Here is a 72089-nt window from a genome sequence, read left to right as displayed (position 1 = left end):
ATCTTTAGAGGATGAGAAAAACTTACATCTTGAAGCTCAAGTATCTAATGAGCTTTTATTCTCCTTGAGACCCGATTTTCGTAGGTTCTTGATATATATAAAGCGAAAGTCGTCTCATGAGATGTGGATCAAGCTTAAGGAAATGTTTGGTGGATCCACTTATCATTTGGTTGGTGGTGACTCCGAGGAGCTCTCTTCTTCTTCACATCATGAAGAGCTCCAAGTTGCTTCCACCTCCGGCCGTGATGAGTCATCATCTTCTTCCACTTCACCAATGTGTTGCAAGACACAAGGTAATGATATGGTGAGTGGTGAGGGAAATTGCAATGTTGATATTGTGCTCAATAGTGATGACTCTTCATCTCTATCTCATTGCAATGTTTCCTCTTTGGACTTAAACACATCTTGCATTGAAAATAATCTACATGCTTGTGTTGATAGTCCTTGCATATCATGTGTAAATTGCTTACATAGATCTCATGAGGATATGCTTGCCTTGTCTTGCTCCCATAATCAAAATGTTTCTATTTCCTCTAGTTGCTTGTTGACTAACATTGTAGAGGAAACCGAACACTCTATGGATCAAGACATGATTTCAAATGAGGATTCAAGAATATCTTCATCTTCATCCTCCGGTATGCACATGTGCCTTATGGCAAATGGACCAAAGGTATCTCCTACTTTGACTCCTAACACATCCTCTAATGATGAGAGTGATGATGATGATAATGATGAAGAACATAATATCTTGGTGCATGATATGGCAATGGTATATGCTTCTCTTCGTGGTAATAAAGAAGCTCGTGCTTATCTCGAACACTCTATGGATACCTTGAATAAATATAGAGAAACCATAGTGGAGTTGGAGTCCCATGTTGAAAATGGTGAAATGAGATTCACTCTCCTCAAGCATGAGCTAAAATATGAGAAGCATGCTAATTTCATGCTTACACAAAAAATTGAATCCTATATGCATGAAAAAGAGAAAACTATTGTTGATGCTTGTGCTACTAACTCTAATTCTTGTGAAGCATCGACCTTAAAGGAGAATGTTGAGCTAAGGGCTCAACTTGAGTTGCTAACTAGCAATTATAGGGAATTGGAAGAAAGTCATAAAAATCTCTCAAGCTCTCATGATGATCTTCTAATTTCCTATGATGGGCTAAAGTTAGCTCATGAGGCAAGTATCACTAAGGTAACATCTTGTGAGCCTCATATGGATGTTAGCACAATATCTACTACAAATGCTATATTGCCATGTGCTAGTCCTTGTAATCCATCTAGTCAAACTAGTGATACACCTTGTGTTGGATTACTCACTTTGCCTTGTTGCTCTAACAATGAAGCTTCTACTTCCTCTAGTACTCGTATTTCTACTAACCATGTAGAGGAAATCAAAGAGCTCGAGGCCCAAGTCCTTTCTTTAAAGAAAGACTTAGAAAAGCGTCATGAAGGGAAATCCGCACTTGACAAGATTCTAAGTGTGCAACAATCCCCCAATGACAAGAGTGGAATTGGATTCAACTCCAATAACAAGAACAAGTCCAAGAGCAAGAGCAACAAGAAGAAGGGCCAAGACAAAGTCAAGGATCCGGCCAAGTTGGTTTGTTTCAAGTGCAAGGTTGAAGGGCATCATGTTAGATCATGCCCATTGAAGAAGAAGAAGAAGCACTTGAGTGAGAAACAACAAGGGAAATGGCCACAAGGTAAAGGTCAAGCTCATGCTCGACCTCAAGTTGAAGATAGGCCACTTCCCAAGAAGAATCAAGATATTGTTCCCCAAGAGAAGAAATCAATAAAGAAGAGAAAGGGGAACACTTGCTACTTATGCCGTGAGAAGGGGCACTTTGCTTCTTCTTGCTTAGGTGGTACCTTATCTAACCCTATAATTGTTGATGATGATTATTCTCTAGGGAAGGATAAGGATGGCAATGTGTTTGCTAAGTTTGTTGGAGCTCAAAGTGGTTTCAAGAAAAGAACCATTTGGGTTGCCAAGCCTATTGTGACTAACCTCTTAGGACCCAACTTGGTTGGGGACCAACAATCTCAAACTTGATCAATAGGTACATGTGGAGGGCATTGGAGATTTGGCTACTTCATGAAGAATTAAGGGATCTTCATATATTAAACTTTGACCAAGCCAAGTCATATGGATCATCATCTATATCTTATATCCAATGTTCCTCCTTGCGGTAACTTATATTTCAAATCTTCATGTATATTGTAAGTTACTTGCCCCTTTGCATGTTTGGTTTTGTACCAAATATTTGTGTGTATGTGTTGTGTCTTACTTACCTATCTTGTGTATTCAAGTATGTTTGTTTGACTCATCATATACTTGTGTATTATTTTGAGCCTAATGCATCTTGATGATATTTTATTTGGCTCTCTTTGAGTGATTAATGGAACATCCCATTTTGTGGGAGTGTTATGCTTTGTGCATTTCTCCTTCTATTAAATGTGTGTATATGGGTATCACCACTTAGTATTGATATTGCAAGATTATCTAGTCACTATGTGGTGTGTCATACTCATGAGAAATTCAAATTCTAAATGTCCATTAATCATCTCTAGTCGAATTTCAATTGCCTCTTGATTAAGAAGAAATGTTTTATCACATTATGGGGGAGTAATATGTTTTGTACATATCACAAACCTAGGAAATGTGAACATATGAGGTTTTGCCACTTATAGTTGATACTCTTAATTATCTTGTTCCTAAGTGGCATGTTTGCTCAAACAAGCTCCATTTTTATTAAAAAAAATCTTTTATTACTCATCTTATGAGTTCTTGTTTGAGTAAGAAATTCTTGGTACGTTTTTCCTCAAATACATATCTCTATATCTTATTTGGGACACCGTTTGCTTCAAGTTATTCTAATCATTGCCGTGCGTGATTGTTTGACTAGTTGAAGCTATCAAGAATCTTCATCCTTGCATAGTGCTTAATTCTATATACTTATCATATGCCTTTTATTGTGAAATTGATCCTTACTATCCTTGTTAATATACCACCGGAAGTTAATTCCAATATTCTCATTGTCTTTGACAATTGACAATCTTGTATGTGGTTGAATCTATGGATCACCTTCACTTTGGATTGCTTCTTATTTCCTTATATTATTTCCAAGAAATCGTTGTTGCTCCCACGTGTCTTCCGTGTCCCTTTGAAAAATCTTTTGATAAATTCTCTTGATTCACATCAAGTGTTTGTTTTGGAAGACAAACCTTTTCCTTACGGTAAATTGTGCCATTGTGAAAAGTGTATAGGGTTTGGTTTATTTTGTTTGAACCTTGCTCTTTTGGGGAGTTTGCTATCTCATTCCTTCTTACATATTCTATTTGCTTGAATGAGATATATCCTTGAGCATGTTTGCTTTATTTCATCCTTTATGCTCAATGGTTTCTTCTTAGTTCATTTGTTGAACTTTGTTGAACAAATCTTTTGTGATTTGCGTCTTTGATATAATTTGGACAACAAATTTGTTTGGTTACACCTTTATGCCTTATTCGATTCATTTGGTGTTTTGTCCAAAGTATATCTTTCTTGGATCTTTAAAGTCTTTATGTGTGCTTATATGTAATTTGTTTATATTTGTAGCATGCTTGCTTTGTTTGATCCATTATATAGGGTATACTCCATCAAATCCTAAATGGCTAAGATGTGCATAAAATTCAAATTTCATCTAAATATGCACATATTTATATGGAGTGTGTCCTATATATTGTGGTTTGTCTAACCATGTTGGACCCAATAAGTTTGGGGGCCAAGATGTACTTGAATGATGTTTTAGGTACATTGGAGATGCAATGGAGGCTTGTCTCATCTCTAAGGAAGGTGTTATCACCATATGAGAATTGGAGTCAAGCTAGGATGATCGATGAACTCTTATCTACTACATCAAGCCATTGCTATCTCGGTAACAAGTATCTTATTCATGCATACTCATATATCATCCAACCTCTTGTAGGTTGCATCTTGACATGAAATTCCTTATTTCGAAAATATTGAGGTTCTTGAAAAATCCTTTTAAAAGAAAACTTCTTATTGTACACTTGAGTAATTTGAGAAGATGCATATGATGGGGATATATAGATATATATAAATCATGTTTATGATTCACCTATCCCAAATATGCCCTCTAGCAATTTATTGCATATTAATTCCTCAAAGAACTCTTATGTGCAATATTGATGAAATTGCGAAATAAATCCGTATTTATGATACTTGTTGCTTTTCTCAAAACACTCCAACTAGCTTTACTTCCCTTATTGTTGGTTGTGATGCTTTTGAGATTTTACTTGGTTGAAGCTCATTCATATACCATAAGTGAAAATTGGAGCCATAGGCTATATGTGTTTTTTAAGCAAACATCCTTTGGTATATTCTATGACTTCATCTTGGATATCTTGTCTTATTTACTTTATTAACCTCTCGTGTGTGCATGTTTATTTATGGATCACTTTGTCCACTTTAGAAACTCATATACATAAGAGGGCTAATCCATCACCTTGATATCCTTGTTCTTTGCCAACCATCTTCTTATCCTTTGATTTTAGTGTTGTTGGTAAAGAAGATTTATGAGTGCTTGGTTTATTTGTTTTTCTTCATGCACTCATATCTCGTAATTGTTGGACTCAAGTTGTTCTTGATAAGCATATTCACTTTATCTTAGTTGTGTTCTAAATGATATATAGGGAGTGAGGATTCCATGTTTGTGCATATTGTATTCAAATGCAAACATTATAAATTGTGCACGAACCTTGGGGAGCTTTCTTATTTAGAGCACTATATCTCTCTTATCATGATATCTTTGTTTGTCCAACTGGATCTTTGATTGCTTGCTTTATTTATTGAAGCTCACTTCACCATGTTGTCTTTATGCAATCTTTGATCCTCAATATAGTTTGACTTCCTTCAAGTATTCATCATTGGATATGTGCACTTGATTCCACTCAAATTATGAGAAGTGCACACTTTGGGGAGGAACTCACATTATATTGGCCTTCTAAAATTTTCACCCATTTTGACAATCGATGCCAATGGGGGAGAAGTTTAGAGGGTTTAAGGGAATGGTTTTATACTTAAGTTTGGTTTGTGCTTAAGTGTTTTGCCTCTCATGCATTCCATATTTATATGTCTTGCATGGTTGTATATATATATAGTGGAAACTATCCCAAAGGTTAATCTTGACAATGTATGCAATGAATTCATGTTCATCACACGTGCATATATTGTGGGGGAGTCTTCTCTATATATATTGGTTTTACTCACATCTCTTGCCTTTGTTGTAGTTGTGTGAGTAGAGCCGGTTTTGAGATGGGCTAGTAGCTTTGTGTTACTTGACCATATCAAATACAACCTCTTGTATACAACTTATTCTCGGATAAGTTGCGTACTTGTTTCTAATATTCATTATATAAACCCTCTTAGTGTGGTTGTCATCAATTACCAAAATGGGGGAGATTGTAAGGGTACATTGCCCCTATGTGTGGTTTTGGTAATCAATGACAACCCCTATGGACTAATGTTTTCATTGAGTTTATATGAAGGAATATTCCATAGGATCTACTTGCTCTCCATGTGTTGGATTCAAGTATGGATGCCATGAAGATAAAGATATACCTTGTGTATTGGCATCAAGATCATCGGTATGAAGATATATATGTGATATGATCAAGAAGAAGAAATGAAGATGGAGTTCTTATGTGGAACTCAATATTAGCCATGCTCTATCTTAAGTGAGTATGAGAAGATACAAGGTTGAATTGGGCAAGTTCAAGATGAGCATCTTGAGTGGATCACATGCTTGAAGCTTGCTGTCCATTTGGTGATAGTGAACATGTGAAGATGTGCATCAATAGAGCTTTCCCATCATAGTGTATGGGGGAGCATTTGTGAGTATACACGAAGCGACAATGATCAAGTGATGGGATGCGCAAGGCAAAGGTATGGCCTTGCTAGGTTTTCCTTTTACCGGTCTCAAGGTGGATGTTGGGAGACCGGATTATAGGATAGATAGCCGCACTATTAAGAGGGGCTTTCGGTTGAGTAACTTGATCACATCGTCTTAGGGAGCTCAATCCTTTGCATACTTTTCACATTCTTATTGCTTCTTGGTATTTCTCGGTGTGAGGTTCTTGAGCTTGTTGCTAGCTTTACAACAAGCCCAAGTTCATCGAAAACGGAGTTCGCATGCATCTTCTATTGCGTTTTCGAGGTTGGGTGATTTTACCGGTTATTCATGATATAAGGTTATACCTTTTATATTCATGATAAAATCCCCTCCCACAAATTCTTGGGTTGTTCACTTTCTATTAGATAGCATTCGTTGTTATCTTCCAAACAAAATTAGTTTCATGCGATTTGGAGTTCGGGAGCATTTGTTATTAAAGAAAAGAGAAAAAGAGAAAAGGATAAAAAGAAAAGAAAAGAAAAAAAGGAGGCGTGGCAGCCGGCCGGCCGCCCGGTCTGCCGGGCCGCGCGCCGGCCCATCCGGCCACAACCGGCCTGGTGGCTGGTGCCATCCGGCCGCCTCCCGGGGTCTTTTGGCCCACGTCCGGCGGCTGGCCCGGTCATCGACCGGCCCGCCCGGCGCCAGCTCCCGGCCGGACCGGCCTCCCCGCCGGCCGTGCCTCAAAGCCACCGCGCGGCCCACCTGCCCGCCGCGCCCCTTGCACTATTCGCCGCTCAGCGCTCGCCGCCCTGCCCGGTTCTTGGGCCGGTCCGACCGGGCTGCAGGCTGGCCTGTCCGGCTGCTGCTCCGGTCGGCCGGCCTGGCAGCCGGCTGGGCCGTTTTCTGGCTAGTTTTTTTGCCCGTTTTTCTTGTCTTTTTCCCCCCAACAGTTTTATTTGCTCCTAGCTATAAATAGACCCTTCTTCCACCTTGAGCAGTTAGTTCTTCCCATTCTCTCACCTCCATTGTTGCTATTTGAAGAACTTGCTCTCCCCCTTGATTCCTCCAACCATTCTTGCTCATATTTGAGGATTTGAGAGAGGAGATCTAGATCTACACTTCCACCGATCGATTTCTTCTCTAAGTGAGGGAAACTCTTGGGATCTAGATCTTGGAGTCTTTGGTTGACTTTCCCCCTTGTTCTTCCTCTCCAATCTCATCCTAGCATTCGTTGCTTTGGTGGGATTTGAGTGTGAAGGACTTGAACACCTCCGGTGTTCTTGCTTTGCATCATTGCATAGTGTTGAGCTCTCCACCATGATTTGTTCGAGTGAGAGACCGTGAGCTTGTTACTCTTGGAGGGTGACCTCCTAGTTGGCTTGGTTGGTGTCCCGGTGATCTCTTCGTGGAAGATTGTGAAGGGGCCCGGGCTTCTCCTTCGTGGAGCTTGTGAAGTGGTTGTGGAGCTTGCCATCTCCGGAGCGGAGGAAAAGCTAACCATAAGGAAAGGGCCATAATCCTTCGTGGGTGTGGTTCGGAGAATAGGGTGAGCCTTCGTGGCGCGGGGAATCCTTCGTGGGACCTCTACTCCTCCAAACGTGACGTACCTTGTTGCAAAGCAAGGGAACACGGGAATACATCCTCGTCTCCGCGTGCCTCGGTTATTTCTATACCCGAGCTCTCTTTCCTTGTGATAGCCATCGTGCTTGAAGTACATATATCTTGCTATCACTTGTGCTACATATATCTTGTGCCTATCTTGCTTAGCTCTAGTTGCTATTGTTACACTTAGTTGAGCTTAGCATATTTAGGGTTTGTGCTTGTAAACTAAACGATAGTTTAATTCCGCATTCTTACAAGACAAATCCGCAAGAGTTTGTAATTGCCTATTCACCCCCCCCCCTCTAGGCGACATATCGATCTTTCATTAGGGTTTTAGGGTTTAAGGTTTAGGGATCATCGATCGAGTGCACACACACATTATTAGAGGCACCCGCGCCTTTGCGCATAAAGTGCATGCGTATATATAAGTGTGTTTCTTGGCCACCAACGATATATAGATCTAGAGAGAGATTGAAATATATTTAGGGTTGATGGTTTAGGGTTTAGGGTTTATGGTCTAGGGTTAGGGTTTAGGGTTTAGTGTTTAGGGTTTAGGGTTTAGGGTGTAGTGTTTAGGGTTTAGGGTCTAGGGTTTAGGGTTTAGTGTTTAGGGTGTTTAGGGTGTACGTTTAGGGTATAATTAGGGATTAGGGATTAGGGTTTTAGGGTTTAATGTTTAGGGATCATCGATCGAGTGCACACACACATTATTAGAGGCACCCGCGCCTTTGCGCATAAAGTGCATGCGTATATATATAAGTGTGTTTCTTTGCCACCAACGATATATAGATCGAGAGAGATTGATATAAACATATCCCCAAGAATATGTTCAAATATATATTCAAATATATGCACGAATGATATGCAAGGTATGCCATGCGCGCATGCACACTAATTATATATATATTATGAGACTACTTAATCAAATGTGTTTTCATTCAAGATCGAGAACTTGTCAAAATTCAAGTTAATTAATTTATCAGCGCTAATTAGTTGGTCGCCTGCTTGATGCGCAATTAAGTGTCGTTGGCCTATATATGTAGGGTTTAATTAGGGCTAGGGTTAGGGTTAGTGTTAATTAGGGTATAGGGTCTAGGGTTTAGGGTTTAGTGTTTAGGGTTTAGGGTTTAGGGTTTAGTGTTTAGGGTTTTTCGGTTTAGGGTTTAGTGTTTAGGGTTTAGGGTGTTTAGGGATTAGAGATTAGGGTTTTAGGGTTTTATGGTTTAAGGTTTAGGGATCATCGATCGAGTGCGCACACACATTATTAGAGGCACCCGCCTTAATTTGCGCATAAAGTGCATGCATATATATATATATATAAGTGTGTTTCTTGGCCACCAACGATATATAGATCGAGAGATAGAGATTGAAATCCCCAAGAATATGTTCAAATATACGCACACACATGAATTATTAGACGCACCCGCGCCTTTGCGCATAAAGTGCATGCGTATATATATAAGTGTGCTTCTTGGCCACCAACGATATATAGATCGAGAGAGAGAGAGATTGATATATATACATATCCCCAAGAATATGTTCAAATATATATTGAAATATATGCACGAATGATATGCAAGGTATGCCATGCGCGCATGCACACTAATTATATATATATTATGAGACTACTTAATCAAATGTGTTTTCATTCGAGATCGAGAACTTGTAAAAATTCAAGTTAATTAATTTATCAGCGCTAATTAGTTGGTCGCCTGCTTGATGCACAATTAAGTGTCGTTGGCCTATATATGTAGGGTTTAATTAGGGCTAGGGTTAGGGTAAGTGTTAATTAGGGTATAGGGTCTAGGGTTTAGGGTTTAGTGTTTAGGGTTTAGTGTTTAACTTTTAGGGTTTAGGGTTTAGTGTTTAGGGTTTTTGGGTTTAGGGTTTAGTGTTTTTGGTGTTTAGGGTGTATGTTTATTAGGGTATAATTAGGGATTAGGGTTAATTTAGGGTTTAAGGTTTAGGGATCATCGATCGAGTGCACACACACATTATTAGAGGCACCCGCGCCTTTGCGCATAAAGTGCATGCGTATATATAAGTGTATTTCTTGGCCACCAATGATATATAGATCGAGAGAGAGATTGAAATATATATATATATCCCCAAGAATATGTTCCAATATATATTGAAATATATACACGAATGATATGCAAGGTATGCCATGCGCGCATGCACACTAATTATATATATATATTATGAGACTACTTAATGAAATGTGTTTTCATTCGAGATCGAGAACTTGTCAAAATTCAAGTTAATTAATTTATCAGCGCTAATTAGTTGGTCGCCTGCTTGATGCGCAATTAAGTGTCGTTGGCCTATATATGTAGGGTTTAATTAGGGCTAGGGTTAGTGTTAATTAGGGTATAGGGTCTAGGGTTTAGGGTTTAGTGTTTAGGGTTTAGGGTTTAGGGTTTAGTGTTTAGGGTTTTTGGGTTTAGGGTTTAGTGTTTAGGGTTTAGGGTTTAGTGTTTAGGGTGTTTAGGGATTAGGGATTAGGGTTTTATGGTTTAAGGTTTAGGGATCATCGATCGAGTGCGCACACACATTATTAGAGGCACCCGGCTAAATTTGCGCATAAAGTGCATGTGTATATATATAAGTGTGTTTCTTGGCCACCAACGATATATAGATCGAGAGATAGAGATTGAAATCCCCAAGAATATGTTCAAATATACGCACACACATGAATTATTAGAGGCACCCACGCCTTTGCGCATAAAGTGCATGCATATGTGTGTTGTTCTGGCCACCAACGATAGATCGAGAGAGAGAGAGAGAGATTGAAATCCCCAAGAATTAGAGGACCCCCTTGCACAAGTGTTGGCCATCTATATATAATATGAATCCCAGTAATGTTCATACATGATAGGGCATATGTGTGAAGCAATTGTTTTTCGAGAACTTGTAAAGATTCAAATTTATCAGTGCTAATGGAAACTAGTGCACATTCAAGGACCCCCTTGCACACGTGTTGGCCATCTATGTATAGTTTGAATCCCAATAATGTTCATACATGATAGGCTATATGTGAATCAATTTTTTCTGCCAAGAACTTGTCAAGATTCAAATTTATCGGTGCTAATGGAAACTAGTGCACACTAGACGAGCCACTTGCGCAAGTGCTAGCCATTACATATAGTTTAAATCTCAAGAATGTTCATACATGATAGTCCATATGTGCAAAGGAATTTTTTCCCCCGTGAACTTGTCAAAATTCAAGTTTATCGGTGCAAATGGAAACTAGTCCAAAAAATTACATAGAGGTCCAAAAGAACTAGACAACAACTAATAGGACCTGCAACTTGACAAAAAGGACCCCAAAACATATAGAAGAAAATCAATCGAGTCCTTCTGGACCGCACATCAGATCTCTGCTCCGCATCCTTTCCAGCAACTCCGTCGCCGGGGACGCACCACTTGGGACGGTATCGCCGGTAGTCGCCAGGACGAAGGAGAAGAAGGGCCTCAGAAACGGCATATTGGCTCTGAGAAGGGCCGCTGAAAGGCCAAGATGTTCACGGGCAAGACGGATGACGCCGTCGTATGCCCCGAGCTTGTGAACGTTAGCAGCTTGACTTCCCCATTGGCCAGATCTGAAGCACTGACCAAAGCAAGCCTCACCGTTAGCGCCATCACCTTGATGGCACCAGATCGGGGTTTGGCCGGCAAGATCCGCCAGATCTGATCCGCCAGATTCACCATAGTCCAGATCTGAAGCCGATGACGAGATCCCCGACTCCATTGCGCCATTCTGCTAATGCGAAACACTGGATCTAAGCTTACAACAACACTAACTCCCTCGGATCCAAATTAGCTGACTCAACTTTGCTTATCTAAATATGGGTGTATCCACACATGTTTTTACTCTAGATACATACACGTCTAAGGATAGTTGAATCAATTAATTTAGTTCGGAGGGTGTACGATATACAGAGAGAAGTTGGCCTCGTCTCCGGCCGGTGAGGCCGCTGGAGAGAAGGGGGAGAGGATCCGGGGGAGTGGGAGAGACTCGAGAGAGAAAGAGAAGAGGAAGAAATGAGAGCTCCCTGGGGAAAACATTATTTTTGTCGTTCTGCTCGTAGCTTGAAACTAAAATTTTGGCCGCGCGCCAAATCATCCCGCCGCATCCATTCGAAAATCCCGTGACCAGATTTACCCTTTTAACCCTGGTCCGGAAGCTACAACCCACCGACCATGGAGGGCTCTTTCGGTAACAATGAAATATCTTGCCTAGATCCCGAACCCTCCCCACAGGCCCACACCCACCCACCAACCATTCGCCCCATTAGCTCAAAAATACTCTCACACGCCAAAGCTCTGACTCTCTACAGTACTAGATCCACTTCGCCGCCGGCATACTCCTCCATATCGTAGCCTTGATCGTGTTGCCTATCCACCCACCTGATCCGCTCCCCCACCGCCCTCGGCACCGAAGGATCTGCTTCACCGCCGACCTCGCCACCGACGGATCTGCTTCATGAAGGAGATATGCCCTAGAGGCAATAATAAAGTGGTTATTATTTATATCTTTATGTTTATGATAAATGTTTATATATCATGCTATAATTGTATTAACCGAAACATTAGTACATGTGTGATATGTAGACAAACAAGAAGTCCCTAGTATGCCTCTTAAACTAGCTTGTTGATTAATGGATGATTAGTTTCATAATCATGAACATTGGATGTTATTAATAACAAGGTTATGTCATTGTATGAATGATGTAATGGACACACCCAATTAAGCGTAGCATAAGATCTCGTCATTAAGTTATTTGCTATAAGCTTTCGATACATAGTTACCTAGTCCTTATGACCATGAGATCATGTAAATCACTTATACCGGAAAGGTACTTTGATTACACCAAACACCGCTGCGTAAATGGGTGGCTATAAAGGTGGGATTAAGTATCCGGAAAGTATGAGTTGAGGCATATGGATCAACAGTGGGATTTGTCCATCCCGATGACGGATAGATATACTCTGGGCCCTCTCGGTGGAATGTCGTCTAATGTCTTGCAAGAATATGAATGAGTTCATAAGAGACCACATACCACGGTACGAGTAAAGAGTACTTGTCAGGAGACGAGGTTGAACAAGGTATAGAGTGATACCGAAGATCAAACCTCAGACAAGTAAAATATCGCGAGACAAAGGGAATTGGTATTATATGTAAATGGTTCATTCGATCACTAAAGTCATCGTTGAATATGTGGGAGCCATTATGGATCTCCAGATCCCGCTATTGGTTATTGGTCGGAGTGAGTACTCAACCATGTCCGCATAGTTCACGAACCGTAGGGTGACACACTTAAAGTTGGATGTTGAAATGGTAGTACTTGAATATGGAATGGAGTTCGAATATTTGTTCGGAGTCCCGGATGAGATCCCGGACATCACGAGGAGTTCCGGAATGGTCCGGAGAATAAGATTCATATATAGGATGTCATTTTATGTGAATTAAAATGTCGCGGAAGGTTCTATGGAAGGTTCTAGAAGGTTCTAGAAAAGTCCGGAAGAAACCACCAAGGAAGGTGGAGTCCACATGGGACTCCACCTCCATGGCCGGCCAACCCTAGTGGGGGAGGAGTCCCAAGTGGACTCCCCCTTAGGGGGCCGGCCACCCCCCCACATGGGAGGTGGAAACCCCACCTTTGGTGGGAGTCCTAGTTGGGCAAGGTTTCCCCCTCTTATGGAAGGTTTTTGGTTCGGGTCTTATTCGAAGACTTGGACACCAACACTTGGGGATCCACCTATATAATGAGGGGCCAAGGGAGGGGGCCGGCCACCCCAAGACCACAAGCTGGCCGCCCCATTGAAGTGGCCGGCCACCCCCTCCCAAACCCTAGCCGCCCCCCTTTCCTCCATATCTCCCGCGTAGCTTAGCGAAGCTCCGCCGGACTTCTTCACCGCCACCGACACCACGCCGTCGTGCTGTTGGATTTAAGAGGAGCTACTACTTCCGCTGCCCGCTGGAACGGGAGGTGGACGTCGTCTTCATCAACAACCGAACGTGTGACCGAGTACGGAGGTGCTGCCCGTTCGTGGCGCCGGAACCGATCGTGATCAAGATCTTCTACGCGCTTTTGCAAGCGGCAAGTGATCATCTACTGCAGCAACAAGAGCCTCATCTTGTAGGCTTTGGAATCTCTTCAAGGGTGAGACTCGATACCCCCTCGTTGCTACCGTCTTCTAGATTGCATCTTGGCTTGGATTGCGTGTTCGCCATAGGAAATTTTTTGTTTTCTATGCAACGTTATCCTACAGTGGTATCAGAGCCGTGTCTATGCATAGATGGTTGCATGAGTAGAACACAATGGTTTGTGGGCATTGATGCTCTTGTTATCTTTAGTTTGAGTACTTTGCATCTTTATGGCATAGTGGGATGAAGCGGCTCGGACTAACTTTACATGACCGCGTTCATGAGACTTGTTCCTCGTTCGACATGCAACTTGTATTGCATAAGAGGCTTTGCGGGTGTCTGTCTCTCCTACTATAGTAAAGATTCAATTTACTCTTCTATTGAAAACATTAGTATCAACGTTGTGGTTCATGTTCGTAGGTAGATTAGATCTCTCTCGAAAACCCTAAACCACGTAAAATATGCAAACCAAATTAGAGACGTCTAACTTGTTTTTGCAGGGTTTGGTGATGTGATATGGCCATAATGTGATGATGAATATGTATGAGATGATCATTATTGTATTGTGGCAACCGGCAGGAGCCTTATGGTTGTCTTTAAATTTCATGTTGAGTAGTATTTCAAAGTAGTTGTAATAGTTGCTACATGGAGGACAATCATGAAGACGGCGTCATTGACCTTGACGCTACGCCGACGATGATGGAGATCATGCCCGAAGATGATGGAGATCATGTCCGTGCTTTGGAGATGAAGATCAAAGGTGCAAAGACAAAAGGGCCATATCATATCACATATGAACTGCATGTGATGTTAATCCTTTTATGCATCTTATTTTGCTTAGATCGCGATGGTAGCATTATAAGATGATCCCTCACTAAAATCTCAAGATAATAAAGTGTTCATCCTTAGTAGCACCGTTGCCAAGACTTGTCGTTTCGAAGCATCTCGTGATGATCGGGTGTGATAGAATCAACAAGTGCATACAACGGGTGCAAGACAGTTTTGCACATGCGGATATGTAACAACCCAAAAATTTCAAAACAAACAAAATGAATTTCCCTAGTTCCAAATTTTGGAACCAACAAAAACTTTTATTAAAATGAGATTGATACATATAGATCTTGTTCAAATCTTGTGTTTTGCCATGATGAGTGTGATTATGCTTCTGTGCTAAACCCTAAAACCCTAAAGTGATCAAGTGAAGATCACCAACCCAATAAAATAAAAGAGAAAGAAATCAAATAAGAAAAACCTTAAACCCTAATCTTCTCCAAAAATCATTTGGATCTATTTTTGAAACCAAAATAAAATAAAAGACATATGGGGGCATATAGCCATAATAGGTAAATCTTGAACCCTACCTTTATTAATTATGCTAAATGGTGGTGAACCTTTGTGAACCCCACTAAAACCCTAAACCTCACCCCTCTTTTCACCACCCTAGCTAAAATAAAATAAAAGGAAATTAAATAAGAAAGAGGCATATGTGCCTATGGCTATTTTTATAAAACTTTACCCTAAGCCTTTCTACTTTGCTTAGAGGTTTGGAAAACCTTCATACACCTTACCTAGTACCTACCAAACCAATTCCAAGTGGTTTCCAAAGAAAATAAAAAGAAACTAAAAATGCCATAGAGGCAAATGAGAGTAAAATACAAATTTGTGAATTTAAGAATCTTGACCCTAGGACTTGTTGTGAATGGATGGATCACTTCCATATACCATTTCAACACTCAACAACATCAAATGGGCCAAGAACACTCAAATCAAAAATCAAATGCAACATATGCATAGAGGCATATGAGACACATAGCCATTTCACCAAACTTTGACCTATGGCTTTAAACCTTGACCAAATGAGGGGAAACCATCTCTCAACCTATTATAACCCTAAATTGACCCTAACCCATATCCAAGTGAAGCAAGGGGAACAATTTACAAAAATAATAAAATTTAACACATCACCTCTTATGTGTTATGGCCAATTTTGCAAATCTTTGATCAAGACCTTTTGAAATGGATTCAATGGTTTGAAAATGTTTCTAAACTAATAAGAATCACATTAGAGTCAACACAAGTCAAAACAAATGGAGAGAAATCAAATAGGGAGAAAATCCCATTTTTACTCACATACACATTTAGCCATTTTTGCAAATCTTCAAGCAAGGCCACCATGGCTTGATCTATTGCTTGTAAAACTCTTATATATGATAAACAAACACAATTGCATCAAAGAAACAAGAATCCAATCAAAGGAAATCTCAAATTCAATTCACATATGATAATGGTCATATGTCACTTTTATATTTTCTTCCCCACTTTGCACCCCTGGTTTTGACCTTTCTTCAACCAAACTTGGTCAGCTATGACCATGTCATCCAAGACCATGTCAAGGTCAACAACTTCCATGTTGACCCCCATATCTCATGTTGACTAGGTTGACCAGAATAGAGGAGACAAGAGGAGACCTTGAAATAAAGAGAAGATCATCTCACTTTTGCCATTTTGCATTTCTTTTCCAAATTGAACCCTACCACCACCATTCTATCTCTAAGATTATATGAATGAGATCCACCAAAGGAATTTCCAAAATTTGAAAATAATTTTCTTGCGGCCATTTCTACAAACACTTTGCAGGCAGAACCCAATTTGATGCCCATGCTGAGTTTTTGGTTGGACTTGGTCCAACCCTGGCCCTCCCCTGCTGCTCTGTAACACCACCACCTCTCTGGACACCAGTCCAAGCCACTGCCAGCCCTGAACCTTGCTCACCTTGACCAAAACCTGACCATGCCGAGGCATGGCATGACATCCACATGCTCACCTCCTCTCCTCTCCCATCCAAGCCACTCCACCATGTCCTGCAGATCACCCTGACGTTGCTGAGCAAGCTAGACATCACCATGAGTCAGAGAGAACACGACAGCACCCTGGACAGCACGTGGTCACCGCCCACGGCCTCGCCAGCGCGTGCACCAGCATGGCCACGGGCACGCCAGGGCGCCCGCTCGCCCTCGTCACCCCGACCATCTCCTGCCCTCTCCTCTCACCTACAGCCTCTCCTCGACGTCAGCAAGCGCCTAGACATCGCCATTGGACCGCGCTCGCCCTGTAGACGACGCCCTCGCCACTGTCCTCCGCCGCAGTACTGCAGGGTCGCGAGGACGCTGACGACCTCCACACACCCTCATTTTCTGCGCCATCACGTCTCCCGTACCCGCAACGACGTCGCCTACTCACCCGCGTCATCACCAGGACCTCTCCGCCACTGTACCACCGTCGTCGACCACGACCTGCCCCGCTCCGCCTCGGCCACTCCCAACCCTATAAAAAGGGGCATCCCCTGGACGCTTTCCGCACACCAACAAGTTCCCCTCTCCCTCCTGAACCTCCTCGACTCCTTCCCCTCTCCAATTAAGCCCTAGGCCGCCGGAATTTCCCCGGAGTCCGCCGCGACAGCAACCAGACGGCGGCGACGACTCCGACCCCCTCAGCACCTCCCACGACCCTCGTTCGCCTCGCCGTCGTCTTCCACGCCGAACGCCCGCCTCGCCGAGCCTCGCCGGAGCCCCAGGTATCCCCTAGCAACCCCTCTGGCCGCCGGTAGGGTTAGCCCTCGCCGGAGCTCGTCGACGAAGGGGACAAACCCTGGCCGTCCGATCTCTTTAAATCTCACGGCCCCCGTTCACGTACCGCTTCGGCGTTTTAAACGCCCTGACAGTGGACCCCACTGTCAGGCGGCCCGCCCGCATCGCCAGCGAAGCTGGGCCGGCCCGTTTAGGTTTCCCGCCCCCGTTTGAATTCAAAATGGTTTAATTCCTTTTCATTTATTTTGCAATCTGATGCTAGCTTCAAAATTTAATAGATCCAAATCTACTGAGCCAAATTTTACAAATTTTATATATTTGGAAAGCTCATCAAAAACTCTATCCAATGCCACAGGATTCAAACCTAGATCTGTTATATAATTAAAGTGAGAAAATAAACAAGGCAGGTACTTTTCTGCCTAAGAATAATTCTTAAAAATCAACCCTTTTGAATTTTGAGGTGTTTCCAACTCTCATATTTCACTTTTCAAATACTCTAATTGATTATGTAAAAATATGATATGGGTACTGTATATGATCATGGGTTAGAATCAAATAATGGCTATGTAGCCATTACTAGCCCATTTAAATTAGGTCCAAATTTAAGATTTCAAATCTATGAGGTATAGCACCTCATTTAAATCATCTTTTCAAGTTGTATGAAGTAGTGTGATGACCCTGATTGCTTGGTCTCATAATTGCTCATTTAAGAATATTAAATGTTTGCCATAGTAGCTTTGAAATTGTTCCAACAAATTATTAAAACTTATGGGAGTGTTCCTCTCATTTAAATATTGTCATGAACAATTCAAAATGAGGTTGAGACTCTGGTCATTTAGGTCTCACATGAATTGTTGATGATATTAAATCTTTACCATGTTAGGATTAAAAGGTATGAGGTGTTCACCTCATTTAAATCATTTTCTCCAATGATAAGTATGAAGAGGTTGACTTTGGTCAACCTAGGTCATATATTGTTCATGAGAGAAATTAAATCTTAATAAGATAATGAGAGGAAATTATTTCTCTAAGTAATTAAAAATAACACCTAATTTAGTATGAGAGGAAATTATTTTTCCTAAATAAGAAAACAACCCATTTACCCACTTAATAGTAATGAGTGATGCTAGTTTACTTGTGTAAATTATATGAGGTGTTTCACCTCATTTAAATCTTGTCCCAAGTAGTTTCATATGAAGTTTGAACCCCAGGTCCAATACTCTCACATGAAATACTTGGAGATATTAAATCATAATAGGCATTATTAAATGGTATGAGGTATCCCTACCTCATTTAAATCATTTTCTCAAGTGATGATGATGAATGGTTGACCTAGGTCAACATAAATTCATGTGTGATGATTTGAGAAATTAAATCTTAAAGAAGATTCAATGAGAGGAAATTATTCTTCAAGAACTATATGGAAACTATCTTTTACATATAAAATAAGAGGAAATTATTCTTCCTCAAAGCAATACCACCAATGCACCAAATTGTATTAATTGTGTGAGTAGAATAGTTTGTGTGAATATATGTGATGTTTGGAATAGCCAATGAATTGTTTGGTGATTGTATCCTCGTATTCGTTTATAGACGCTAGTACCGGGGACTATCAAGAGGAGGAGGTATTCTACCAAGAAGAAGGAGAAGAAGATCACTTTGATCAGTACACCACTCAAGGCAAGCTAACACCCTTGCAAGCAAATGTTCTTGCAAGATAATACTCTTGCAAAGTGCAAAGCTCACCATGAGCAAAGCATTACCCCATTTACTTTATGCTTATGATCCTATTTCCCGCTTTTACTTTACAAGCTTTATTTACTTTTGTTTTATCAAAGTACTTTTTGATTTATGATTTACTTGGTTAGTATTGGATTAGTACAAGAGTATCAAAATTAGCCTAGCAAGCTCCAAGATATTTAGCACCCCTCAGGACTAGTTGCTAGTGCTCAATATCAGAAGTGGCTACTCTAGTTGGGAACTTGTGAATTGAAATGACTTTGAAAACCTTGGAATGATGAGTCATTCTATTGAAAGATTTTGAAGGTGAATATGACTGGTGAATGACTTGGTGAATTTTACAAAAACTGATGGTTGGGTTCGGATGCGATACCATTCCAATTTTACAAGTACCCCCACAATACCTGAAATGGGTAAGGCTTAGCTGGAAACTTATGTATTTTAGTATGGGTTCCCTCTGAACAAGCGTCATCGGGGTTATGCCAAGGGCTGCCTCCAACCAAATACGAAATGATGAGATATGACGCGAATATGAGGTGAATGTCCGGCCCAAGCCCCGTGCAGTTCCCAGGCTGACAGTTGGTCTTCACTGGGAGGCCAAGCTCATGGGGAGAGGTGCCTATACTAGAGTATGTAAATGAAAGGTTAGGATTGGTAGTTCGCGTACTGCGTACGATAAATCAGGGCCAGTTACCCCTGATGAACTATTGCAATTGTTGTGGCACAAGTGTACACCCTCTGCAGAGTTAAACCTATTCGAATAGCCGCGTCCTCGGTTATGGACAGTTGGAAAGGCCATACAGTTCCGTCATCAGAACTTTTCCAAAAATATGAATGGTGACTTGTGATTTTGAATTGAAAGGTGACTCTGACTTTGAATCACAACTGAGTTGTGGGAATGACACTAATGTTCCCACTTGAGTTAGTTGAGCAAATGAAGGTTTTTTGTTTACTAAAGTGCTTATGAAATAAAATTGGCTTTATGCAAATGAAACTAGAGCTTAGCATCCCCTTCTATAGTTGATAATACTTACCTTAGTATTAGTTTGCGAGTACTTTAAAGTACTCATGGCTTTGTCCCTGGCTATTCAAATGGCCAGACTATGAAGAGGAGTACCAGAACCCGGAAGAAGGACAGCAGGACGTCTACGACAACTAGGATCACTCCTGACGTCAACAGTTGCCTGTGGAATAGATGGACTACTACTACGCTACTTCGTTTCCGCTATGTGTTTTGTAATTGATCAATGGATCATCTACTATTGTAATGAGACTGGATCATGTGATCCCTTGTTGTAAGACAATTATGCGTTGTAATGAATGATGTGTTGTGATATTAATCTATTATGTCTCGCAAAAACAATATTCCTGGGATTGCGAGGAATGGCATAATAGGCATCTGGACTTAAAAATCCGGGTGTTGACAAGTTGGTATCAGAGCCATTGTTGACCTTAGGAGACCCTAGTTAGAATGGACGTCTGCAAAACTTAGTTTCAAAAACCAAAGAAGTGAATATTTGTGAAAAACTTATTCTCACTCTTATCCTTGAAATCTTTTTCAAAAGGAGAAATTCATACTCTACTTTCTTTGCAAGCCTACATAAAATTTTGCACACCTGACTACTTCTCTAAGTTACTCCTCCTCTTTGTTCACAGATGACGTACCAATGGGAGTCCTATCAGCTTGGTTCCGGAGGCGACCTAAGGATCGAAAAGGAGTTGAAGCAACTAGTGGACTTTCTAGGACACCCGTACCCCGAGTTCTTCGGAATACCCCTCAAAAACCACTCCGGAGAACCACCTCAGTGGGACGTTTCTACTGATCTACGAAGGAAGCTTGATGCCCCGGTATGGGAAACCATCTGGTTTTCTGTAACGGGAAACACTTGGAAGGAAGGACTAGACAAAGCTATGCAAGAAGCAATTTCCCGTCTGTGTGGACAAAATGAGGACAAGATCAAGAACACTCGCTTCATCTACTACCCAAGACATGACTCCATGGGAAGACCGATGACCATGCCCCCACCACAACCAAAGATGAACCCCTCTGAAGCACCTCAGGACTTCAGGCAGTACAAAACCCGCAGGGATTTGGACAATGCCCTCGCCTCTCGCCAAGCACCTCACCTGTGAAGGCGAAGAAATCCCCCCTTGAAGAGTAGTATCATTTAAGCACTTAAGTAGGTGTGAGTTGTATCAGGATCCCCCTTGTATCGTAGAACGATGAATGGTTCTTCAAACCAACGGTGTGTTAGCTTTGTAATGTATGATGCTTGGTATGAATGAAAAAGTGTTGTTGGTTTTTACCCCCGCAACACTACTCAATTTTTTTTTTCAATTTGTGAACCTTTAAAAATTTAACAAAACAAACCATAGAAATTTCCCTCTTATCTTATCATCTACCCCAATGTTCAGATGGCCCCACCAACCCGCAACACCACCCAGGATGCCATGATGCAACTGCTGCAGACGATGATGGCAGACCGAGAAGTCGAGAGAGCTGAACGCCAAGCCAACATTACCGCACTGCAACAGATAGCTCAGAACAACCAAGGCCATGGAAACCACGATCACCCGGGGTCAAAGCTGAAGAACTTTCAGCACACCAACCCTCCGATGTTCAACAAGACTGAAGAACCCCTAGACGCTGATGACTGGCTCCAGACCATGGAGAACAACCTCGAAGTTGCGGGAGTTGAAGCCGCAGAGAAAGTGCTGTTTGCCACGCACTACTTAATAGGACCAGCCAGAGCTTGGTGGACCAGCACCCGTGCCATGAATGCAGGACATATGATGACATGGGAAGACTTCAAGACTAAGTTTAGCAAATACCATGTGCCCCAAGGACTGATTAAGAAGATGAGAGACGAGTTCCGTGAACTCAAACAAGGAAGAATGTCCGTGGTGGAATACCGCGACAGGTTTCTTACTCTGTCAAGGTACGCCCCGGATGAGACCGACACCAATGAGAAGCGAAAGGAAAGATTTCTGAACGGACTGCACGACGAGATGCAGACTGTGTTAGTGAACATTCCGTTCGCTGACTTAGAAGCCCTCGTGGACTCAGCCATACAGATGGAAGGAAAGCTGCATCAGGCCAATGAGAACCGCAAACGCAGAATGATGAACCAGAATGGACCCCACCATAATCAGAAGTATCGCAATAACTCCTCTGGAGGATTCACCCCAAGATACAACAAGCCAACCACTCAGAATTATCGCCCCAACTACACCAACAACAACGGAGGATCCCCGAAGCCCGGAGGCAACAACAACAACAATGGAAACAACAACAACCCCAATACTGCCCCGAGGACTGGAAGTAATGCTACCCCCGTCATTCCCAAAGACAAGTCCACCGTCAACTGCTACGAATGTGGAGTTGTGGGTCACTTCTCCAATGAGTGCCCCAAGAAGCTTGCCAGGATTGCCGCCAATACCGCAGCACCTGCTCAGCAACAGCGCCGCTTTGCCGGAAGAAAGAATCAGAACAACAACAACGGCCGTCTCTACCACATGATCGCCATCGAAGCTCGTGAAGCACCCTGCACCATGCCAAGTATGTCCTCCTGTTAATAAAATGCTCAATCTCTCTTAGGAACCTAACTTTTCTTAAAATCTCGGGACGAGATTTGTTTAAGGGGGAAGGGTTTGTAACAACCCAAAAATTTCAAAACAAACAAAATGAATTTCCCTAGTTCCAAATTTTGGAACCAACAAAAACTTTTATTAAAATGAGATTGATACATATAGATCTTGTTCAAATCTTGTGTTTTGCCATGATGAGTGTGATTATGCTTCTGTGCTAAACCCTAAAACCCTAAAGTGATCAAGTGAAGATCACCAACCCAATAAAATAAAAGAGAAAGAAATCAAATAAGAAAAACCTTAAACCCTAATCTTCTCCAAAAATCATTTGGATCTATTTTTGAAACCAAAATAAAATAAAAGACATATGGGGGCATATAGCCATAATAGGTAAATCTTGAACCCTACCTCTATTAATTATGCTAAATGGTGGTGAACCTTTGTGAACCCCACTAAAACCCTAAACCTCACCCCTCTTTTCACCACCCTAGCTAAAATAAAATAAAAGGAAATTAAATAAGAAAGAGGCATATGTGCCTATGGCTATTTTTATAAAACTTTACCCTAAGCCTTTCTACTTTGCTTAGAGGTTTGGAAAACCTTCATACACCTTACCTAGTACCTACCAAACCAATTCCAAGTGGTTTCCAAAGAAAATAAAAAGAAACTAAAAATGCCATAGAGGCAAATGAGAGTAAAATACAAATTTGTGAATTTAAGAATCTTGACCCTAGGACTTGTTGTGAATGGATGGATCACTTCCATATACCATTTCAACACTCAACAACATCAAATGGGCCAAGAACACTCAAATCAAAAATCAAATGCAACATATGCATAGAGGCATATGAGACACATAGCCATTTCACCAAACTTTGACCTATGGCTTTAAACCTTGACCAAATGAGGGGAAACCATCTCTCAACCTATTATAACCCTAAATTGACCCTAACCCATATCCAAGTGAAGCAAGGGGAACAATTTACAAAAATAATAAAATTTAACACATCACCTCTTATGTGTTATGGCCAATTTTGCAAATCTTTGATCAAGACCTTTTGAAATGGATTCAATGGTTTGAAAATGTTTCTAAACTAATAAGAATCACATTAGAGTCAACACAAGTCAAAACAAATGGAGAGAAATCAAATAGGGAGAAAATCCCATTTTTACTCACATACACATTTAGCCATTTTTGCAAATCTTCAAGCAAGGCCACCATGGCTTGATCTATTGCTTGTAAAACTCTTATATATGATAAACAAACACAATTGCATCAAAGAAACAAGAATCCAATCAAAGGAAATCTCAAATTCAATTCACATATGATAATGGTCATATGTCACTTTTATATTTTCTTCCCCACTTTGCACCCCTGGTTTTGACCTTTCTTCAACCAAACTTGGACAGCTATGACCATGTCATCCAAGACCATGTCAAGGTCAACAACTTCCATGTTGACCCCCATATCTCATGTTGACTAGGTTGACCAGAATAGAGGAGACAAGAGGAGACCTTGAAATAAAGAGAAGATCATCTCACTTTTGCCATTTTGCATTTCTTTTCCAAATTGAACCCTACCACCACCATTCTATCTCTAAGATTATATGAATGAGATCCACCAAAGGAATTTCCAAAATTTGAAAATAATTTTCTTGCGGCCATTTCTACAAACACTTTGCAGGCAGAACCCAATTTGATGCCCATGCTGAGTTTTTGGTTGGACTTGGTCCAACCCTGGCCCTCCCCTGCTGCTCTGTAACACCACCACCTCTCTGGACACCAGTCCAAGCCACTGCCAGCCCTGAACCTTGCTCACCTTGACCAAAACCTGACCATGCCGAGGCATGGCATGACATCCACATGCTCACCTCCTCTCCTCTCCCATCCAAGCCACTCCACCATGTCCTGCAGATCACCCTGACGTTGCTGAGCAAGCTAGACATCACCATGAGTCAGAGAGAACACGACAGCACCCTGGACAGCACGTGGTCACCGCCCACGGCCTCGCCAGCGCGTGCACCAGCATGGCCACGGGCACGCCAGGGCGCCCGCTCGCCCTCGTCACCCCGACCATCTCCTGCCCTCTCCTCTCACCTACAGCCTCTCCTCGACGTCAGCAAGCGCCTAGACATCGCCATTGGACCGCGCTCGCCCTGTAGACGACGCCCTCGCCACTGTCCTCCGCCGCAGTACTGCAGGGTCGCGAGGACGCTGACGACCTCCACACACCCTCATTTTCTGCGCCATCACGTCTCCCGTACCCGCAACGACGTCGCCTACTCACCCGCGTCATCACCAGGACCTCTCCGCCACTGTACCACCGTCGTCGACCACGACCTGCCCCGCTCCGCCTCGGCCACTCCCAACCCTATAAAAAGGGGCATCCCCTGGACGCTTTCCGCACACCAACAAGTTCCCCTCTCCCTCCTGAACCTCCTCGACTCCTTCCCCTCTCCAATTAAGCCCTAGGCCGCCGGAATTTCCCCGGAGTCCGCCGCGACAAAGAACCGACGGCGGCGACGACTCCGACCCTCGGACCTCCCACGACCCTCGTTCGCCTCGCCGTCGTCTTCCACGCCGAACGCCCGCCTCGCCGAGCCTCGCCGGAGCCCCAGGTATCCCCTAGCAACCCCTCTGGCCGCCGGTAGGGTTAGCCCTCGCCGGAGCTCGTCGACGAAGGGGACAAACCCTGGCCGTCCGATCTCTTTAAATCTCACGGCCCCCGTTCACGTACCGCTTCGGCGTTTTAAACGCCCTGACAGTGGACCCCACTGTCAGGCGGCCCGCCCGCATCGCCAGCGAAGCTGGGCCGGCCCGTTTAGGTTTCCCGCCCCCGTTTGAATTCAAAATGGTTTAATTCCTTTTCATTTATTTTGCAATCTGATGCTAGCTTCAAAATTTAATAGATCCAAATCTACTGAGCCAAATTTTACAAATTTTATATATTTGGAAAGCTCATCAAAAACTCTATCCAATGCCACTGGATTCAAACCTAGATCTGTTATATAATTAAAGTGAGAAAATAAACAAGGCAGGTACTTTTCTGCCTAAGAATAATTCTTAAAAATCAACCCTTTTGAATTTTGAGGTGTTTCCAACTCTCATATTTCACTTTTCAAATACTCTAATTGATTATGTAAAAATATGATATGGGTACTGTATATGATCATGGGTTAGAATCAAATAATGGCTATGTAGCCATTACTAGCCCATTTAAATTAGGTCCAAATTTAAGATTTCAAATCTATGAGGTATAGCACCTCATTTAAATCATCTTTTCAAGTTGTATGAAGTAGTGTGATGACCCTGATTGCTTGGTCTCATAATTGCTCATTTAAGAATATTAAATGTTTGCCATAGTAGCTTTGAAATTGTTCCAACAAATTATTAAAACTTATGGGAGTGTTCCTCTCATTTAAATATTGTCATGAACAATTCAAAATGAGGTTGAGACTCTGGTCATTTAGGTCTCACATGAATTGTTGATGATATTAAATCTTTACCATGTTAGGATTAAAAGGTATGAGGTGTTCACCTCATTTAAATCATTTTCTCCAATGATAAGTATGAAGAGGTTGACTTTGGTCAACCTAGGTCATATATTGTTCATGAGAGAAATTAAATCTTAATAAGATAATGAGAGGAAATTATTTCTCTAAGTAATTAAAAATAACACCTAATTTAGTATGAGAGGAAATTATTTTTCCTAAATAAGAAAACAACCCATTTACCCACTTAATAGTAATGAGTGATGCTAGTTTACTTGTGTAAATTATATGAGGTGTTTCACCTCATTTAAATCTTGTCCCAAGTAGTTTCATATGAAGTTTGAACCCCAGGTCCAATACTCTCACATGAAATACTTGGAGATATTAAATCATAATAGGCATTATTAAATGGTATGAGGTATCCCTACCTCATTTAAATCATTTTCTCAAGTGATGATGATGAATGGTTGACCTAGGTCAACATAAATTCATGTGTGATGATTTGAGAAATTAAATCTTAAAGAAGATTCAATGAGAGGAAATTATTCTTCAAGAACTATATGGAAACTATCTTTTACATATAAAATAAGAGGAAATTATTCTTCCTCAAAGCAATACCACCAATGCACCAAATTGTATTAATTGTGTGAGTAGAATAGTTTGTGTGAATATATGTGATGTTTGGAATAGCCAATGAATTGTTTGGTGATTGTATCCTCGTATTCGTTTATAGACGCTAGTACCGGGGACTATCAAGAGGAGGAGGTATTCTACCAAGAAGAAGGAGAAGAAGATCACTTTGATCAGTACACCACTCAAGGCAAGCTAACACCCTTGCAAGCAAATGTTCTTGCAAGATAATACTCTTGCAAAGTGCAAAGCTCACCATGAGCAAAGCATTACCCCATTTACTTTATGCTTATGATCCTATTTCCCAGTTTTACTTTACAAGCTTTATTTACTTTTGTTTTATCAAAGTACTTTTTGATTTATGATTTACTTGGTTAGTATTGGATTAGTACAAGAGTATCAAAATTAGCCTAGCAAGCTCCAAGATATTTAGCACCCCTCAGGACTAGTTGCTAGTGCTCAATATCAGAAGTGGCTACTCTAGTTGGGAACTTGTGAATTGAAATGACTTTGAAAACCTTGGAATGATGAGTCATTCTATTGAAAGATTTTGAAGGTGAATATGACTGGTGAATGACTTGGTGAATTTTACAAAAACTGATGGTTGGGTTCGGATGCGATACCATTCCAATTTTACAAGTACCCCCACAATACCTGAAATGGGTAAGGCTTAGCTGGAAACTTATGTATTTTAGTATGGGTTCCCTCTGAACAAGCGTCATCGGGGTTATGCCAAGGGCTGCCTCCAACCAAATACGAAATGATGAGATATGACGCGAATATGAGGTGAATGTCCGGCCCAAGCCCCGTGCAGTTCCCAGGCTGACAGTTGGTCTTCACTGGGAGGCCAAGCTCATGGGGAGAGGTGCCTATACTAGAGTATGTAAATGAAAGGTTAGGATTGGTAGTTCGCGTACTGCGTACGATAAATCAGGGCCAGTTACCCCTGACGAACTATTGCAATTGTTGTGGCACAAGTGTACACCCTCTGCAGAGTTAAACCTATTCGAATAGCCGCGTCCTCGGTTATGGACAGTTGGAAAGGCCATACAGTTCCGTCATCAGAACTTTTCCAAAAATATGAATGGTGACTTGTGATTTTGAATTGAAAGGTGACTCTGACTTTGAATCACAACTGAGTTGTGGGAATGACACTAATGTTCCCACTTGAGTTAGTTGAGCAAATGAAGGTTTTTTGTTTACTAAAGTGCTTATGAAATAAAATTGGCTTTATGCAAATGAAACTAGAGCTTAGCATCCCCTTCTATAGTTGATAATACTTACCTTAGTATTAGTTTGTGAGTACTTTAAAGTACTCATGGCTTTGTCCCTAGCTATTCAAATGGCCAGACTATGAAGAGGAGTACCAGAACCCGGAAGAAGGACAGCAGGACGTCTACGACAACTAGGATCACTCCTGACGTCAACAGTTGCCTGTGGAATAGATGAACTACTACTACGCTACTTCGTTTCCGCTATGTGTTTTGTAATTGATCAATGGATCATCTACTATTGTAATGAGACTGGATCATGTGATCCCTTGTTGTAAGACAATTATGCGTTGTAATGAATGATGTGTTGTGATATTAATCTATTATGTCTCGCAAAAACAATATTCCTGGGATTGCGAGGAATGGCATAATAGGCATCTGGACTTAAAAATCCGGGTGTTGACAGGATACTAAGGTGGCCTTGACGAGCCTAGCATGTACAGACATGGTCTCGGAACACATGATACCGAAAGGTAGAGCATGAATCATATGGTTGATATGATGAACACTTTGAGTGTTCGCCATTGATATCACACATTTTCTCGTGATGATCGGGTTTAGGTGCGGTGGATTTGGTTCGTGTGATCACTAAGACAATGCGAGGGATATTGTTTTGAGTGGGAGTTCACTTAGATTTTTAATTATGTTGAATTAAAATTTGAACTCAATTTGTCATAAACTTAGTCTAAACTATTGCAAATATATGTTGTAGAGATGGCGTCCCCAATCAATTTTAATCAGTTCCTAGAGAAAGAGAAACTTAAGAGCAACGGTAGCAACTTCACCGACTGGTTCCGTCATGTGAGGATCTTCCTCTCTGGCGGAAATCTGCAATTTGTGCTTGATGCACCGCTAGGTGACCCTCCTGCAGAAGATGAAACCGATGAAGTAAAAGCTGTTTACGCGACTCGGAAAACTCGGTACTCTCAAGTTCAGTGTGCCATCTGTGCGATGGAATCCGATCTTCAAAAACGTTTTGAGCACCACGATCCTCATGAGTTGATGAATGAGCTGAAAGCTATATTCGAGACTCATGCGGCCGTGGAATGCTATGAAGCATCGAAACATTTCTTCAGCTGTATGATGGAAGAAGGCAGCTCCGTTAGTGAGCACATGCTCGCCATGACCGGGCATGCGAAGAAACTTAGTGACTTGGGAATAGTGATTCCTAATAGACTGGGGATTAATCGTGTCCTTCAATCACTGCCACCAAGTTACAAGAACTTTGTGATGAACTACAATATGCAGAACATGAACAAGGAGTTACCTGAACTCTTTGGCATGCTAAAAGCTGCTGAGATTGAGAACAAGAAAGAGCACCAAGTGTTGATGGTCAACAAGACCACCAGTTTCAAGAAACAGGGCAAGTCTAAGGGAAAATTCAAGAAGGGTGGCAAGAAAGCTGCCACACCTCCTGTGAAACCTAAGAACGGCCCTAAGCCTGATGCTGAGTGCTATTACTACAAGGAGAAGGGACACTGGAAGCGTAATTGCTCCAAGTATCTGGCTGATCTGAAGAGCGGCCTTGTCAAGAAGAAGAAAGAAGGTATATCTGATATACATGTTATAGATGTTTATCTCACTGGTTCTCGTTCTAGTACCTGGGTATTTGATACTAGTTCGGTTGCTCATATCTGTAACTCGAAACAGGAACTAAAGAATAAACGAAGACTACTGAAAGATGAAGTGACGATGCACGTTGGAAATGGATCCAAAGTCGATGTGATCGCTGTCGGCACACTTCCTCTACATCTACCTTCGGGATTAGGTTTAAGCCTAAATAATTGTTATTTTGTACCCGCGTTGAGCATGAACATTATATCTGGATCTTGTTTAATGCAAGACGGTTATTCATTCAAGTCTGAGAATAATGGTTGTTCTATTTTTATGAATAATATCTTTTATGGTCGAGCACCACAAAAGAATGGCTTATTTCTGTTAGATCTCGATAGTAGTGATACGCATATACATAACATTGATGCTAAGCGAATTAAACTAAATGATAATTCTACTTATATGTGGCAATCGCTGCCTTGGTCATATTGGAGTGAAACGCATGAAGAAACTCCATACTGATGGATTACTTGAATCACTTGACTTTGAGTCACTTGATAGATGCGAAGCATGTCTAATGGGAAAAATGACAAAGACTCCATTTTCTGGTATGATGGAGCGAGCTACTGACTTATTGGAAATCATACATACCGATGTATGTGGACCAATGAGTGTAGCATCGCGCGGTGGTTATCGTTATGTTCTAACCTTCACAGATGATCTTAGTAGATATGGGTATATCTATTTCATGAAACATAAATCCGAAACTTTCGAGAAGTTTAAGGAATTTCAAAGTGAAGTAGAAAATCAACGTAACAAGAAGATCAAATTTCTACGATCTGATCGTGGAGGTGAATATCTGAGTTATGAGTTTGGCATGTATTTAAAGAAATGCAGAATACTTTCACAATTGACACCGCCGGGAACACCTCAACGAAACGGTGTGTCCGAACGTCGTAATCGAACTCTCTTAGATATGGTTCGTAGTATGATGTCTCTTACTGATTTGCCGTTATCATTTTGGAGTTATGCATTAGAGACAGCCGCATTCACTTTAAATAGAGCACCATCAAAATCCGTAGAAACGACACCGTATGAATTATGGTTTAACAAGAAACCTAAGCTGTCGTTCCTGAAAGTTTGGGGTTGCGAAGCCTATGTAAAGAAGTTACAACCGGACAAGCTAGAACCCAAAGCGGAGAAATGTGTCTTCATAGGATACCCTAAGGAAACTATAGGGTACACTTTCTATCACAGATCCGAAGGCAAAATCTTTGTTGCTAAGAACGGAACCTTTCTTGAGAAAGAATTTCTCACTAAAGAAGTGACTGGAAGAAAAGTAGAACTCAATGAGATTGATGAATCTATACTCGTTGATCGTAGTAGCGCAAGATCGAAATTGTACCTGTACCGCCTACACCGGCAACAGAGGAAGCTAATGATAATGATCATGAAACTTCGAACGAGGAAACTACTGAACCTCGCAGATCGACAAGGGAACGTGCCACTCCTGATTGGTATGATCCTTGTCTAAATGTCATGATTGTGGATAACAATGATGAGGACCCTGTGACGTATGAAGAAGCAATGATGAGCCCAGATTCCAACAAATGGCAAGAAGCCATGAAATCCGAAATGGGATCCATGTATGATAACAAAGTATGGACTTTGGTAGACTTACCTGATAGCCGAAAGGCTGTCGAAAATAAATGGATCTTCAAGAGAAAAACAGATGCTGATGGTAATATTACTGTCTATAAAGCTCGACTTGTCGCAAAGGGTTTCCGACAAATTCAAGGAGTTGACTACGATGAGACTTTCTCACCTGTAGCGAAGCTAAAATCTGTGAGGATTTTGTTAGCAATAGTTGCATTTTTCGATTATGAGATTTGGCAGATGGATGTCAAAACAGCGTTCCTTAATGGAGACATTGAGGAAGAGTTGTATATGGTACAACCCAAAGGTTTTGTCAATCCTAAAAATGCTGACAAAGTATGCAAACTTTAGCGTTCAATCTATGGACTGAAGCAAGCATCAAGAAGTTGGAACCGACGTTTTGATAAGGTGATCAAAGACTTCGGGTTTATACAGTGTCATGGAGAGGCCTGTATTTACAAGAAAGTGAGTGGGAGCTCTGTAGCATTCCTGATATTATATGTAGATGACATATTATTGATCGGGAATGATATAGAACTATTAAGCAGTGTTAAAGGTTATTTGAATAATAGTTTTTCAATGAAAGACCTTGGTGAAGCATCATATATATTAGGCATCAAGATTTATAGAGATAGATCAAGACGCCTAATAGGGCTATCACAGAGTACATATCTGGACAAGATTCTAAAGAAGTTTAGAATGGACGAAAGTAAGAAAGGGTTCTTACCTATGTTACCAGGCAAGGTATTGAGTAAGACTCAAGGACCGGCTACGGCAAAAGAAAGAGAAAGGATGAGTAATATCCCCTATGCCTCGGCAGTAGGATCTATCATGTATGCCATGCTATGTACTAGACCGGATATAGCACATGCTGTTAGTTTGACTAGCAGATATCAAAGTGATCCAGAATGGAACATCGGACAGTGGTCAAGAATATCCTGAAGTACTTGAAAAGAACTAAGGATATGTTTCTTTGTTATGGAGGTGACCAAGAGCTCGTTGTAAACGGTTACACCGATGCAAGTTGGAACACCGATCCCGATGACTCTAAGTCACAATCTGGGTACGTGTTTATATTGAATGGTGCTGCAGTAAGCTGGGCAAGCTCGAAGCAGTGCACGGTGGCGAAGTCTTCAACAGAATCAGAGTACATAGCGGCTTCAGAGGCTTCATCAGAGGCGGTATGGATGAAGAGGTTCATTGTAGAGCTCGGTGTGGTTCCTAGTGCATTGGACCCATTAATCATTTACTGTGATAACATGGGTGCCATCGCCAATGCACAAGAGCCAAGGTCACACAAGAGGCAGAAGCATATCAAGCTGCGTTACCACTCGATTCGCGAGTACATCGAAGATGGAGAAGTAAAGATTTGCAAAGTACACACTGATCTGAATGTAGCAGATCCGTTGACTAAAGCTCTCCCTAGGGCAAAGCATGACCAACACCAGAATGCCATGGGTGTTAGGTATATTACGATGTAATCTAGATTATTGACTCTAGTGCAAGTGGGAGACTGAAGGAGATATGCCCTAGAGGCAATAATAAAGTGGTTATTATTTATATCTTTATGTTTATGATAAATGTTTATATATCATGCTATAATTGTATTAACCGAAACATTAGTACATGTGTGATATGTAGACAAACAAGAAGTCCCTAGTATGCCTCTTAAACTAGCTTGTTGATTAATGGATGATTAGTTTCATAATCATGAACACTGGATGTTATTAATAACAAGGTTATGTCATTGTATGAATGATGTAATGGACACACCCAATTAAGCGTAGCATAAGATCTCATCATTAAGTTATTTGCTATAAGCTTTCGATACATAGTTACCTAGTCCTTATGACCATGATATCATGTAAATCACTTATACCGGAAAGGTACTTTGATTACACCAAACACCACTGCGTAAATGGGTGGCTATAAAGGTGGGATTAAGTATCCGGAAAGTATGAGTTGAGGCATATGGATCAACAGTGGGATTTGTCCATCCCGATGATGGATAGATATACTCTGGGCCCTCTCGGTGGAATGTCATCTAATGTCTTGCAAGCATATGAATGAGTTCATAAGAGACCACATACCACGGTACGAGTAAAGAGTACTTGTCAGGAGACGAGGTTGAACAAGGTATAGAGTGATACCGAAGATCAAACCTCGGACAAGTAAAATATCGCGAGACAAAGGGAATTGGTATTATATGTAAATGGTTCATTCGATCACTAAAGTCATCGTTGAATATGTGGGAGCCATTATGGATCTCCAGATCCCGCTATTGGTTATTGGTCGGAGTGAGTACTCAACCATGTCCGCATAGTTCACGAACCGTAGGGTGACACACTTAAAGTTGGATGTTGAAATGGTAATACTTGAATATGGAATGGAGTTCGAATATTTGTTCGGAGTCCCGGATGAGATCCCGGACATCACGAGGAGTTCCGGAATGGTCCGGAGAATAAGATTCATATATAGGATGTCATTTTATGTGAATTAAAATGTCGCGGAAGGTTCTATGGAAGGTTCTAGAAGGTTCTAGAAAAGTCCGGAAGAAACCACCAAGGAAGGTGGAGTCCACATGGGACTCCACCTCCATGGCCGGCCAACCCTAGTGGGGGAGGAGTCCCAAGTGGACTCCCCCTTAGGGGGCCGGCCACCCCCCCACATGGGAGGTGGAAACCCCACCTTTGGTGGGAGTCCTAGTTGGGCAAGGTTTCCCCCTCTTATGGAAGGTTTTTGGTTCGGGTCTTATTCGAAGACTTGGACACCAACACTTGGGGATCCACCTATATAATGAGGGGCCAAGGGAGGGGGCCGGCCACCCCAAGACCACAAGCTGGCCGCCCCATTGAAGTGGCCGGCCACCCCCTCCCAAACCCTAGCCGCCCCCCTCTCCTCCATATCTCCCGCGTAGCTTAGCGAAGCTCCGCCGGACTTCTTCACCGCCACCGACACCACGCCGTCGTGCTGTCGGATTCAAGAGGAGCTACTACTTCCGCTGCCCGCTGGAACGGGAGGTGGACGTCGTCTTCATCAACAACCGAACGTGTGACCGAGTACGGAGGTGCTGCCCGTTCGTGGCGCCGGAACCGATCGTGATCAAGATCTTCTACGCGCTTTTGCAAGCGGCAAGTGATCGTCTACCGCAGCAACAAGAGCCTCATCTTGTAGGCTTTGGAATCTCTTCAAGGGTGAGACTCGATACCCCCTCGTTGCTACCGTCTTCTAGATTGTATCTTGGCTTGGATTGCGTGTTCGCCGTAGGAAATTTTTTGTTTTCTATGCAATGTTATCCTACACTTCACCGCCGACCTCGCCACCGACGGATCTGCTTCACCGCCGACCTTATCCACAGCGTACCAATCAACGCCTTTCCTGTCGACGCACCGGATCCTCTCCAACGGAACCGGGTCTACTTCACCGCGGCCCCCCTCCACAGAAGCCGATCTATTCCACCGACTATCTCGGCGCAGCGGCTGTATCAACTTCACCGAATCCCTTGCCAGCCAACCAGATCTGCTTCACTAACGCGTACTTCTACTGAAACAGGGTCGACTCATCGTCTCCCGCGTTCGCCGCCACTGGAATGCAAGTTGCTGCCCCCGTCCACCCCGCCGCAGCTTGGTTAGTACGCTGGCCCGTTAGATCGCGGTGTTTCTTTAGCCATGTTTTGTGTAGTTATTTGCAGATCTCATATGCCATTAACTTTCTTGATGTGTTACTTCGCATGAAGTTCGTTTAAATATTGTACAAGCATAAAAGCATTATCCGGTCGCTACCATCCTGTTCATTCTACTGACACCTGTGTGCATCCACATATTTATAGCCTTATACCCATTCATTTGCTGCCAACTGTTTTTGTACTGCATGCTATTCCTTTTATAGTCATGCTATGGGCATTTCCAATCTGGTTGTTCTTAAACCACGTCATTAGCTCACCGCTAGCTGTTTTCCCGTGCCTGCTATTCTCACACTGCTTTTATAATCATGCTATGTGCATTTCCAATCTGCTTGCTCTTATACCTCGTCTTTAGATTATAGCTATTTTTTTTCCATGAATGCTCCTGTCGCACAGCTTGTGTAGTTATTGCTGCGTGCATGTCTTGTCTTTGTATTATCGTAGACTAACTTGTCAATGTTATTTTTCCTGGGGATTGATCATGCGAACCACTTATTAGAATATCCAACATTAACAGCGGGGACGCTAGGGAAGGTTGGAATCTGAGTTCTTGGTTGGTAACTCTGGCAGTTTACTTCCGTTATTATCTATAACCTATATGCACTGTTCCTTATGCAAGAGATTAACACTTGGAACCCTGCCATAGCAATGCCATCCATGCTTTACTATGTTTCTGCCTATTTGATATGCTTGTCTTGGAGCAACTGCGAAGGTGATTTGAACCTAACATTTGGTCATTCTTAATGCCAGTTTACTTTATGTGGAAAACCTTGGCATTACCCTACTCTAAATCTGAATGTCTGAAATTCGTATCTCATGCAAAGCAACATCTAGTTGGTTTTAATCTGATATCTGGTAAATATTGGCTTATTCATTTGGTAGGTCAAGTTTTTTGTTATTTGAAACTAGCTGACTTGGTCTTAAATGTGATATGTAAACACAGATTAAGGACAATGGAGCAGGAGGATTAACATTTCACTTGATGGCTGAACCTAAAATGACAGGCATGTCGACCACGACTAGTGCACGCAAGAGAAGGACCTGCAGCGAGCCAGTATGTGCTTAGTACATGCATCTTATCTTATCTTGTGCTTATTTCTACTACATGCTGTTATCTGATCTCTACATTGCGTAATACATTTTTGAATAGTTAATTGTTGTAACTATGTTTGCAATATTACCAGAATGCAGTTTTAGTGAAGCAGTCATCATTAGAAGATACTCGCCAAAGCGACCCTGTGCAACATTACGATGTAAGTCTGCTTAGTCCAAGTTCCATACATTGTCTTATTTATGCAACTTGTTATTATCTTATATCTACATTGCATAATAAATGTTTGAATAGTTCACTGTTGTAACTATGTTTGCAATATTACTAGAATGCAGTTGTAATGAAGAAGTCCTTAGTAGAAGATAGAGCGCAAAAAAGGTTTCGGGGTGAGCCTATGCAACGATATAATATAAGTCCGTGCTTAGTACTTGTGACTATCTCATATCGACAATGCTTAATTCATGTTTGCATAGTTCATTGTTTAACTCTTTTTGCATTATTATCAGAATGCAGTTGTGATGAAGCAATCTTCATCAGAAGAGAGGCCCACAAAAAGTTCTGATCTTTCTTCTGATGCATCCTCTCATAGCCATCAACCTAGACCATTCTTTTCATCAAACAGTAAATATCTCAAGGCTGTACTTTATAAAAGACATGGTATTGCTGCTTTAAGATCTGTAGCTGATATGTTGACCAAGAGTACACAAGGTTCAATCAAGGCGATTGCCAAATGTCAACGTGTTATTGATGATGTTAATAGAAGTCTTCAATGATTCTATGTAATTTTTTTATTTGGGCACATTAATTGCCTTGTAATTTTCCTGTTATTTTATTTGTGTATGTAATTGTGTGTATCATTGATATCAGATTGTAGGCTCATGAAATTTAATGCAATTTGACTAGTCAAACAACCAGGGCCCTACAACAGATTGGGCCGGCCTATTTACAGTAGTGTGGGACCCACTTTCATTTTGGGCCGGCTCACTTACTTATTGGGCCGCCCCGTTAACACGATAGTGGGCCCACCTGCTTATTTGGCCGGCCCACTATCTTGTTGGGCTAGCCCACTTGCTATATGGTGGACCCCACATACTAAATGGGCCGGCCCTTTAACAGGCAAGTGGGACCCACCTGTGTTTTTGTCCCGGCCCACTTTCTTGTTGGGCCAGCCCACTCTCTATGTGGTGGACCCCACATACTAAATGGGCCGGCCCTTTAACAGGAAAGTGGGACCCACCTGTATTTTTGGCCCGGCCTACTATCTTGCTGGGCCGGCCCACTGGCTATGTGGTGGACCTCCCTACTAAATGGACCGGCCCTTTAACAGGAAAGTGGGACCCACCCCTGTTTTTGGCCCGGTCCACTATCTTCCTAGGCCGGCCCACTTGCTATATGGTGGACCCCACATACTAAATGGGTCGGCCCTTTAACAGGCAAGTGGGACCCACCCGTGTTTTTGGCCCTGCCCACTTTTTTGTTGGGCCAGCCCATTTGATCTATTGTGGACCCCACGTACTAAATGGGCCGGCCCGGTAGCAGGAAAGTGGGACCCACAGGCTAATTGGGCCAGCCCAATAACTTCTTGGGCCGGCCCACTTGCTTTAAGGTGGACCCCACTTGTAAAATGGGCCGACCCGATAACAAGAAAGTGGGTCCCACATGTCTTGCGGGCCAGCCTTTTTGCCTGTTGACCGGTCAAATGAGTGCATTCGGCCCGGCCCACATGCTTAGTGGGCCGGCCCATTAATGTTTTGACCAGTCAACCTTAGTGGTTAGGCCCGGCCCACGTAACTAATAGTCTAGCCCAGCTATATAGTTGACCGGTCAAACTAAGTCAGCTGGCCCGGCCCGCAAACTTAATGGGCCGGCCCGCTTAAGATTTGGCAGGCCTCGTGTGGGCCTACCATCTACGACGGGGTTTCAGCCGGTTAACGCCGTTAACTGACAGTTAACGGCGTCTGCCACGCGGCAGTTTGCATGACGTCAGCAGTCAACGGGCTCCCGGAAACACTTCTGCAACGGTCCGATTTTCCGTGGCAGAAGGGCGCCAGAGCGCGACGGACCGAAAAAAACGTGGTAGGACTTTGCCTGATGCAGTTTCGACAACAGAACCCATATCGTCGGGTTAGGCCCATAGGCAACGAAAAATACCCCTAAGCGGACGAGTTTGGGATGTTGCCTATCAGAACTTTTCTTGTAGTGAAAGCTAAGGCTTCCTGGGTGTAATGTCCCAGGTTTAGAGACGATCGAGGGGTAGATTTTAGAAAGGGATGTGCATTGCATCGTAAAATCTGGGGAAATTTTGCGTTTTTTAAAGAAAATTGCATCGAAGGGGGACAAGTTTCTCTCTCGACACCTTACATGGTTAGGGTTTCGAGAGTGCGATAGACTTGGACCTAACTTCACTCAATTAGGGTTTTCGAGAAGAGAGGGGAATATTGCTTCTCAAATTTAAGTTGCATGATTGAATTCAACTAAATATGTTTGAATTTCAAAATTCAAACATCACTTGATCATGTTATAATTCAAATTAAGATCATTTATCAAATAACTAGAAATACAAGTGTATAAATAATACATCAAATATATATTAAAGCTCATTAAGGAAAACTAGAGCTTTATTGATAATCACACAAGATACAATGTCAATTACAATATCCAGAATTGAATTATGGAAATTACAACACATTACAAGAATTGAATAAATGGAAAAAGAAAAAGAAAAATTACAAGCAAATGAAATGTTCTAAACTACACAAGTTAATCTTCATGAAATGCTTGTTCAAGATGATCTTGAACTTCATCTTGATCATTTCTTGATCCCTGCACACACATAAACCAAACATGGGGTTATGCCAAGTGGCATTGCCATCTGGCAGGTTAGCAAATAAAAGGAATTGAGAGGATATTATCAAGATCAGCCGAGCTGATCCACCAAAAGGACCAAGTCCCAACATGGAACCACACAGGCAGCTCACAAGGCTGTGTGCATGCACACTGATGACCCACAAGTATAGGGGATCGCAACAGTCTTCGCGGGAAGTAAAACCCAATTTATTGATTCGACACAAGGGGAGACAAAGAATACTTGAAAGCCTTAACAGCGGAGTTGTCAATTCAGCTGCACCTGGAAACAGACTTGCTCGCAAGAGTTTATCAGTAGTAACAGTTTTATAGCAGTAGCAGTAGTGAAATAACAGCAGCAGAGTAACAAAGACAGTAGTAGTGATTATAGTAAATAGCAGGATTAAAATACTGTAGGCACATGGATGGATGACGGGCGTTGCATGGATGAGAGAAGCTCATGTAACAATCAAAGCAGGGCATTTGCAGATAATAATAAAACGGTGTCCAAGTACTAATCAATCCATAGGCATGTGTTCCGTATATAGTCGTACGTGCTCGCAATGAGAAACTTGCACAACATCTTTTGTCCTACCAGTCGGTGGCAGCCGGGCCTCTAGGGAATCTACTGGATATTAAGGTATTCCTTTTAATAGAGTACCGGAGCAAAGCATTAACACTCTGTGAACACATGTGATCCTCACATCACCGCCTTCCCCTCCGATTGTCCCGATTTCTGTCACTTCGGGGCCTCGGGTTCCGAACAGTGACATGTGTATACAACTTGCAGGTAAGATCATAAAACAATGCATATCAGGATGAAACAATAACATGTTCAGATCTGAGATCATGGCACTCGGGCCCTAGTGACAAGCATTAAGCATAACAAGTTGCAACAATATCATCAAAGTACCAATTACAGACACTAGGCACTATGCCCTAACAATCTTATGCTATTACATGACCAATCTCATCCAATCCCTACCATCCCCTTCAGCCTACAGCGGGGGAATTACTCACACATGGATGGGGAAAGCATTGCTGGTCGATGGAGAGGCGTCGGTGGTGATGATGGCGATGATCTCCTCCAATTCCCCGTCCCGGCGGAGTGCCAGAACGGAGTTTCTGGTCCCCGAGACGGAGTTTCGTGATGTGGCGGCGTTCTGGAGGGTTTCTGGCGACTTCGACTTCGTCCTCGCGTTTTTTAGATTGAACCCCTTAAGTAGTCCAGAGGGGGGCGTCGGAGGCCAGCCGAGGGGGCCACACACTAGGGCGGCGCGCCCCCCCTGGGCCGCGTCGACCTGGTGTGTGGGGCCCTCGGGCCTCCACCTGGCTTGCCCTTCTGGCTCCCTGAGTCTTCTGGTAAAATAGGCCCTTTGGTATAAATTTCGAGGATTTTCCCGAAAGTTGAATTTCTGCACAAAAACAAGACACCAGAGCAATTCTGCTGAAAACAGCGTCAGTCCGTGTTAGTTGTATCCAAAATACACAAATTAGAGGCACAACAATAGCAAAAGTGTTCGGGAAAGTAGATACGTTTTGGACGTATCAACTCCCCCCATGCTTAGCTTATTGCTTGTCCTCAAGCAATTCAGTTAACAACTGAGTGCGATAAAAGAACTTTCACGAACACATTTCATATGATGTAAATATTCTCATGATATGGCTAACACTTAGGCAATTCATAATAAGATACATGCAAATAAGATCATCTAATAGCTATGTCAATCATGGAAAGGTACCAACAATTAATAATAAGCATCATGAATCATGTCTATAAGCAGGATTGCAATGTTCATAAAAGGGTATGATAAAGTGGTATCTCGCTTGCCCAAATTTGAACAGCAAAACATAAATGCCCATGCACCTCTGAGGTTCATAGAAAGACTAGAAATAGAGATTGTCAAAGATAAAAGCATCAAAGTTATACCACAATCAATCACATTTTGGGACAAGCATATTATACTAAGAATGGCAGTTGTGCTCTCAAGAAAGTGCTCAAAGAAAAGATGGTGACACAACATAAAAGTAAAAGATTGACCCTTCGCAGAGGGAAGCAGGGATTAACATGCGCTAGAGCTTTTCATTTTTTTAAACAGGAGTAAAATTATTTTGAGAGGTGTTTGTTGTTGTAAACGAATGGTAATGGGTACACTAACTACCTCGCCAACTAGACTTTCAAGAGCGGCTCCCATGAAGGACGTTATTTCTACCAGCAAGGTAGATCATCCCTCTTCTCTTTTGTTTACACACGTACTTTGGTTTTTATTATGAGTGACACTCCCCCCAACCTTTGCTTACACAAGCCATGCCTAACCGAATCCTCGGGTGCCTTCCATCAATCTCATACCATGGAGGAGTGTCTATTTGCAAAATTAAGTTGCTTACTGATGAATCAGAGCAAAATGTGTGAAGAGAATTATTAATGAAGTTATTAATTGGGGCTGGGCACCCCGTTGCCAGCTCTTATTATGAAAGTCCGTCAAAAGTAAATGACAAGGTTGAAAGATAAACACCACATACTTCCTCATGAGCTATAAAACATTACACAAATTGAGAAGCATTTTGAAGGTTTAAAGGTAGCGCATGAGAATTTACTTGGAATGGTTTGAAATGCCATGCATAGGTATTTATGGTGGACACTTTGGAACAACTTGGTTTTCAGGGGTTTGGAAGCACGAGCAGCGTTCCCGCTCAGTACAAGTGAGGGCTAGCAATAGACTGGGGAGCGAAAAATCAAGCGAGCAGTCACTGTCATAATCATGCTTGCGGCAAAATAAATTAACGGAGGCATAAAAGTGATACAAGAACTCTGAAGCAATGTAAATCATCGAGGCTTAATTGACTTTTGTTCTGTCATATGCATGCGTGAGCATGTGCCAACTCGATTTGAATGAATTATTCAGAGGAGGATACCACAATGTCATACCTATTTATAAATAAAACAATGCAAGCAAACATCCATGACATGCTACTCATATTAATAAATTGGAGCTAAACATGAGAGATCATGAACTACTAGACTTTCTTAAATGACATATACCTCACATGAACCAACTAAGCATGCTCACATGGATGAGTATATGTACAAAAATGAAAACAAATAGAGTTCATACCAGCCTCTCACCACAGTTGAATTGTCGTAGATCGTCATTATTGCCTTTCACTTGTGTAGTTTGGATAATATGAAATGAAAACCACGCTCCAGCCACCGAAGACCATTGAACTCATAATGAACTTTACAAACCAAAGAAGAACAGCAAATATTTTTGGTGTTTTCAAATTGGAAACAAGAGCAAAAGGAAACAAGCAAACAAAGCAAAATCTTTTTGGATTTTCTTATAGCAAACCAACGATAGCAAATAAAGCAAAATAAATGCAAGAAACCAAAATAAGAAAATTATGAAGAGAAACAACAGAAAGATTTTTGGTATTTTTGTGTTTAGGAAAGAAACAAAACAAAAACAAGAAAATGGAAACTAGAAGAGTCACATAAACACAAAGCAGCATGAATTCGTCAAACTTGACAGCAGTACAGTAATCGATTTTTAAGAAATTCTTCCGCTGCTCAAATCGAAAAGTGTTCAACTAATGAAAGTTAGATAACAACCTGGGGAACATGCACAAAAATTGGCTTTGCAAAATAACGTTCTGGCTAATTTTGAGAATTTTTTTAGTAACAGTCCAGAATCTGTTTTCAGGCAGCACCTCCCCAAATATCATCTCCCTCTCATTAGAAAACCACTTAAAGAAACTAAACAAGTATATACAAGTATCCAGCAACCATAATATGCAAAGAATGAGTGATGCCGGTATACCTCCCCCCAAGCTTAGGCTTTTGGCCTAAGTGGAGTTCAACCCCAGCGAGGGTCGCTGTTCCACGCCGGTGGATCATACATGGCATAGTCATAGTGAGGTCCCGATGCAGGAGAAAAGCGTGGAGGCTCCACATGCCCAAAATGTTAATGCGAAGAACTTGTTGCATCGGATGACGAGTCGAGGTGTTCCTCGGCCTCCTCCGTGTTGTCTCTTGCATGATGGCCTCCTCCCTCCATGTATGCATTCAATGCACCTTCCGTGACTGACCAATCCTCCCTGGAATCAAGGTTAAATAGAACAGGTGCAGGCAATCCTACTAGTTTTTCAGTTTTCTTAGTTGTTCTCCAAGTCTTCTTGTAAAATGTTATCTTGTAAAACAGGTTACTCAAGTTAAATGAATCAGAAACAAACTCATGTTTAATCATGGAGACTATGTCAAGTTTCTCTATGGGAAGTTGAATATCAAGATGGTGAGGTTCTACACCATGCAAAGCTAGTAAACGAGAGGCGATGAGACCTCCACAAACTCCGCCCTTCTCACGGTTAGTAGCAAGTCTATAGGCTATCAATGCACCCAAATTATAAGCCCTATTACTTTGCAGTGCAGCAGCTAGAAAAGCTAAATCCTGGATAGATAATTTACTACCATTCTTTCTAGCAAGAACGCACTTAGTAATGAAATAAGCAAAGTAGCGGATAGCTGGGAGTTGAATGCTACTGATTTTACCACCATCCTCTGAGAAGCTCCTTCCATTGCAAATCATCCCGAAGAGGTTCAAGAGCTCTTGCGGCGATCCCCTTATCTTCTCGCATGATCCCCATTGCGGCACTCTAATTGCTGTACAAAAATCATCGAATGGCAAGTTGACAGTCTTATTATAAATCTTGTACTGAACCATGGGGTTAGATCGTGACCAATTGAACTTAAAATCCTGCACAACAGACATAGTCAATTTTGCATATTGGCATGGTTCCCTGTCAACAAAATCATTCAACCCTGCACGAGAAATTAGATTCTGAACATCTCCCAGGATTCCTGCACTTCTCATGAAATATGTGCACGGGTAGTAAGAGGGGTATACTCCCTCTTCGCGGTTCACTCTCATGACTTGTTGCACCTCCAATTCTTGTTGGCTTAGTTGATGTCTATTTCACTCCATTTTCTGAAATTTTCAACAAACATTATAAAATTTGATTTGGTGACATATAATTGAGGGGGACTACTATAGGAACTTGCTAGAGTACTAATCATGCATCAAAACTAGTTTATACAACTTAGAACAAGCATGCAAGCTCACTAAACATGTTACCTACAGCAGCAAAATATTCAAGATATACTCAACCAAACAAAATTCTACTTGGATAATCGGAGGAGTCACATACCGGAGAGCAAATGTGCCAAATTTCAGACAGAAATCTGGGCTGAGCAAAGAGATCGAGAAATCTTGGGCTCTTGAGCAGAAACGCGAGTGAGAGGAACCTGGTGCTGGTTTTTTCGGGAGAGAGAAGAGTGTGGGGGGAAGAGATAAAGAAGTGGGGCAAGGGGGAGCCCACACACCAGGGTGGCGCGCCCCCCTTCCAGGCCGCGCCGGCCTGTCGGGTGCCACCCTGGGGTGCCCCACTGGTCATCCCCAGGTGCTCCCAGGTGCGTCTTCGAAAAATAGGACCATCGGTATAATTTTTGTGAATTTTTGAAAACTTTGAAAAATGCACATTTCTGGGTATTAAGTTTATTATTACTGGACATAAAAAGATTTTGAAATTTCTATACAACTAAGGAACTTTGCAAAACAAAAATGCTAGAGCAAGTAGAACAAGTGGAGGAAGAAAGAAATGTTGTTTACCTCCTCTATGCATATAAAAAGTATTTGTTAACAAGGTTGATCAAGTCTTGCCACCAAATAAATTTTACATAGCATAAGAAGAAATAACCCTCAAATCAAACATGTTACCTTGAATTGTATTGATATGGATCCAATCATAAGATTTTGATATCCTTCTTTAGGCTCATATATAGGACAATCAATAGTTCCAACTTTGATAGTTCTCACATTAGAAATGGTATTAACTCCACATACTTTATCAATCCTCTTGGGGAAATAGACGGTATGTTCCTTGTCATTGACATTGAAAGTAACCTTTCCTTTATTGCAATCAATAACAGCCCCTGCGGTGTTAAGAAAAGGTCTCCCAAGAATAATAGACATATTATCATCTTCCGGCATTTCCAACACAACAAAAATCAATTAATATCAAGCAGTTATTAGTAACTTGAACAGGAACATCCTAACATATACCAACAGGAATAGTAGTAGATTTATCAGCCATTTGCAAAGATATATCAGTAGGTATCAACTTATCTAAATAAAGTCTCTTGTAAAGAGAAAAAGGCATAACACTAACACCGGCTCCCAAATCACATAGAGCAGTTTTAACATAATTATTCTTAATAGAACAAGGAATAGTAGGTATACCTGGGTCGCCCAACTTATTTGGAACTTTTTCATTGAAAAAGTAATTAGCAAGCATAGTGGAAATCTCCTCATTGGGGATTTTCCTTTTGTTAGTGACAATATCTTTCATATACTTTGAATAAGGTGGCAATTTAATAGCATCAGTCAAAGGGATTTGCAAGAATAAAGGTTTCATCCAATCACAAAATTTATTATAGTGTTCTTCTTCCTTTGATTTTAGTTTCTTAGCAGGAAAAGGCAACATTTTTATGTTTCTTCTTCTTCTTTTTCTTAGAAGGAGCACTAGGTTCAATTCGTTGAGAATCTTGTTCAACTCTTTTGGGGTGCCCTTCAGGATATAGAGGATCCTGGGTAGAAACACCGCCTCTAATTGTTACTTCATAAGCATGTTTCTCTTTAGAATTATTTTTTAACAAGTCATTTTGCACTTTAGTGAGTTGATCAATTTGAGTTTGATCCATTTGAAAATGTTTAACAAGCATCTTAACATCATTGGAGGTTCTCTCCACAATATCATGCAAATTGCTAATAGCTTGAGAATTTTCCATTAGATGATTCTCTACTCTCATATTAAAATTTTCTTGCTTAACAATATAATTATCAAACTCATCTAAGCATTGAGCAGGAGGTTTTGAATACGGAATATCTTCCCTAGTAAAGCGTTGAAGAGAGTTTACCTCGATCATGGATGAAGGGGGAATTATCTCACATATGTCTTCTATGGGAGGTAAGTTCTTCACATCTTCAGATTTAATACCTTTCTCCTTGAGAGACTTCTTGGCTTCCCTCATATCTTCATCATTTAATTTGATTAAACCCCTCTTCTTCAATATTGGCATCGGAGTTGGTTCAGGTGTAGTCCAATCATCATGATTCCAGCCTATTTTTGCCAATAATTCTTCAGCTTCGTCTGGAGTTCTTTTCCTGAAAACACAACCAGCACAACTATCCAAATATGCTCTAGACTCAAAGGTTAGTCCACTACAAAATATATCAAGTAAATCATGCTTTTCCAAATCATGTCCAGGTCGAGCTCTGATAAGAGAGCAAAATCTTGCCCATGCTTCTGGCAATTTCTCTCTGTCTTCTTGGTCAAAGCTATAAATTTTCTGTAAAGCAGCATGTTGAGCACTAGCAGGAAAGTATTTCCGAAAGAAAACATCAAGAAAATCACCTGGACTTTTAATAGAGCCAGGAGGCAAATTATTGTACCAAGTTTTAGCATCATCCTTTAATGAGAAAGGAAAAATTTTAGCAACGAAATAAGTACGCATCTTGACATCATCAGAAAACAAGCTACTCATAGAAGAGAGTTCATTCATGTGTTCTACATCACTTTCTTTTTCAGTACCACAAAAGGGTGTTTTCTCAACAATAGCTATATGAGATAGATCAAGAGAAAAATCATAATCTTTATCCTTAATGCATATAGGAGATGTGGCAAATTTAGGATCAGGAGACAGCTTATGTAACAGTATATTGTGCGAGAAACTTTTTAATTTTTCTTGCATCAGCAGTAGCATTGCATCTATTAATAAAATCATCATTAAGCTCCACATAATCCTCATCAGGATCATCACTAGAATAATCAACAGACTCAGGTGAATTAACAGGTGTAGTAGCATTTTCATTAGGAGTTTCAGCATTTTCAATTTGTCTAGACCTAGCAATTGTAGCATCTAAAAAAGATCCCAATGAACCACTATCATCAAGCACAACAGAAACATCACCAATATTATGAGAGTTTTCAGATTCAGCAGAAGTACCAGCAAGTGAAGCTTGCGGTGGTGAAACAAGTTGACTTATCACATATGGTGAATCAAGAGCAGCAGAGGTACTCAGAGTTGTACCTTTTCTTGTAGTGGATGGTAATATGGCGACTTTAGAATCGCGATATTTACCCATGTTGAGAATTTGCAGCGAACAATATCAATCCAAGTGAACTTCCAAATAAAGCTATGCTCCCCGGCAACGGCGCCAGAAAATAGTCTTGATGACCCACAAGTATAGGGGATCGCAACAGTCTTCGCGGGAAGTAAAACCCAATTTATTGATTCGACACAAGGGGAGACAAAGAATACTTGAAAGCCTTAACAGCGGAGTTGTCAATTCAGCTGCACCTGGAAACAGACTTGCTCGCAAGAGTTTATCAGTAGTAATAGTTTTATAGCAGTAGCAGTAGTGAAATAACAGCAGCAGAGTAACAAAGACAGCAGTAGTGATTATAGTAAACAGCAGGATTAAAATACTGTAGGCACATGGATGGATGACAGGCGTTGCATGGATGAGAGAAACTCATGTAACAATCAAAGCAGGGCATTTGCAGATAATAATAAAACGGTGTCCAAGTACTAATCAATCCATAGGCATGTGTTCCGTATATAGTCGTACGTGCTCGCAATGAGAAACTTGCACAACATCTTTTGTCCTACCAGCCGGTGGCAGCCGGGCCTCTAGGGAATCTACTGGATATTAAGGTACTCCTTTTAATAGAGTACCGGAGCAAAGCATTAACACTCCGTGAACACATGTGATCCTCACATCACCGCCTTCCCCTCCGGTTGTCCCGATTTCTGTCACTTCGGGGCCTCGGGTTCCGGACAGTGATATGTGTATACAACTTGAAGGTAAGATCATAAAACAATGCATATCATGATGAAACAATAACATGTTCAGATCTGAGATCATGGCACTCGGGCCCTAGTGACAAGCATTAAGCATAACAAGTTGCAACAATATCATCAAAGTACCAATTACGGACACTAGGCACTAGGCACTATGCCCTAACAATCTTATGCTATTACATGAACAATCTCATCCAATCCCTACCATCCCCTTCAGCCTACAGCGGGGGAATTACGCACACATGGATGGGGAAAGCATTGCTGGTCGATGGAGAGGCGTCGGTGGTGATGATGGCGATGATCTCCTCCAATTCCCCGTCCCGGCGGAGTGCCAGAACGGAGTTTCTGGTCCCCGAGACGGAGTTTCGCGATGTGGCGGCGTTCTGGAGGGTTTCTGGCGACTTCGACTTCGTCCTCGCGTTTTTTAGATCGAACCCCTTAAGTAGTCCAGAGGGGGCATCAGAGGCCAGCCGAGGGGTCCACACACTAGGGCGGCGCCCCCCCCAGGCCGCGCCGGCCTGGTGTGTGGGGCCCTCGGGCCTCCACCTGGCTTGCCCTTCTGGCTCCCTGAGTCTTCTGGTAAAATAGGCCCTTTGGTATAAATTTCGAGGATTTTCCCGAAAGTTGAATTTCTGCACAAAAACAAGACACGAGAGCAATTCTGCTGAAAACAGCGTCAGTCCGTGTTAGTTGTATCCAAAATACACAAATTAGAGGCAGAACAATAGCAAAAGTGTTTGGGAAAGTAGGTACGTTTTGGACGTATCACACACCAGCACACAAGCCAGGGGAGTCACCAAAATGGCACCAGGCTCAGCTGTCGACCAAGAGAGCAAAGAGAGGACCATATAAAACCTTTTTCCATCCAAACCCTAGCAGCTCATCGACAACAGCTTCACGAGTGTAAGAACAGCAAGAACAGGAAGAACAGTCACAGTTGTTCAACCTATTCCAGTAACCAACAGAATCAAACCAAGCATCACAAGCTAGGCAGGAGGAGCAGGGCAAGAAAATCAACCATCCAGAAAAAATCCTCTACACCAACAACCTTTCTAGGAGCTCGAGTGAGGTATACACAGATGATCATGAGCAAGCAATGGTTTTGCTCATAAATATGCATAAGCATCTATCACAGAAGAAATGAAGGGTAGAAACCATGTGTGTGTCATCATTTGGCCATCCAGCCATTTGGTGCAAGCAAACATAGGGAAAGCCAGAAGGAAATCAACCCAAGGGAACACTGGTTATACCAAACCAGTGGTATAACCAAAGAAATCCAGCATGGATTTGAGCCTTTTAGGCTAGCCAAGATCACCTAGCACCTATAGCCAGCTACACCATCAGACTAATAGACAAATATTTGTCTATGTTCATTTTCAGCATCAAAAGCTACTGGAAGTCCAGTCCTGGATCAACCAGTAAGCAATTATTCACCAACCGCAAGCCAACAAAGGTGGGAGCTACCTAAACAGCAAGGAATTGTTGTTGAGGTCACCTCAACCACACCATAATTCCAAGTCACTAAGCCATGCACACTTATCATCACCCTGATGGGTTCAAAGAAGGGCCAGGGTACTCAACCTAGGGTTGGCATCCATCTAGCCCTACTACATCCATTCATATGATCATTACTGCAAAGCAGTTCACATCATTTATCCATTCAACAAAGCAAGTCAACATAGATAAATGAATTACACAAGTAATTGATGCACCAGAACCTTGCAAATGATCCAATGGATCATTGCAAGCATTAGCAGTGGCTTAAGCAAGCACAAGCATACACCAGCACATGCCAGTGTGTCACACAGACACAAGGAAGAGAATCAGTGAGACACATGCATAGAACAGCAGCCAATTACCAAGCAACTGATGATCATATGATCATCAGGGCTTGACAAGAGCATGCTAGAGCCAAGCCTAGCACCAACACATTAACCTGATTAACTAAATAGCCACATCTCATAATGAATTGCATCACAGATAAGAAAATAAATCAAATATAATTGTATCCAGTAGCACACCATCAAGTGATGGTGTTGTCTAGCCAACAACCATGCTCAATGGAGCATTTCCATGAATTGAGCACAATGAACAATCACACCAGGGGCACTGACACTTGCTAAAAGCAAGGATTACTCACAGTAATCAGGCCAGGAGCAAGAATCACTACTACACATGGATGCCCAGTAACAGGATAGCAGCTAGCATAGCATAGCCGAGCTAGGAGCATCACAGCAGCAATAGCAACACACATGTGAGCATAAATATAGCAGCAGTAGCAGCAATAGTAGAACATCATAACAGATATAAGCATGGCAGTACATCAGTAGCAACCATGGCTAGAGTAAGGCAGGGCTAACCACACATCAGCAACAGTTATAGTAAAAGCATAGGACAGGGCAAGTAGAGCAGCAGCAGCTAGAATCCATGGCAGCAGCAGAGAGCACAGCAGCATACGCACATCAACAACAAGCACATCAGCAGAACCAGTAGAGCAGAAGCAGCAGCACAACATGGCCTCTCCATCAGGAGGATCAGCCGCAGCTCAGCGAGGAGGCAGAGTAGAGGAAGAAGGAGGAGGGGAGCACTTACAGGTGTAGCGGAGAGAAGCACAGCCATGGTGGCACGGCGGCACACGCCGGGTGAACAGCGGCGCCAGGCCAAGCCGAGCCAGGCCACCACCTCGCCGCAACGCCTGCAACACCACGGCGGCGCCACGACGCGAGGGACGCCGGTGAACGACGAATCGCTGCGGAACCCCACGGCCTTGAGGGCAGACGCGTTGGGGGCGAGCTGAGGAGTCGACGAGGGCCAGATCGACGCGGAGGATCTGGTGCACCGTCGAAAGGCGAACCAGGCGCACCTGATCTCACCGGCGGGGATGGCCGGAGGCGGCCGGAGAAATTCGGCGAAGGCGACGGCGACGCGAGTCGCCAGAGCTTGAGGAGGAGTTAGGGTTTGCGCGAGAGAGCAAGGAAGGGGACGAGTGAGTCCGACCGAGCCGGACAGGCGGCTCGGGTTCGACCTAACCCGCTGGGCCACCCTGACAGGTGGGTCCAGGGGCAAAAGAGTCATTTCACATTTTCAATTAAACCTGAAACTTGGAAAATGCATAGAAAATGATAAAAAGCTCTAAAAAATTAATTAAAAATATGAAAACTACCCAACATAAAATTATCTATCAGAATAAAATATAAAAAGGAATTTTTGGAGACAAATAAGAATGAGTCATAATTTGATGAATATTTAATTCATTAAAAATAACCCACTCTATTTTAAATGATAAAATAAGTCCATAAATCCTTTTGGACTTTAAAAACACCTTGACAATATTTCAAGGTAGTATTTTACCCTAAACAGAGTATCCCTAAATCATTCTTAGTAATTACCTGTTACATAAAATAATAAGCATCAGAAAGGGGGGAACAAACCCTAAAAATGGAAAGCATGCATAATTGCTTCTTTAACCATTGGCCTTATCGGACAATGATGCTATTTTTCAGCAACAGAGGACAAGGGTCAGTCCACACCTTCGAACTGCAACACTTTGCAGTCTTCAGGCAAGTTCATCACTTGCTCATGTCATTTGAGTATTTTTACCAAATTACTTGCAAAGTACTATGTTAATCACTATTGCATAAAAAGAAAAACCACTATTTTCATAACTATGAATATGACTATGTGGTGGGCAATGGAACCATGGATTGCGTTGATATGGTGGAGGTTCCATTGCAAAGGTTTATATCCATCTAGGATTAAACAACAAATGCCGTCCAGTGATTCTTGTGCCGTAATACCCGTGTTAACCATAAGATCTGGAGTGGGACGGAGTAGTCAATCGTATTTCCACCTCTTGTACATCAACGGATGCGCTTTACCGTAGACACTTGTATTCCAAGGGTGCAAGCGGTGGGCTGGGGAAGCCTAAAGTCCCCACGGCATTGTCCGTAGACACTTGTAGCCCGAGGAGCAAGCGGTGGGCTGGGGAAGCCTAAAGTCCCCACGGTTATTGCGGTCTATGATGGGTTGCATCTCCCGGTGAAGGAGTTCATGGTAGATAGCCCAGAACTGTTGTCGTGGTCGGGGGCCATCTTAATTGGTATAAGTACACCGGCGAGGACCCAGGGTCGGAGTTTGCAACAAAGGGTGGGTGTACGAGGTAGCGGAGGAATATGATTGGCTATGACCTTATACCGGGCCTCACACCAAAGGAAGTGTGGACGGGAAAGCTGCCCGGTTGGCACCAAGGTTAAGATCTCTTATGGGTAAAGCAACACACCTCTGCAGAGTGTAATGAATCGTGACCTGTCACTCCCTGTTCCGAGATTAGGAACTGCGAACGCTACCGGAAAGGAACTCCATGAAGTTCTAGTAAACCGGTGAAGGTTGACGAACATAGTTCTTCTGAATAAAAGCAACCTCTTGAAGAAATGATTATAAAAACCTGCATTGGTATTAGACTTTCTGGTCTGATATCGTAGCTAGTGCATTAAACACCTCTTTTCTATAATGAACTTGTTGAGTACGCTCGTACTCATACCACTCTTAAATCCCCTGCTTAGATTGTCTGAATCGACCTGAGGAGGACAACGACTACCCCGAAGGAGCAGAGGACATCTGCTATGAAGAACCAGACCTCTCCGGAGGTATAGAAGGAGTTGACTACCTCATCATCTACGGATTCGGGGAGGGTTCCGGAGGAGAACAAGCGTAGACCTACCTGATAGTAGTAGTATCCGAGCAGTGCGAACACTTAGTACTTAACTGCTCGAGGAGAATAAATGTATAATTTAGTAAGACTTCTGTATTGTAAGTTGAGTTGGGTTCACCTGGAACCCATGAGTATTCCTCTTAGGACCCAAGAGGAACTCCGAGATGACATGTATATTTTGCTTGTAATAATAAATGAATGAGTTATGGACCTGCTATGTTCTGTTGTACTACTCTGAGGTATGTAATATTTGCAGATTGGTACTCTGTGAATGTTATATCAACGACTGGCATACTACAACATGCAGTGGTATGCAGGGTCACCACAGTTGGTATCAGAGCAAAAGCTTTGACCTTAGGTTGGAACCTAGTAAATGGGACGGAATGTTAGGAGTCAAATAGGATTAGTAAAGAATTCTCTAAAAATATGGTGTATATTCACTTGAGAATAAAACAATCATATCTTTTAGTGCGATAATTCTTTATTATCTCTATTATGATGCATCATTACTTATATTATATTCTTTCTTATCTACAGCCAACTATCAAAAGTTCACGTTCAGGACGTAACGTGAAAGTGAAGGAATCAACCTTGAGTGACTATGACGGAGGACTCACGGACATTCTTCGTGCTATGTTACTTGAATTTGGGTGCGATCCCCAAATCCAAGCAATGAAATACATGTACTACGACAATACAGTATTGGCGAAGTGTAGGGTAGGATTCAGACTCCCAAAATCCCTAGGAATGAGTGTAGTGATGCCAGCAGGTGAGGCTAGAACCATAAGAACATCCTACCACATAGCCATAATGAAAGCCATCACAGATATTCGGGAACATAAGACTAAGGAGCTTATTGGTTCTGATTTCGCACATATTCCTCATATGGAGGAGGAAGATGACCCTATGTTGAACCACTTCAAGTTTGCAAAGCGAAAACCAGCAGAAGCCGCTAAGTACATGGATAACTGCCGAAACCTACTGACATTGTTCTTTCAGTTGAACCGACATTTGTCGGGGGCAATTGCCACAATGTTGGAAGAATTCACTGAGCCCAAGGAGGAGACAAAGGGAAAGGAACCAATGGAGGGTGAGGTTCACACACCAGTTTATTCAGCTGGTGACTTCATTAGTATTGACCATCCAGAACAACAAACCACACCTATTACACCTAGGTACTTTCCTAGTAGTTCCCAAGGTGGATATGAGGGCGGAGAGGAATCTGGAAACCATCAGCGTTCCGAGACTCCTATTGAGAACTCCACAGGTTGGCGTTGGGGATCATTCATGGGAACCTATAGCGATCCAGTTAGGTGTAATCCTGAGATGGATGAGGATGCCACAACCCAGTTTCAGAACCATCAGTATAGTAGGGGAGACTATGCGGAGTATCCGATACTGAGGATACAGATGGTGGGAATGCCTATGGCGGAGCTACAAGGGAGTACACCCCAGGGGTGGATTATGCTGCATTGAATAACCAGTTTATGAACACAGATTTATCCCTGGGATCATCCTCTGATTTTGATTACCAGCCGACTGGAAGACCCTACGTTCCAGATTCTATAAGGAGGACTACACGTTCGACCGGATGGAAGCCTGGGATGTACCGGGAGTGAAGCATGACTAGAGACCACCATGGGAGGCGAGACTACAATACAGTTGTACCACATGTATTGTAGTATGTAATATTTGTATAATTTGTAAATATAATTCAATAAGTGAGTTTGCATACTCACACTACTACTGAGTATTGTAATAAACCACTTAAGTATGTATATACATGGTATATGTTTTGTATGATTTGGATTTGCTTCTTGATTTCCATTGCGTGACTAGTTCTGTGCACAAAGATGAGCTTAGAAAACTTGAGCATGGAGTAACTATGAGTACCACTTTGTGTTGCAGAACTAGGGGAAAATGTCGGAAGCGACGGGTGAGGAGAGTGAAGCACAGCGCCTCGAGCGTGAGGCCAAGAAAAAGGAGGAGGCGGATGAAGCCGCCAGAAACCAGTTTCCACCACAACCACCACCCATGACGCAGCAGAACTTCCTCCAATACATGCAAATGTTGGAGGAAAGGCAACGTGTGACCATGGAGCAGCAGAACAAGTTCTTTCAGGAGCTGCTGCAGCAGAACAAGGGGGAGAGACCAGAGAACAAAGGGGTTACTATGTCGGATTTTCAGATGACCAAGCCAATCTCATTTGCATACGCGCCCGAACCCATGGACGCAGAGGATTGGTTGCTGGATACTGAGCGAAAGCTCAATAAGGTGGGATGCAATGACCTGGAGAAGGTCAGATACGCAACACATCTGTTGTGTGGACCCGTGTGGTGACCCAGCGTACCACTGCATGGTGTAGTACACAAGTCATTGACATAACAGAAGTGAAACAACGTTCCACTCATATTACATCCCTCAGAGTGGTACAACAGAAACATATTCGAGTCCAAGGCATGTATATAGAAGTACACACAAACTGTTTACATAAGATCAACACAGCCTCCTACTTTACAGTGAGGTAAAACTGCAAATAAAGCTCCAGAAGAACGACTCGTAGTCTATCTTATTGCTAACTCAAGCTTATGAGCTACTTGGCTTGCTATGGAAATCTAGCTACTTAGGTGCTAGGATTAGGGAAAGGTTCCCTTCTATTACTAGTCTAGGTTTCTATTATAGCTGATGCAGAAGTTGACTCCATTGACTTCTTTGATTGGATTCTTCATCTTGTTGCAGTTGACTCCTTTGTCTTCGAGTTCCACGGTAGTTTCTCCTTTGGTGTCTTGATCTAAGAAGGGGATTCAAATGGGAGGGAATGAGTACGAGCGTACTCAGCAAGTTCATATTAGGAAATACGTGTATCATGCACTAGCTACAGCCATAGACCAGAAAGTCATAGGCCAATGCAAGTTTTCATAAACATTTCTTCAAAAGGTTTATTTTATTCTGAAAACTATGCCCGTCAGTCTTCATAGGTTGACCAGAACTTCGTGGAGTTCCTTTCCTGCCGCGTTTGCAGTTCCCTTCCCGGAACGGGGAGTGACAGCCACAATTTGATACACTCTGCAGAGGTGCGTTACTTTTCCCATAAGAGAACTTATCCTTGATACCAATCGAGTGTACTTTCCCGTCCACACTTCCTTGGTGTGGGGCCAGGTGTAAGATCCAAGCCAATCACTGCCTTCTCCGCGACCCTGCAAACCCACCCTTTTGTCCACCCGTACACCCCCGGTAGACATCTCCCGATCATACGGCTTTACCCACGGTGTACTTTGGACAATCCATCATAGACGGTAGAGCCAGTCATCCACACGGATGGGGATTTAAAAGGCCATCCCAACCTACGGCAGTGCCTCCAACACCCCGCAGCTCTAACCAGTCCGTTGGCATGCAGGACGGAAAAGATACAGCTGACTTCCCCAGATCCATTATAGATCTTTTGGTTAACGCGATTTGTACGGCGCTAGAATCACTGGACGACATATAATTTGATAAAAATAATCAAATGACATGAGCAAGCGATGAACTTGCCTTTCTTGACTGCAAGATTATGCAGGAAAAAGCTCCGATACGTGATAACTCCAAATTTTGAAATACCATCATTGTCCGGTAAGGACAATGTTTAAAGAACTGGCAAAAATGCTATAATGCATAGTATGAGATGCAATCGTCCCGAGCGTAATCTAACCTCGATGATTTAAGTTTAATGAGTTGTAAAGATTTCTTTAGGGTGTGTTGCACTTTTAGAATGGTTCTCAAACAAGGTTATTATTAGGGTTGATGATATTAATAGCATAAACAAGTAAGATAATGTATTATAACAAGCATACCCATAAAGGACTTGTAGTTGAACAATATGTAAAGAGAATTTGTCCATTTTAAGTTCTACAGGACATGGTTGATGATTACTTGTATTATACTTCAAAAGAATAACTTTTGAAGAACATAATGTTTAAGAAATAATGAGTATTTCAAAGAAGTATTAGGGCTTCTAAGGTTTGATTGACATTTGTACTTCAAAAGAATAACTTTTGAAGAACAGGTTAAATAAGAATATGAACTACTATACATAGGAGCTATGGCTTTCTAGGGTTTACTATTGGATTCATTTAGTTCTCTAATAGAAACTAGTTGAGTTCTTTAAGTAGAATGGGTTTATATGTAGCAAGTATTGGTAGGGTTATTACCATGGTTTCCCATATACATCATATCAAAGGATGGTTATTAAGATGGTCCCTAGGTTTGCAATTAGGTTTACTATGGCTTCACATTTGCTTTACTAAATAATCTTTAATGGTTTCTAAGCTAAGTGGCTTATCATTTCCTAAGTAGGGTTTAGTGGAATAGGATCATGTGATGTGAATTGTTACACAAAGTTGGTACTAGGGTTTATCTTATGGTTCTACTAGGGTTTGATGATTGAGATTGATCTCAATGGTGTGGTATGGTGATCAATGGTGCCAACATATTAACAAGCTAAGATTTGCTCCTAAGTGGCACTAATTGGTTATACAAAGTTTATTAAAAAATAAACACATGGAATGATGACTCATGGGAATTGGTTCTATGTTGGTGGATCATGATTTGTATTTGTTGGTCACATAATAAGGTTCTCTATGTAAGGGGAAATTCACATGATCACATGTGATAAGCAACTAGGGTTTTAGAGTTAAAACATTTTGAAATTATCACATAAAATAATGGGATCCAGATTCTAACTTATAATAAAACTAGGGTTTCTAAATTATGATCCAATTCTTAAAGTAATATTTGGTACTAGAATTAATGTGATTAAGTACTTTGCACAAAATTAATAATAGCCTTATCATTTAATTATTTTAAAAGGTTTAAGAATTAAGACAAATTTTAGTTAGGGTTTAATTTCCAGAATTAAGGTTTAATAATTATGATTAGGTTTTAGAATAATGACTTGTTGATAAAAGAATGTTTAAGTTACAAAATTTGAGTTATCAAAATAATATTAGTTGTTGGTATTTTCTTGCTTTATTAATATTTTAAAAAATAGTAAATGGCAATTTGCACATTAGGGTTTATGCATTACCACTAATATTTTAATTGATGAAAATATGATCAAGAAATTTAATCTTAACATTTTATTTACATACTGAATAGATAAAATTTAATTTTGAAACTTAACTATTTATTGAGTTCAAATTGTGTTTTAAATAAATGGAAATGCATAATTAATAAAGTTAAAAATAAGTAAATTTTTATTTTGACACACATTTTTATTCTATATTTTATTTGAATAGAGTTTATTTTTGTGAGCATTTTGATATATTATTTCTATTTTTCTGAGTTGATATGAATTTAATTTATTTCGGTAAATTTGAGTGATTTTATGAAATTTAAATTGAACATAGATTGCTATTTACACCCGGAATGGCTCTAGCCCTAGTCATTGACAGGTGGGGTCAATTCCACGCTGGCTGCCACGTTAGGCTGACCAAGTCAAAACCGAAACGTGGCACCGGAGCAGCTCTGCCGGCGGGCAGTCACCAACGGCGCCGGTGACTCGGGCTCTCCCCGGACGATTGGGTGCTACCGTTGGCTTCAGCACACGATGGGGAAGCTAATGAAACTATCGCCGCTACCTAATGGTCGCCGGAGCATGAACGACGGCGAGGCGATGCGGCGGCGCTCACAGGCTCTCGGTGCGACGATGATGTACATCGTAATCGAGCAGGCCGCGGGCACCAGTGGAACGAGTAGCTCACCAGGAGTACAGAGAGCTTGACGGCGTGGCCTACGGTGGTCGCAATCGAAGGCGGCGACGGTGATCGGCGTCGGAGATGCTGTGTTTGACGGCAATGCTCCAGGCAGCGCCGACCCAATTCCTGGCGCTAGCTGAGCAAGTCGAGGGCGAGGAAGACGATGGCGTGCACGACTTGGCTCGGGAGTGCTCCAATCACCGGCGAGAAGAGATGCCCGGCGAGTTAGGGTTTCGGCCTGAGAAGAAAATTGGAGGGGAAAATAAGAAATTGAGAGCTATGGTTCGTCCCGGGGTATTTATAGGCTTCAGGAATGTGCCTCGTCACACGGCCGATCGAGGAGGAGTCGACAGCAGCGAGGAGGGCGTCGTCCTGTCGTGCGCGTGAGAGGAAGAGGATGAGGATGAACTCCCTCCTCTGGCTAATATTTTTGGAACGAAGGGGTACCGTGTCTTGGGTTGGGCTGAGCTGGGTTTGGTCGACGTGGTGGCGATGATGGGCTGGTCCTGGGCTGCTCTGGTGCGGCTTGGCCTGGCAAGGTAAGCCCTTTTTCCTCTCTTTTACTCTTTTCAAATTCCTGTTTTTATTTACTAATTTGTATTTTCTATTTAAATTCAAATTTTGATTCTGGTTTTGCTTTACAGGTTCTTAAGTATTTGAAAACTCAGTAGATTATGATAACAATGCTTACTGCATACCTTTTTATTTAAACACACATTTATTAAGTGATTAACTTGGTGTTCTTCCGAGGTGTATATTTAAATTTATTAATGGATATGGATTTAAGGGTTTATCTAAATTCCTATTTAATTTAGGAACTAGATCTATTGAAATGATTTGAAATTTATCACAAGTGCATAGTGAACACATCATTAAGTTTTGCTAGTACTTAGCAATATGGATTGTTCACATAATATAATTATGTCTAGGTTTAAGATAAATGGAAATGAGGGTGGATTGGATTCATCATTTTATGTGAAGGATTATTTCTAAGATTTAAGCATATGGTTGTATAAACTATATTTGTTTAATAATCTTGCTTAGCCACTTCTAGCTTAACTCATTTAGAATAGATTCTACACTCCTCATAGTCAATTCACTTTCTAATGTGATGGTTTGATTATGACACAAGATTCCATTTGGGCAACTAAGCAAGGTAATTGGAAAGCAAAGTGGAAATGGGATATTGGTTTTACTCTACTCACCAAATGACATTTAGTTCTAAAGTATATCTATGGCTTGGTTTATACTTGTGATCCATGATACTCAAGTTGGGACATGTTATTTTGTGTGGGGATGGGTCCTATATGCCAAGGTTTAAGGTTTTGGGGATACTTCACTATTTGAAGTATGAAATAGGCATGAGGTATGGCAGGGTTCTACTTATAATCCAAAGTGATACTTGGATTGAAATTCAAATGTGGTCTAGGGTTTTAGTAGTGATCACCAAGGTGATACACCACTAGGTTTAGGATGTGAGCAATAACTAGGGTTATGTTTAATTGACTAGGATGACTCCTCCTTACTTAGGTATAAGTCTTGTATCAAGGCAATACTAGTTTTAACTTAAGTGTTTGAATAACCAAAGGTTGAGTATAGTTTCATACTCCTCTACACAAGGCATGAGGTTTGGCTTGGGTTAATTACTAGTACTATACTTATTATTTCATGAGAATAATGAGATCTATTGATCACATATATAGGTTTAACTTATCATCTCATTTTATAAGGTAAGATCATGCATTAGACATGATCCACTTATTCCTCACTAATCTCTCTTCTTTAATACTTCTCTCAACACACTCACTTAGATTGTTAGGGTTTATGATCATCACCCAATTGTAATGATCAAAGTATGGGCTTTATAATTATTCATTAATGAAACATGGTTCTTCTCTCCAAGATAAAGTATTGGTTCATATACTTGAGTATACATATGTAGCTTAAGCTCTCTGAGATAGGTAGGGTTTTCTCTAGGGTTTATGATCATTACCAAGATGGAATGATCACAACAATTGCCTCTCTATAATTACTAAAAGAATAGGTTCTTACTTACCATCAAAGGTTAGCTTGGTCAAGTAGGGTTAACACTTGACTTGTACTCCTTATAGCATTAATTAGTATTAAAGGTTTACCTCACATATATAGGGTTTGAATATCAAACTAGGTTCTACTCAATGAATGGTATAAACATAATAAAATGATCCTCTCCTTTCTCTGAGGTTTAATAGGAATGAGTTGAGAAACAAGGTTGGAATGATCAAAGGTTAATGAAGCATGAATATGAATGTTCTTGACTTGGTTCAAGTTTTGTAGTTGAAAAGATATACCAGGTGACTCCTGTTAAGAATTACTTATTAGTTAAAAGACTTGGAAAAGATAAGTAAAGAATAGTTTCTTATTTAATTGTGTTTTTAGAATTATAGTTGAATAATTATTTATGTGTTGTTGTAAGGAATGTCATGTTTAGATCTTTTATAAGATCTTATAGTTGACCCTTACTTAAGGTGTTGTTTTTTGTAAAGATAATTTCATTTGATCTAGCCCATAGATCAAATCTTCCCTACCCAAAACAAGGTTTTAGCAAAGATCACAGTGAAGTTTATAGCGCTTGACTTGATGATCTACTTCAATTCCAGCAAGTCAAGTGAAACTTCAGTTACTGTGGTAAGTTTTGTTTGAAGCGCGAAAATTTCCCGGATTTTCTATGCATGAATGCAATGCCACTACAAGAAAAGTTCTGATAGACAACGTCTCAAAATTGTCCGCTTAGGGGTATTTTTCGTCGCCTATGGGCCTAACCCGACGATATGGGTTCTGTTGTGGAAACTGCGTCAGGCAAAGTCCTACGACGATTTTTTCGGTCCGTCGCGCTTGGGCGCCCTTCCGCCACGGAAAATCGGACCGTTGCCCAAGTGTTTCCGGGAGCCCGTTGACTGCTGACGTCATGCAACCGACACGTGGCGTACGCCGTTAATCGCGATTAACGGCGTTAACCGGCTGAAACCCCGTGGTAGATGGTAGACCCACACGAGGCCTGCCACGTCTTAAGCGGGCCGGCCCATTAAGTTTGCGGGCCGGGCCAGCTGACTTAGTTTGACCGGTCAACTATATAGCTGGGCTGGTCCATTAGTTACGTGGGCCGGGCCTAACCTCTAAGGTTGACTGGTCAAAACTTTAATGGGCCGGCCCACTAAGCATGTGGGCCGAGCCGAATGCACTCGATTGACCGGTCAACAGGCAAAAGGGCCGGCCCATATGACATGTGGGACCCACTTTCCTGGTATCGGGCCGGCCCATTTACAAAGTGGGGTCCAGATTAAAGCAACTGGGCTGGCCCAAGAAGTTATTGGGCCGGCCCAATTAGCATGTGGGTCCCACTTTCCTGCTATCGGGCCGGCCCATTTAGTACGTGGGGTCCACATTTGATCAAATGGGCTGGCCCAACAAGCCAGTGGGCCGGGCCAAAAGCACAGGTGGGTCCCACATTCCTGTTAAAGGGCCAGCCCATTTAGTTTGTGGGGTCCACCATATAGCAAGTGGGCCGGCCCAACAAGATAGTGGTCCGGGCCAAAACACAGGTGGGTCCCACTTTCCAGTTAAAGGGATGACCCATTTAGTATGTGGGGTCCACCATATAGCAATTGGGCCGGTCCAACAAGATAGTGGGCCGGGCCAAAACACAGGTGGGTCCCTCTTTCCTGCTAAAGGGCCGGCCCATTTAGTATGTGGGGTCCACCATATAGCAAGTGGGCCGGCCCAACACGCTAGTGGACCGGGCCAAAAACACAGGTGGGTCCCACTTTCCTCTTAAAGGGCCGGCCCGTTTAGTATGTGGGGTCCATCATATAGCAAGTGGGCCGGCCCAACAAGATAGTGGGCCGGGCCAAAAAGACTGGTGGGTCCCACTTTCGTCTTAAAGGGCCGGCCCATTTAGTATGTGGGGTCCACCACAAAAGCAATTGGGCTGGCCCAACTAGTTAGTGGGCCGGCCCAGTAGTGGGTGGGGTCCACCTTCAAGCAAGTGGGCCGGCCCAATTAGAGTGTGGGGTCCTCCGTAAATCAAGTGGGCTGGCCCAATAAGTAAGTGGGCCAGCGCGTTTAGTTGATGTTTATATGCCGGCGTAATAGGCGCTTTAGGATTTTGCGGGCCGGCACATATGTGATTTCGCTTAATTGGGCCGTTTAAGGGATGGGAATTCGTGATTTAGATACTGAGAATATTTACGCAGCATTGATTTCTGTCGGATAGCCTCACTTACCACAAGCACCAAAGAAAAAATGCGCGAAAGAACTATAAAAACTAACTAAATATTACATCACCGTAAGGCTTTGAAAAATATTACAGAACCCAGAGAAATTGAATGGTAATTAAACCTAGCAATACAATGAAGCGATCCGGCAATCTTTTAAGTTGTCCATGCAGCACCTATATCTGAAACAAAGACATTACAAGTTAAGACAGCAACTATGGAAACGCAAAGACACTGCAATATTGTTTGCCAAAGAATTTGGAACTCATCATTTCGTCGTTATAACAAGATCATTGTAATGCGCACAATAAGCAAACAAAGAGTGCATGCCGCATACCAACAGCCAATATAACAGAGCATGTTAGAATGAAACAAATAGAGTTACTAATGTCGAGTCCCATGCAAACCAACATGTTCAGGGAGTACAAAATTGGCATGAACAACATAGTAGCAAAGCTATAAATTTTGTAACAACGATCGAGCAAGATGAAGTTATGATGGCTACATCTACAGAGCAGGGAATGTAAACCAAAAATAGAAGTTACGATGGCAAAAGCTAAAGAGGAGGGAATGTGAACCAACATGTGCCAAGTGCAATTACTTCATTTTGGCCGTGAACTAAATAATACTCCTGAACTTATAGTGAAGGGGATGCAAATCAAGATGTTTCGGGATATAAACTTGTAATGAGCAACACATAGAGGATAGTTAATGCTGGAGCTTAGGATGGACCAGATACAGAATATAGTGGGATCACCTGTGAACTTGTATAAGAGGGAATGCAAACCAATATGTTCAGCTTTCCATATGTGAGCGTCATGCCAAGTCAGAGAAACAAGTCAATAATGCAGCTTTTGAAGAACAAGATGGCACGCAAAATTATTATCTAATAGTATGACAAGTTTATTTGTACTACAGGCTAGATAGCAGAGTGATAGCATGCCAAAATAAGTCCTTACTTTGTTAGCTTACAATGAACTAGATACAAAACAATGGCATCACCTGTAGTACAGGGAATGCAAGCCAACATGTTCATGGAGTAAAAAATTGGCACAAACAACATAGTAGCAGGCCATAATTTTTGTAACAACGACTGAGCAAGATAAAGTTATGATGGCTAGATCTACAGAGCAGGGAATGTAAACCAAATATAGAAGTTACGATGCCAAAAGCTATAGAACAGGGCATGCGAACCAACATGTGCAATTACTTAAAATTGTCCATGAACTAAATAATAGCAGGATGTTACTATAATACCTATAATTTTGTAACAACGACTGAGCAAGATAGAAGTTATGATGGCTACATCTACAGAGCAGGGAATGCAAACCAAAATGTTCAATCGCTTAAAGTTAGCAATGAAGTAGAAAATAGCAACGTGTTACGATCATATCTAGGAATGAACTAAAAGAGCTTCAGACAAACAAGCATCTGAACCCAGAACATGGCGCTAAAACAAGGGACTTACATTAGGAGAAGCACTCTGTGGGAGTCACAGCAGATCTTCCTGGGGTTGATAGATCCGGTGATGAAGTACGCTACATGTGCTACTTGGGGTTGGAGAGACGGCCATTACACTTCATGATTACTCATCTCATCTGCAAAAACGTAACGGGGCGTCGTTAGCACAAACAGGTTCCCCCAAGATTAAACAAGAACTTGCAGGCAAGCAATAGAAAAGCGACAGTAGAAGAGTTTAGATCATGCAAGGCGCCGGTGAAGCAGATCCGGTTCATGCACAGCGGTGTCGGTGAGCTAGATCCGATGCGGTGGACGACGGATCCGGCGAAGCGGCTCCGGTGGGGTGGACGATACCGCAGCTGAAGCGACTGCGGTAGACTACTGGATGAGTATATGGTTTCGAGGTTCAGCGGGGATGATCTAGTCCGGTTGATGATGGCGTCGATGAAGCGGCTCCGGCAGACAGCCGGATGACGAGGATCGCGAGGCCTCGGGTAGGCCAGGGAAGTCCGGCGTGGATGTTCCGGTGCGGTGGTCGTGGAGGTGGGAGAGAGAGGGACTTGGGAAGTTCCGGTGGGTGGTCTCAGAGGAGAGAGTGAGGGAAATGAATTTTTTTTCGGGGAGTTTCGGAGCTAGGGAGGTGGTGATCGAAAAAAATGACGGGTAGACCCCCCACCAACCGACTTATGCATGGACATTGTTGTCATCTTTACGAGGGTAGAATGGGAAGTTAGAGGCGTGTGAAATATTTGTATTTTTCGGGCGGGAAGTTTTGCCGCTGGAATGAGATTTCGAATTTGGCTACAGTCCAAGTAATACAAAAATATGAGACCGTACTAGTACGGCCAAGTGTCACATCAAGTCATCATCACGTTGAAAATCGGTTACCACGATCATAATCATGATATATCTTGAAAATCAATTTTGAAAAGCCCTTCTGAAATATTTCGGGATTGGTACTAGGAGATTTTGCAGCTTGACTAAGAATTGATTTTGAATAAGGCTATGGTCTAAGTAATTTTTTTCTTCGAAAAGGGGATATGACCCCAGCCTCTGCATCGTGGTGATGCACACGGCCTTTATTAATAATCCAGTCGCAACAAAAGTATTTTTTTTTGCAAGGAGCAACAAAAGTATGTTGTACAGATGGTCCAAGTAATATACTCGTGATTGTAATATAAGGCCAGGGGTAGACCGGAACCATATCCTCTAACGTGGAGATGACAAGTCAGGTAAGCACAGTGCTTAAGTAGTGCAAAACGTAGAAGAAAAATCAGGAAAATGTAACAAATACTGTACGTATTTACTGTAGCAATCACTGTATATTTTTACTGTATAAAAAATCGTATAAATATTAAAAAAAGATAGTCATAATTTTGATTGTTACTAATTATCGTAAATGCATATGGCTTACATATATTATGGAAGTTAATTTAGATCAAATTAGACTTAATCATGTAGATGTGGAGAAGGAAAATTAGAGAGGTGTAGCTTACCCGACTTGTCTGTTGCACGTTAGAGGATCTACTTCCGAGGTAGACCATGCTACTTAGACTACTCATAGTGGGAGTAACTAAGGAGTATTAACATAGAGCTGGTTGTGGTAACTAGCTATGTTACCATAACACTTTTCAAGATAGAATGAGTCTACATACTAACTAAAACAATCATGCATGATAGTACTACATCTAAGTTACTATGCATTATGAAGGTAGTAACATAGAGTAGTGTCATATGCATGCGGAAATTCAATTTGGCTCCCGGGTGCATATGCTCCCTCTACCAAAAAAATCATATTTTAAAATGTCAAAAAAATTAGCAAAAAATTTTACATGTACATATTCATAATATATGTTCGTTCGTCAAGTTTCACGAAAAACCAATATTTTTTGTGGTCTATGTAAAAAAGAGAAAACTTATCTTGTGAAAAGCATTATTTTTAGTACTGTATTTTATCTTTTTACACACGTCACATGACAAGTCGCAACTTTGTAAGGGCGTAGCAAGAGAAGATGTACATGCGAATTTTTTGTTTCATTTTTTTTAAATTCAAAATATGTGTAAGATGCATTTCAAAATGGAGGGAGCATATGCTCCTATGTTTCAAAACACCACTCCCGCATGCGCATGACACTACTATACGGTCACATCAAGTCATAATCACAACCAAAATCAGTTCCCATGTACTATCTCCTAAAAAAAACTTAAATTTAAAACGCGTAGCGAATATTTTGGATTTTATTGGCGGGAGATTGTAGCGCTTGATGATATTTTCAATTTAGTCGGCGCTAAAAAATACTTGTACTAGAAAAATTGGTAGCTTATCGTAGTAATCGCCTCCTTTCAGGGATACAAGGATAAGGACCCATCAACTAAAATAATGTATGAAAATGGTCACCAATGGGCCAACTAATAGTTATACTTTTCCCATGCAGCGCAATATAAAAAATACTACAAATCAGATTAAACCTTGATTAAATATTGGTGCATCCAATCCATTCAGTTTTCATTTAATCCACATCACCAAGGAAACAACCACCAGGTACATAACAAGTGCAGATAGAAGCACCAACAAAATAGTTCAGCATCACAAACCCTTTCACACAACCAAGGGACCCCTTTGATCGTCGTTGTTCATCGTGGTATTCAGCATCTCCCACACTTTCTCAGGATGTTGCCCAGGTGGGCTTGACTTGCTTCTAATCCTGGGTTATACGGTGGATGACTACTCTTTGTGCAGCCACTATTGCTCGTTCCTCTTTGAGTAGTTCCTCGAGAACATAAAAAGACAATGACTTGGACCTCAACCTGCGCTTGGGCTTTGACTTGGACTTGGACCTCGACAAATTAGTTGTGAACCCAGCATTACGCAGAAATGTGTTGTTGGCTATACCATGACATTGTAGTACCTTGGAAAATGAATTCAGACATTCTTCCTGGGTTTTTTCTATACCATCTTTCTTTGGTTTTGCCAGCTCCACTTTCATGTCAGACTGAGGAGTTTTCAGTTGTTACACATGTGTAAGAGAAGAGATTATAATGTGAAGACATGTGTATGAACTACCTCTAATAATCCTACAACCGGCATGGCTGATTACCGCATATACATTTTAGTAAGAGCATGTTACATCATATTGACATGTCTTCTATTGCTAACACATAATAGCAGGACTATAAAAATATGCATGGATCCATGTGTAGAATTCGTAATGTGCATGATATTGCTGAGAAGTATATAAGTGAATTGTACTAGCCCTTTCCACCAGTTCAGACATTTGGTTGTGTTGGCTAGTGCATGAAGCTTGACAAATATGACAAGATATTTCTGCATACAATTGAAAACCATAACTGACATTAGTAGAGAATACTTGCAATAACACTCTGTGCAAAATGTCCAAATAAACCATTTCTGCTTTCTGGCACACCTTGAATTGCTCAAGTAGACTCATCTCTCTGTCTGTACTCTCACAGTATGCTTGCCTTGCCTTCTGATATTTTCGCAAGAGAAAATATAAATTAGTTTCACAACCACGTCACATGCCGACATGCGACAATTGAAAGTTTTCAAAAAAAATATAAATAAAATAGAGACATCAATTTACGATGTATATTGTGCATCTATAAATTCTAAATGATTTACTAATTTAAATATAGTTGTACAGATAACATTCCTTACCATACAGTAGAGGTGTCCAATCAAGCTACGAGATCCTGTACGCTGTTGTAAACGTACATTATTACGAGCACGCATGTTACTTCGAGCGATGAACTACAAATGAAGACTTGTGAGACACATGCTTAAAAAGGAATCAGTAATGTGATCTTGTCTCACTGTCTTCACAGAACATACCAAATTCTTTTGAGCAGACCAATACTCAACAAGATCACACCATTGATCATCAGTCATCTGTAGTATAGGAGAGGTTATTGGAATATCGCTAGGAGTCCTCCCAGCAAAGTATCTCATCTTTAGCCTATGACGCTCCTGGCGCAACGCTGAAGAGAATATGCTCCTGATAACAGTGATTACATTCTTCATGTCATCATCAAACTCAAGACATGTCTGTTTACAACAATGGGAACCATTCATGTGTTAGATAGCTAGCCAACAGAAAGCTAGAGGGAATGTGAACGAGCAACATGGTATTGTTTACGAAAATGATTTACATGTAACATGTGCAGTAAACCTTCAAAATGGGAAAGGGTGTTTACGTGTTGTTTCCATGATGGAAAGATAGGAATTTGAGTCCTGACAAAAACGCCTGTGATCGATGCTATATTAGATGATTCTTGTGGATCCAGTGGCCTTCTGATACCTGCTATAACTGATGTGATGGGAAATCTTGTTCCCATTCGGGCAATCTTATTTTTAAGTGATTTCAAAGTCGTTGGCCCCCTTCGTTTTCTTGGTCGTGGTGGAACTGCAAATTTAAGCATTACATCAAGCTATCAAGGTATTTATGTAACGGAGCATGTAAGGGAACACGTACCTAATTCGGCCCCACCATCATCTTTAAGGAAGAAGTTGTCTCTGGCAGGACTAAATGTCAGCGGGCGATCGTGATTAGTTAGGTGTTGAGAACCTGCTGTTGAAACTGGGTCTGCTGTGAATTGTTCTTGGGTAACTGGATTGGCAACAGGTGGCTGGGGAACATGTGGTTTGGTATTTGCTCCGTCTACAGCTTTTAGACCAACCGATGTGGGGTTAGGTCGAAGCTTTTTATGTTGGTGTTTCGCATTACAATATTTTTTTGCCTGGTCATCATTTTCAACTAGATTAGAGTGACTCTGAGTCTGAGACCTTGTTTTTACTCTGTTCACTGCATTTGTTTGTGATCTGACATGACCAGCTTGAACCCTTTTTATTTTTAGGTGAGCTATCAGATATTGATCTTCCTGTTGAACTATGTTCTTCACCTTGTTGGTATTTGAAACGCCCTTACATGAAGTCCCTGATGCCTGCCAGAGATAAACGGTACTTCAATCAACAAAATCATATACATGCTTAATACGATTATGGAACATAAGAACAGCAAGCCAAGACATGATGAAACATATGTTATTATTATGTGTTAACTGAGCAGATGATAATGCTATAACTTGGGCTGGGTTGGACAGATACATCACAGTTATTGAAGATGCAACAATAATGCCAATGAAAAGAGCGAGCAATCACCTTGGGGGGTGGAGTAGGGTGCTTGACAAGGGCATCCTCTTTACTCAGGTCTCCCTCAGACTCTTGTTCAGTAGGATCAAGTTCTGAATAAGAAAATTGATTGTTATCGATGGAGACAGGAGAGGTGTTTGATTGTTCACTGGTGATGCCTATATTTTCTCTCCGGCCCTCTTTGTACTCTACTACAGTATCTTTAGCATGCATTAGAAAAAAATGCTAACGAGATTTATCATGGAACTTTGAGTAGAGCAGTAGAAGGGCAAATTAGTAGTAGCAAGTAGATGATAGCTCAAAAAGGAATAAAGCGTAGATCAAAAATAAATGATTTCCCTGTGCATGCCAATTGATGATTACAAGATTTATAAACATGCAGTTTAATAATGTCGACTAATCACTCTGCAGGCTTGACTTCTACTACAGTCATACCATAGGCATGTCACCGATGAACAGTGCCGTAACATGCACTTTCGGCCGTTGGATCGAAAATGAGTAGACAAGATCAAGCAATCGTAGTGATGTACTTGTAGATGACCACGTAGCAGATGTACCGTATCGATGCACCGTAGATTTGTCCCTGTAGCGATGCACTTGTGGATTGTCCCCGTAGCGTCTCATCGTTCATGTTGATCTGGCCCTCCATTTTCAGTCCAACGATCAGAACATGGTCGCATGTCACAACACTGTTCTCAGGTGACATGCCTATTGCATGTCACCTGATCTCTGTCCAGTGTTTTAGTGGGGATTAGTGGGGATAATACTCTAGAGTATTGGGTGACAGCAGAATTCACCCAATACCCACAAAACCCCATCCCCAATCCACTAGGTAGGGGTAGAGTATTGGGGATTGAAAAAATACACTAAATTTTGCGGAAAAGTAGGGACAAGTGGGGATTAAACTCGCTCATACTCTAGCACCAAACATGCATTGGGGATAAGTGGGGATTTAAAGTTTGGAGCGGATTATCCCTGCTAATCCCAGTAAAACTCTAGTACCAAACAAGCCCTAAAACAGATCGCACGAAACTGATGTTCGGAAATGAAATGCATAACGGAAGCGGCTAAACACCAACCTTCGCATGGGGAGTGGACGGCTTTACGCTTTGGTTTCGCGCGGTGGACCGGTTGGGCGCGGGGTCTACCCATTTCACCGTGCGGTAGACCAGGGAGTCGGGAAGCAGATCCGACGCAGCGGTGGAGGTGGACGGCGTCCAGAGCAGGATCCGACGCGGTGGGCGTCGGCTACGGTGGAGCACAAATGGTGCGGTGTGCGCCTTCGTCGGGGAAGCGGCTCTGGCTTGCTTGACAACGTCTTCTCGGACACTACAGCGGCTGGTCAGGAGGCTGTGGTGGCGAGGTGGGATGGTGGTGCACTGCCGTCGTCGGGCGAGATGCTCCGATTCGGTGGGTGACGCGTGAGAGATGTGGGATTCGGCCCCTGTGCCGGTGGTATGTTTTAATGGCTGGGGTGAGATTGGCCTTGGCCCGAATAAGAGAAGAACCGCTGGGGACGTTTTTGATGAAAGGATAAGATGGGAAATTCGAACATTTGAAAATTGGAGGTGGCAACCCGAGCTATTTTCGCCGGTGTTTTGGCGCTTCGTTGAAATGGTTTGGTGGACGCGCGAAAAAAAAATGGACGCTGTCCGACCCCATCAAGGTCTCATTTGTAAGCATGGGCGGTACGGCAGCCATCCTACCTTGATTTTTAGTGAATATCCATTCATATATATGTGTTTTTTTCAGAACATTTGAGTACTTAAAACGGACTTCATATGACAAAGTTGCGCCTATTTTAGTGAACACTGCGTGGAGCCGATTTCGAAAACAAAACATGGACTAGGTACCAAAAACATATATAGACTCGTTCTCCGCATTAAAAAGATTGATGTATCATGGATCTTAGTATATGTAAAATAACCTTGAGCTATTCATTATCATACGCGTAGAATTGAAGACTTCAGATATTTCTTTATATTTGAAAGAAACGCCATGTTTCATCCAACAACATTTATCATCTCATTGAGTTGGCGCTGATTTTATATGTGGTGACGAAAACAACTGAGGCTCCTTTGATTTATAGGATTTAGATCCTACGGGAATTATTCTACACTATTGGTTATATTCATAGGGAACATATCCCATATGAATCTTGTACTACAAATCCTATATGAACAAAACATTAGGTCATCCCTCAGGGAAAAATCCCTTTGGTACAATCAAAGAAACTCATATTCCCATAGGATTCAAATAGACAAGATGTACATACGTTTTTCCTATCCTATGACTTAAAGGACTCCTGAAATGGCTCGACAACAAAGATCATAAATTCCGAGTTGTGCATCGAGCAAAAGATATTGAAAAAATTCTTGATCGATCGAATTACAAAATGATTTTCAAAAGAACTAAAGTTTTGCCATTGATCACATAATTGGTATGTATATAGGTTCTACTTATAATAAAATATGTTTTGGTTTATTGGGATTGCGTTAGAATTACATGCATCACAATGTCTCGGGACTATTTCGGTATTTACCTCTTCTTTTAGAGTTCGCCCTATCTAAGATTATTTCCGACATTCGCCAATGTTTGCAAGGAATGGCATGAAGTCGATTCCCACCCTGTTTTGGAAAAAATGAAGAAAAAAAAGTGAACTTGTGGCTATAAAATGATAAGCTTGAATTTTGATATGTTTAAAAAAAAACTAGCTTCAAAATATGGCCTACCATTTTATATAAAAAACCATGGGTCTTAACGAAAATGCCCAAGGTAAAATGTGCATTACCATTTTGGGGAAAGGTGCAATAAGATTTCATTTTATTGTGGGAAACAAATTGTTGTTGTTTTTTTGCCTTTTCTGAATAGCTAAAAAGGTGTCATCTTTTTCCATACATTCCATAATGTCATAGAACATAAGCATCCGGTGTCCAGATATAGCAACAATTCAGTATAAGACAATACTAACATAGTTTCCATAAAGTACTGCTAACACATAAGAAAACAAAAGATCTAGATGATGACCCAAGAAACAACATCCTTGTATATAATAACAATCTATTGACCATATGGCGGCTTTTGCATCACCCTATCAAAAT

Source organism: Lolium perenne, chromosome 1 (genome assembly GCF_019359855.2).
Source record: "Lolium perenne isolate Kyuss_39 chromosome 1, Kyuss_2.0, whole genome shotgun sequence".
Classification (NCBI taxonomy): domain Eukaryota; kingdom Viridiplantae; phylum Streptophyta; class Magnoliopsida; order Poales; family Poaceae; genus Lolium; species Lolium perenne.
Note: the sequence above shows the minus strand (reverse complement) of the source record.